Here is a 59,753-nt window from a genome sequence, read left to right on the forward strand (position 1 = left end):
ACCACTTTGTTGGAGGTAAGACGAATAAAATTAGCCAGAAAAGGCATTACATTGCTGTTAACATTCTGTGGCGGCGAGTGTATAACCAAATAGGTTAAAATAACCCATTGTAACCTCTTTGTTCTTCTGTAGTAGCTATTGTTGACTAGCTAATGTCAACAAGTAACTGGTATGTTACTGTAGCAATGTTTATGTTCAGTCATTTGGATGACTGTTAAAACCTTTCAGTCTCAAGTTTTTCCTTTACTGTATTTACTAGTTTACTGTAATTATGATCTGGCAGCTATTTACACCGGATCCAGTATAAATAGCTGCCGGAGCCAACGTCCGAGGTTCCGGAGCGCGCTCCGGCTTGCTCCCGGAGTGCTCCGGCCGAGGTTCCGGAGCACACTCCAGCCGAAGTTCCCCTCAAATTAAGCAGCACGCTCCGGCTTGCTCCGGAGCAAGCCGGAGCGCGCTCCGCAACCTTGGCCGGAGCACTCCTGGAGCAAGCCGGCGCGCGCTGCTTAATTTGAGGGGAACCTCGGTCGGAGCACTCTGGGAGCAAGCTGGCGCGCGCTGCTTAATTTGAGGGGAACCTCGGCCGGAGCACTCTGGGAGCAAGCCGGAGCGCGTGCCGGAACCTCAGACGTTGGCGTGTATGTGTATGGCGATGGGTTTTTAACGACATAGGTATACAGATCATGTGGGCCGAAGTCAGGTAAAGACGAGGGCTTTGTGTACTTCCGTACGTCAGTGAACAATCCTGGTGGAAGCAGGTAAATGTCGTTCTCTAAGCCTGCTAACCTCAATTTTTGCAAATACCTCTCCCTCTGCTCGTCCTGTAAATGCCCTACGTCGCTGGATAGTGAAGGTGTTTTCTGCATCTCGCTCCTTTTTCTTGTATGTTCTCCGTTTGTCGCCTTCCTCGCATTCAAACCGATTCGAGCCGAAGTCCGCTACATGTCCAAAATGGTGGTTGCGTTTACGAAGGTCACGTGACTGAAAAGGGTCTATACGGGATGCAAAACAGGAGTCCTTTAGGTTCAGCCCAGCTGAACTGGTATTTGGTCACAATGTGCGCGGCCCGCTTAAGGTATTGAAAGAACAGTTCATGTCTAGTTCTTCCTCAAAATGTAGTGTGAGAGAGTTTGTGTCACAGTGTAAAGAATGTTTGCATCATGCATTTTCCTTGGCAAAAGAAGCCACCTCCTCCTCGCAGGAGAGTATGAAGAAGCACTTTGACAAGAAAGCAGTTGAGCGACAGTTTCAGCCAGGTGATCAAGTTTTAGTCCTATTGCCAATGCCTGGCTCTGCTCTTTCTGCCCATTTCTTAGGTCCATATGTGGTAAAAAGTAAAGTGTCTGACACAGATTATGTCATCTACACCCCGAGCGAAGGAAAAAAACATGATTGTGCCATGTTAACATGCTCAAACCCTATCATTCCAGGGAAGCTACTCAGGGGGAGCAAGAAAAATCTCCAGAGACTGCTGCCCCCAGTAAGACATCTGCCTCCTTGGTTTGTGTGGGATCTTTGTCTGATGATGGTTTGAGAGGGTTAATTGACAGTCAGTCGTGTGGTAGATTTTCAAATTCTGAGTTTCTGTCTAACATAGAAACCCATTTGTCCTATTTTCCTAAGTGTCAGAGGGATGATGTTGTTACGCTCCTTCACTCCTACCCCACTTTGTTCAATGATGTGCCATCATGTACAAGTGTGTTTACACCATGACATTGATGTCGGTACTGCTGCCCCCATTAAGCAACATGCCTACCGCTGTCCCATAGAAAAGAGGGAGATAATGAAGGAAGAGGTTAAGTATCTGTTGGAAAATGGTTTAGCCAAACCCAGTTGCAGTCCTTGGAGTTCCCCTTGTTTGCTGGTTCCTAAGTCTGATGGCACCCATTGTTTCTGCACAGATTTCCGTAAGGTTAACACAGTTACAGTACCAGATTCCTTCCCATTGCCTCGCATGGAGGACTGCATTGACAGCATTGGCCCAGCAGTGCTCATTACTAAATTTGATCTGCTCAATGGATACTGGCAGGTTCCTTTATCACCCAGAGCCTCTGATATTTCCGTGTTTGTGACACCCGACCATTTCCTGCAATACACGGTTATGGCATTTGGCATGAGGAATGTGCCTGCCACCTTTCAGCGCCTGATGCACCTGGTGTTGGGGAATATTCCCCACTGTAATGTCTACCTTGATGATGTTGTAGTGTATTCAAATAGCTGGGCAGACCATATCGCCAGTCTGACTTTGGTGTTCCAGCGGCTTGCTGAGGCCTTGTTAACCCTTAATCTTGCCAAGTGTGAGTTCGTTAAGGCCACTGTCACTTACCTGGGGAAACAGGTTGGTCATGGGCAGGTCAGTCCAGTAGATGCTAAAGTCACAGCTGTGCTGTCCTATCCAGTTCCCACTACCAGACATAAACTCCGTCGTTTTCTCAGCATGATTGGCTACTACAGATGTTTCTGTAAAAACTTCTCTGTTGTGGTTGCTCCTCTCACCAAACCAAGTCCTGCTGTTCCTTTTGATTGGAATGCTGATTGTCAACATGCCTTTGATGCTGCTAAATCTCTCCTCTGTAGCACTCCAGTCCTGGCTGCACCTAACTTCTCTCTTCCTTTCAGGTTAGAAGTTGATGCTAGTGCCTCTGGAGCCAGTGCTGTATTACTACAGGATGGGGATGGTGGTGTATGCCATCCTGTATGCTACTTCTCGGTCAAGTTCAAATGTCATCAGCTGAACTACTCCACTATTGAAAAAGAAACCTTAGCCATGCTACTCGCCCTTCAATACTTCGAAATGTATGTTGGCTCCAGTTCTTCTCCAGTAATTGTACATACTGATCATAACCCCCTTGTCTTCTTGGCCCAGATGTACAACCATAACCAGTGGTTGATGCGTTGGGCTCTGCTGACACAAGGCTACAACATTGAGATCAGGCATAAAAAAGGGACAGACAATGTTGTGGCTGACGCACTGTCCAGTGGGTAAGAGGGTCCAGTTGAAAAAAAAATGGAATGGTGTACACATTGTTGTTATGTAATGTCATTTGTATTTGTATGCCATGTGTATTTTAGCAAACTACCCATTTGCTCTTAGGGGAGGGGGTATTACGGCTGTGGTGTTGGGGGTGTATTTTGTTTATGTCTCTCTCCAGGTACCACCCTCCACCGTTGTTGTGAGTGGTTAGCTGCGCCGGCGCTTAATTGTTCACCGGAAGTGGCTGCTTTAAAAGACCTGGGAAAACCTATGGACGGGGCCGTTGGCCACCCCAAGGATTACACAGCTGGTCGTCAGGCCGATTGTGGATGCTGTGTGTGTGTGTGCATGCACGCGTGTGCGTGCGTGCGTGTGGAATTTAACCCTGTATTACAGAGTTTACTCTGTGTGTGTTTTTGGTGTTGCTGGATTACAGCAGTATGCTGTGTGAATAACTGAAATCTGATTTCAGATAACAGCGATTATGCTGTGTGTGTGTGTGTGTGTGTGTGTGTGTATGTGTGTGTGTGTGTTAATAGTGGTGTCGCGGTGCGCGTAGGTGCACGACCTTGACTTCATAGGGAGTGGTTTTGGGTTTTGCTTTCTGTTTTGTTGTGCTCCTTTATCTTTTTTGTTTTATAAATAAACTCATTTACTTATGTGTTTCCGTTTCCCCTCTAGTTTGTTTTTCTTCTTCTCTCAGTTGACATACTTTGTTACCTCCCCCATTCCCTGGACTTAATCCTTGGGGACGTAACACCTCATCTCCTGCTTTAAACTTAAGAATAATCTTAAACTCTTCCATCATTATTTTTTTCTGTGCTTCACTTCTTTCCTCATCCTCTTCAAGTGCTCGTTTGCCTGGTGTTGTCACTATCTTATTGTTTCCTTCCTTCCTTCCTTCCTTCCTTCCTTCCTTCCTTCCTTCTTCCTCCTTTCTTATTTTTCACTACTCTTGACCATTCAAGGTCCATATCTTCCTCTTCAGAAAGTCCTCCACGACTACTAGCCATTCTGATCCAGTCACAATCCAGATTCTGCCAAAACCACCTTCTTGAGAGCTGCGTCATCTGACTCTTCCCTCTAACTTTCCAACCCAGAAGAACTGAAACTCCATCCATCCCTCCATTATCTATAGCCGCTTATCCTGTTCTACATGGTCGCAGGCAAGCTGGAGCCCATCCCAGCTGACTGTGGGTGAGAGGTGGGGTACACCCTGGACACCCTGGGATCGAGATGCTGACCTTTTCTGCTCCTTGGACCTGCCTGATCCATCCTGGTGCCCTGTGTCTGGTTGGAGTCTCATCGCATCGCTCCTGTGGAGGGCGGCCCCATGTGGACAGTTGGGGGTTGCACCTGAAGGACACTCTGGACTCTTACAGTGGTGCTTTTGTGGCTGGGGACTGCAGTTGACTTGCTGACTTTGGGACCATGGTTGTTGTGAACGGTTTTGCACTCGGGTTTCCGTCAGTGGGGGGTTTATAGCATGAACGAAGCTGACTTTCTGTTAGGACTGTTAATGTTATAGTCATGTTGTCTGTTGTTGCCCAGATCCAGATAGGGATGGGTTCCCTTTTGAGTCTGGTTCCTCTCGAGGTTTCTTCCTCATGTAGTCTGAGGGTTTTTCCTTGCCACCGTTGCCACAGGCTTGTTCATTGGGGATAGATTAGGGATAAAATTAGATCATATTTTAAGTCGTTCAAATTCTGTAAAGCTGCTTTGCGACAATGTTTATTGTTAAAAACGCTATACAAATAAACTTGACAAGTCACCAGGTCATCGCAGGGCTGACACATAGATACACACAACCATTCACACTCACTTTAGAGTCACCAGTTAACCTAATCTGCATGTCTTTGGACTGTGGGGGAAACCGGAGCACCCAGAAGAAACCCACGTGGGCACGGGGAGAACATGCAAACTCCGCACAGAAAGGCCCTCGTCAGCCGCTGGGCTCGAACCCAGAACCTTCTTGCTGTGAGGCGACAGTGCTAACCACTACACCACTGTGCCACCCGAACTGAAACTCACCTTTGTAAAATTGTTTTTTATTGGGGTGGTTGACGTGACGTGTGATTTTAGGGTAACATAGTGTAAATACTTACTAAAATGTGTTTTTCCTTCCAAAAATCATAAGTAAATGAAGAAAATTACAGTATTTTATGTTGTAAATTTACTTTGGGATGAAAAAATATTTTTTGTTCATGTTTATTTTAAGGTTGTTATGCCAAATGTCCTGCGGTATGACTGTAACATGAATGAGGCATGAAATACGTATAAACAGCTATAAAATAAACCAGCAACATTTGGAATAATTCATAAAATCTTTGGAATTATTTTGCAAATATTAACTAATTTAAAAAAAGGTTTTGACTTGCAAAAACATTATACAGTAATATTTACAACAAGTTAAATTTTGTAACATAAATGCCGTCCTGTGGTGTGAAATCACTTAAAATGGAATTAAATGCCTTTTAAGTAATTTTATTCATTTTTATCATGTACCTTTTAAAACACTGCATAATTTAACTATCACAAGAAAACCATACAGAACAGTAAGATTTTTTTTGCATTTTACAAAATATTTCCATAGGAGTGAGTGAGAGTAAGGAATCGAAGTAAGGAGTGAACTGAAAAACAGCTGTCGAAAATAACTGTATCCTGGATTTCAATGATGATTTTGAGAAAGGGCTTCTTAAACTTTAACATATGTCATCTGCAGTTGAAATCAGCAATATATGTATATTTTATCTTTCCTGTAGTATGATGTCACACCGCAGGACATTTTATGTCTGTGGTTGTGAAAAAGGCTTAGAACATAGCAGAAAGAGGGGGGAATTCTATAAAACACTAACAGTTTAAAACAGTGATTCCCAACCACTGTGCCGTGGCACATTAGTGTGCCGTAAGAGATCATCAGGTGTACCGTGGGAAATTATCTAATTTCATTTAATTGTTCCAAAATTTATTTACTTACTGCAAATAATTTGTCTTTGTTTGTCTATGCTAGCGACGTATCATGACAGGCAGAACAATGAAATACTCTTACACTACATGGCAGCAGGTAGCTAATTAACCTGTGTATCTGCCTGTTGCCATTCAAACAATAGATTTACTAATGCTTCAGGTGTGATAACGGTGATAGCAAGGCATAAATATTTGAAAAGAAAAAGTACACAATCCAAACTGGGTCCTGGAGAAAATTCTGACCCAGATGAAGGCCCTAGTATGAATAGAGGTCAGAAGAATGCAAAAAAGGTGATTTCCCACAACCTATCTATGCGAGCTGTGCTTTTCAAGCATGACTGCTATAAAAACTAAAAAAGGAGAGTGACTCAGAGCTGTTGAGGAAGATCTTCATGTGTGTCTTTCTTCAATTCCTGTGAGTATATCAGCTTTGTGTTCAACTAAACAGGCCCAGGTTTCACACTGAGTAAGTAAATTGTGAGTAAGTTGAGACTAGATGATCATTGTATTTCATGATACATACTTTTTGTGACATTTCTGTTTGGTGGTGTGCCGTGGGATTTTTCGAATGTACACTACCGTTCAAAAGTTTGGGGTCACCCAGACAATTTTGTGTTTTCCATGAAAAGTCACACTTTTATTTACCACCATAAGTTGTAAAATGAATAGAAAATATAGTCAAGACATTTTTCTGGCCATTTTGAGCATTTAATCGACCCCACAAATGTGATGCTCCAGAAACTCAATCTGCTCAAAGGAAGGTCAGTTTTATAGCTTCTCTAAAGAGCTCAACTGTTTTCAGCTGTGCTAACATGATTGTACAAGGGTTTTCTAATCATCCATTAGCCTTCTGAGGCAATGAGCAAACACATTGTACCATTAGAACACTGGAGTGAGAGTTGCTGGAAATGGGCCTCTATACACCTATGGAGATATTGCACCAAAAACCAGACATTTGCAGCTAGAATAGTCATTTACCACATTAGCAATGTATAGAGTGGATTTCTGATTAGTTTAAAGTGATCCTCATTGAAAAGAACAGTGCTTTTCTTTCAAAAATAAGGACATTTCAAAGTGACCCCAAACTTTTGAACGGTAGTGTAAAATATGTGCCGTGGCTCAAGAAAGGTTGGGAAACACTGGTTTAAAAAACTTAAGCCTTTGAACATTAGAATTTCATACATTTTGTGTGAAAATTGGAACATTTAAAAAAAATTACTGTTTCACCTCTATTTGTCAAGTACCCATTGGTAAATCTGAAAAGGTGTCGATAATTATGGATTGTTGATAATTGCTCTAGTATAGTGTTCCTAATAAAGTGCTCAGTGAGGGTACATATTGCACATAACTTTTTTTTTATGGACTGAAACATGACGATTTCTTTCTCTTTTTTTTTCTGTGTACTTTTATTGCATTAATCTCAAAATCTGCTCAACATTTCAGGTGGGAAAAAAAACCCACCGGAAGTAGCTCGCGCTCAGGGGATTTCCAGTGAATCGAAAGTGAAAGTATTTCCTGTGACGCTGACAGAAACGCACAAAGTAAGTGTCTTAAATTTCATCTGTCCTGTAACATTTTACTGATGGACTTTGGTATCTGTGTTTCTAAACAAACAAACAACACAAAACGGTCTTTTTCCATCGAGTTGGAGAGTTTTAAAGTCGCCCTGCGGTTCTTGTTGTTGTTGTAGAGCTGTCAGGAGTTTGTCCCTCAGTAAAATGGCGGTGTTTGTTTTTAAGCTTGTCGTTGATGTCGCAATAAGAAAATATAAGTTTGAGCAGCAGAGGGAATTCTAACACCTGTGCGCTTCACAATCACAAATCTTTATTCATGAAGTACTAAAGTGTTTACAGTGCAGCAGTATAGTTTGTCTTTGTGTTGTTGTTGTTGTTGTTGTTGTTGATAGTGAACTCTATTCACTTGGGACTCCCCCCAGGATTCCGCGAGCTTTTTGCAGGGTTCCCGCGGGTCCTTAAAAAGTCTTAAATACAGCTTTCGGTTTTCAAAGGCAAGGCAAGTTTATTTATATTTGTTTGTGTTTATTTAGCCATAAACGTACAATAAAAACAGTACAGGTGTGGCAGGGATAACACAAAAAAGCATAAAAACTTGTTTTCATTGTGGTCCCTTATCACAGACAAAAAATAGTTGCACACAATTAAAAAATAACAAAAATAAAATCCCCCACTGAATATCATGGGGAAGCATTGCAAAAATGTGAAAACTAATACCATAACAAATAATACTGAACAATATTGATAATGTTAATAATAGTAGAAAAACAAGAAAAGCAAAAGAAAAAAAACATAATAATAATAATAATAATAATAATAATAATAATAATAAATAAAAAATGAAATTAAGAATATAGAAACTAAAAATGCACATAATCTGCTGCTTCCTCATCAAATAGAATGTTGAAAAAGTGCTGTTTTACCTTCTTCTTGAACAGGGGAAATTTTTCTACTGATTTTATTTCTGAAGGTAGTTCATTCCAAATTTTGGTTGCAGTGTACAGAAAAGAAGTTTTTCCAAAAGGACCACACCGGGGGAGCTGAAGAGAAGAGTGACTGGATCTTGTACTGTAGTTATGGGTAACATTTTGAATTGCAGAAAACAAGTGTTAGGACTAGGACTGTTTTGGCCTCTAGAGGCCGCTGTTATTTCCTTTTCGTGTCATGTTTATTTTGGCCTCTAGAGGCCGCCACTGTTCCTGTGTTTTGTGTTTTTTGTTAATTGCCTGTTTGTCCTGATTATCTTCACCTGTGTCCTTAATTAGTTTGTGTATTTATACCCCTGAGTTCAGTCCTCTTGTCACGGAGTCTTTGTGCTGTTATGTTTATCTCCAGTTTCCTCTGTACCGTGTTCTTTGTTTTGCACTTTGCTTTTCTGGTTTTTTGGCTTTTGTTTTGTACCTTTGGATATTTTTATTTTTGTTATCTTCTGAGCTTTTGGATTTTCTTTTTTTTTTTGTTTTTTTTCATCGGATTGTAAATATTGTATATAGTATAAATAAACCTTTTGATACTTTTTCTACTTCCGCCTCACGCCTCTGCATTTGAGTCATCCCTCTGGTGGCCTAGTGGGGGTTTGCTGGATTATCACACCAACAAACCAGGTTCGAATCCCAGCAAATCCCTAACAACAAGTATTGAGGCGCTGAGAAATTTTGAATTTTGAACATCATATGGGCTTTGAGTTGTTTGGATCTAAAATCAACTGGCAACATACCGACATATATAGCACATTTCATACACAGTGGCAGTTCAGTGTGCTTTACAGCGATAAAAGCAAAACAGTAAACAATAGAAAATAAAATTACATAAAATAAATGGGGAAGAAGAGAGAAAAAAATAATAAGAATTAAACAATAGTAGAAATAAAATAATAAAATGAAGTAAAAGTTCAGTAAAAAAAAACAGCAGAATAAAATAGAATAAAAGTTAAGTAAAGTTTAAAACATGATCAGTTAGCAGAAAGCATCTGAGAACAGCTTGGTTCAAAGCCTAAAAACGTCTTAAATTGTTTGGAATGACTGGAATTTTTGAAAGGGAGGTATTAAATTTAATATTGGACTGAACGAGTGAAATGTCTCCATCCGGTTTGGGGTATTTTTTTAACCGTAATTTTAAAAGTGACCAGCGGACCTTTTGGGGGCAGCATTGGGTCTGTGCGTCTTCTGTGCATTCCGTAGATCAAGAGCCAGGGGTTAAATTGGGCCGGGGCTGTCCGGGGCTGAGCCCCGGCACATAAGCTCGGAGCGGATGGCATATGATCACGCACACATCAAAAGCAACAAACCCTTTTCACGATTTTCAGTTCTGAATAATTAAATATCGTTTTATTAATCAATAAACCCATGACTTTTATGAGATAGATCATAGTTTTCCTGATAACAAGACGACCTGTCAAAGCTATTTAGAACAGAACTTGCGATCAGAGATTCTGGTTTCTGGAACACTGCGTGGGTTGCCAATTCCGCTTTTTATAAGCGACTTTGGGGTTTCTTTTTTTGTGAGCTCGCTTTAAAAAAAAAATCAGAAGTCGTGGTTTGCGGGTTTTTGGGCTTGTGTTTCAGCGTTGTGACTTGTTTATAATTTTCTCCGTACACCGTCTCCCCTTTTACCTGCATACGATCCTAATCCATCAGAGGTGCTTGAACTGTGCATTTGGCGAGTTCAATTTCCATAGTCCCCAGTTATCGACAGAAATTAGCCAGGGGGAAGGGGGAGATGTCAGTTAAAGTTAGCTACTGAGATTGACCAAAAGTTGAGCCTAACGTTGCCTCAAGTTAGCTAGCTTTGGCAAACATAAACCAAACACTCGTCTTGTGCTCTAGTCATTATCATATTTTTTATTATTAAAAACAAAATATCAAATAATACTGAAGAGGGGAAAAAATAATACTGATCTAAATATGTTGTGTTTTTATTTTTAGACAGTATGTGTTTAGCAAAACACATACTGTCTAAAAATAAAAACACAACATATTTAGATCAGTATTATTTTTTCCCCTCTTCAGTATTATTTGATATTTTGTTTTTAATAATAAAAAATATGATAATGATTATGTTCACTGTATTGTTAATATTATTAGTGTTTTATTATTTATTGTTAATATTTAATTTAATGTTAATTTATTATTATTTATTGTTAATATTATTAGTGTATTATTAGTGTAATTATTGTTATTATTATGTATTCAATTATTTATTTGGCATGTGGTGCTTTTTGTATTGTCTAGAACATACATAAGATGAGCGTATTATAGCAGCAAAATAGAAGCACAATCATTTGAATGCAGCAAAACTTGCTGCATTCAAATGATTGTGCTTCTATTTTGCTGCTATAATATGCTCATCTTATGTATGTTCTAGACAATACAAAAAGCACCACATGCCAAATAAATAATTGAATACATAATAATAACAATAATAATAAATGCTTCCAGTGTTATAGTGTTGTTTGTATTTGGTTGCATACACTGCATGAATATATTTGATTGACAATTTGACTGACAGTGTTTTGGCATATTTAACATTTATCCTCCAAAATAAATCAACTGTTTTGGTTTAAGATTGTGCAAGCCTTCAAATTTTCTCACTGAACATTTCTCCTTCACATTTTTCACCTGTAGGCATGTGACAAGATTTAACATGATATTGCTCAACCTACCTCTGTAAAGTCAGCTAACAACTTATTAAAATGCACCAGAATTCAGCAAATAACACGTATGATAATAAAAAACTTCTGGGGGAGGACCCCCGGACCCCCCACTAATCATTTCCTTCAAACCAATGTACAACAACCTGTACAATCTGTTACATTGGCCAACCAATCTACATTCAAACTGCCATAATGTGTAGGGGGGCACTACAAGACACACATAGACCTACAACACACAGATAAGGTGTATATCTCTGTGCAATATGATATGGTTATCAAATTAGAGGGTTATTTTCCAAAAAGTATATTGGGACAGGGCGGCGGGGGCAGGGGCGGGTACGAGGCAGAGCCCCCCCACATAACCAATCCCAATTTAACCCCTGTCAAGAGCTAACGTTAGGAGGCTACTGGAGGAAGTGTGGTGTGTAGAGATGGGATTTATGGCTCTTTGATGGGATCCGCATCTTTGTGATCCGTTCTTTGAAAAGAGCCGTTCAAAAGACTGGCTCATTTGGCTCTTTTTAAATATTTATTCAGTTTTAAGAAGACAGCGTCTAAAGAAGCCAGATCCCTCTGCTTAGACAGTGACATCAATATTTCTGGACATACCTTTTATATAAAGCAACCTAGACTTACATTATTGTAACCCCTAAACGCTCATAAATAACCATTAAAAAACAATGAGGGCTTCAATGAATGTCCATGCAGAATGGCTTTTCTGTAAAAAAAAAAAAAAAGAACCCACTCAAGAACATAGTTATCAAGAACGCAAGAATATTTTATAGAAAAACACTTGTTTTACAAAAATATTTAAGTCTGAGATACAAAATAGATACAACTACAATAAATATAACACAAGAACTAGTTATCACACAAGAACATTTTAATAGAAAAAAACAAACTTTCTATATTAAAAATATTGAAATTGTAACAAAAATAGATACAACTAAACAGTCAGATAAATAGATAAAGTTATAACAAGAACACAAGATTATTTTAATAGGAAAAAACAAACTATTAATGCAAAAATATATTATTATTAGAAAAATAGATACAACTAGACAAACAGATAAATAAATAAAATACACAAAAATAGAACAAACAAAATGACGATAGAATAAATTAAATGAACGTCCGTGCAAAGTAGTTTTCCCACAATATTATCATTAATATCACACAACTACATTATAAACTATATACAAAACAATTTGAACTATTAGGCAAACAGATAAAACTTGAATAAATAAAAGGCAAATGCTGTTTAGCCTACTTCTTGTCCTTGGGCAAAAAAGAACGACAGAAAGAATGGCTCCCCCAGCTCGAGACTCGGTTCTCATCGTTCATGCCTAGGAGCCGTTCAAAAGAATTGGTTCGTTTGCGAGCGTCAAAACACTAGTTTAAAGCCGGTACCGCAGCGCTGGGGACACGCCCACTGGGAAACTGGCTTTTCACGGACATGAGGCGTGCGCGTGCGTGTGTTAGAGGTCAAGCACTCCGGAGTGAAACGCAGGGGGGTTCGTGCATGCGCACAAGAGTCAGGTGGACAATGGGACTTATTTTTTAATTTTTTTAATTTAACCCTTGTTTAACCAGGAAAGGTCCCGTTGAGTCACAGTGACTCTTCTTCCAGGGAGTCCTGGCCAAGTGGCAGCAAGTTAAAAGTTAAAAAACACAAAGACAGAGGACAACACTACCAAAACACTAAAGACTGAGACCCCGTCCACACGTAGCCGGGTATCTGCTAAATCGAAGATATTTTTCTACGTTTTGGCCTGTCATCCACATGAAAACACATCAAAAACGAATATTTAAAAAAACTCCGGGCAAAGTGAAGATTTTTGAAAACTCCGTGTATGCCTTTTCGTGTAGACAGAGATAACCTGAGTTTTGCGTTTTAGAACGTCACAATCTGCGCCAAAAAAATGACAACAAATCTGCCCTGACGTCAAACGTGCGACCTTTGTTTACTGCAGAAGCCAGATTAAGCATGGACAAGGAGTAATGGATCGGAGTAGTGCCTTGAAAGCGTTAATTATTGTGCAGGTGCTATTTACATGTTTAATTTTATGGCCCTTTTCCACTACCCTTTTTCAGCTCACTTCAGCTCGCTTCAGCTCACTTCAGCCCGACACGGCTCGCGTTTCGACTACTTCAGAACAGCACGACTCAGCTCGCTTCAGCCCGGCTTAGCACCCAAAACTCGCACGGTTTTGGAGTGGGGCTGAAGCGAGCCAAACCGAGCTGAGTGAGGCTGGGGGCGTGAGCAGACACTCCCCTGTGCACTGATTGGTGAGGAGGAGTGTCCTCACATGCCCACACACGCCCCGCGAGCGCGCTGGGATCTGTAAACACCATAAACCCGGAAGAAGAATTATTACGAATTACGAGAATTTCTGAAGCCTTATGCGCCTCGCCTCATCTATACGCTCTTGCCAGTATCTGTTGGCGTTGTCGGTGACAACAAGCCACAGCACCAAGACCAGCAACACTAACGACTCCATGTTTATTGTTTACTATCCGGGTCGTGAGACTACCGCTTAAAAGGTCACTGATGTCACTGTTTGCGCCGCTTAACCACATCACGTGACGTCCACCCACTTTCGCTAACTCCACCCAATGTGTCCACCCACTTCCAGCCAGCACGGTTCAGCATGGTTGTAGTCGAAATGCAACTCCAACAGCCCCGCTCAGCTCGACTCAGCCCAACTCAGCACGGCACGGCTCAGCCCAACTCAGCCGCGTTGGTAGTGGAAAAGCGGCAATAGAAGCCCAACTACTGATAAGATTCCCAATCAATGTTTTCTTGCGTCTTTTGAAGTTTATACTCCAAAATTGTGTTTAGAAGCAATTCTGTCTCCGAGTCTGTCCAGACGAACGAGCTTGGCGCCATGTTTTATGTTTAGGCGGAAGTGACGCCAACAGAGGGCTATTCTGATGTGATTAGGGGGTAGGATTTGGGGAAATAATGCCATCTACAGGTTTGGAATGCTTATGAATGTGACTGAAAACGCAGATGTTCGGTTATGTGTGGAAGGGATTTTTTTCGAAGACGAGGTGGTGTGGATAAAACATTTTTATAAACGGAGGGGGGGAAAATGTTCGGTTTTAAAAATACCCAGCTACGTGTGTACATGGCCTAAATCAGACTACAAAGCACACAAAACAGTGGAATATGTGCTGTAACTAAACATGTAACATACACTAAATACACCAAGTCAAAGGAACACAACTAAAACAAGACAAATCTCATAAACATAACAAGAACAATTGACAGTACAGCCAAGGACACTAAAGACAAGAGACTGCAAGAAGACAAGACTCACATAAATTCTAAGATAAAACACAAACTAAACAACAATAAAAGGATAAAAAAAAAACGTACACACATGGGCACCATATTTAAAAGCAATGGCACTGCTCTGTAAGAGCTGATTTTAAAAAGTATTAACAGAAGGAAGTGTCTCTAGGTGTAGTGTGTTCTGAAGTTCATTCCAAACGTATGGTGCATAGTAGGAAAAAGAGGTCTTGCCCAGTTCAGTTCTTATTGAGGGTGTGATTAATAGTAGTTAATTAATAGTATCTTATTTGTAGACCTTGTACTATAAATACTAGTGTGATAAGAAAGCAGATTTGAGATGTACTGTGGTAATTTACCCATTAATGCTTTCAAAGTAAAAATCAACAAGTGAAACTTTCTCCTGAGACAGAGAGAGGACATAATACCTATAGGACATAATACTACTAATAATAATGATTAGCATCATTTTTTACATAATTAACATTGTTTATTGTACTAAGTTTAATATAAATATATAAACAACCTTTATTTCAAAACTCAATTAAAAAGAACTCCAGAAAATACAATAATTCTAAATATAGTACAATATAAATAATTTGCACAAAAAGTTTTTTAGTTTTATTACTTATCGTCTACAACAGTGTTTTTAATATAATAAGAAAAATAACCACTAATAATTAGTAGTAATAGTTATTATTTATTATTAATCATTACTACTTATGAATTAGTGATTAATAAGTACTAGGGATTATTAAATGTTATAAAATTAAGTTATTAATAATTATTACAAATAATTATTAAAAAGTAGTAATTGGTAGAATGCAAACAAATACTCATGGATTATAGATAATTTTTTAAATAGTGAACATTGATATAAAATAACTGTACTACTATTAATAATAATAAACAATAATACTACGAGTAATACTTGTTGTTAATGTTATTATCAGTTCAATTGTTATATCAATGTTCACTATTAAAAACAAATTCTCTATAATCCATGAATAATTATTACTACTACTAATAATAATAATTACTACTTTTTTAATAATTTCAGGGTTCTCCACAGATTGAAAATATAGGGGGGTGGGGGTCAATCGGATGACCTTGAAACAAATTTGCATAAATTTACATATGTCATTTGCATAAAGTTTGCATAACTAGTGCCGCTTTTCCACTACAAACGCGGCTGAGCCGTGCCGTGCCGAGTCGAGCTGAGTCGGGCTGAGCGGGGCTGTTGGAGTTGCATTTCGACTACAACCGCGCTGAACCGTGCTGGCTGGAAGTGGGTGGACACATTGGGTGGAGTTAGCGAAAGTGGGTGGACGTCACGTGATGTCGTTAAGCAGCGCAAACAGTGACATCAGTGACAGTGGCGGAACAAGTCAGAGCCGGGCCGGGGGCGGGGCAAATGACTGGGCCCTTTATTAAAGCTTATCATAACATCATTTTAGGCTACAAAATGTCCGCAACTGCGGTGTTTACCAATTTCAACACTACCGGGTGCAACTATGTTATTTAGTACATCAAGTCCTTCAAACGAACATGTAACTCAGAAACAAAAAACATTAGGATACTGTACATGGCTCATAATAAAACATCAATAGCCTATACTGCGCACATTATTTGAAGGGCATACGAATGAGCGCTCAGAGGTTGCAACGGTGACAGGAAGAGTCAGAAATAAAAGGAGGGCGGTGCAAACCTCACTGAATGCACTGTGTTTACCAATTTCAACACTCCGGGGTGCAACTATGTTATTTTGTACATTAAGTCCTTCAAACGAACATGTAACTCAGAAACAAAAAAACATTAGGTGACATACTGTACATGGCTCATAATAAAACATCAATAGCCTACTGCGCGCATTATTTGAAGGGCATACGGCGAGCCTTGCGCTCCGCGAACTCGTCCACGATGCTCTGTATGTCACTGATTCAGTGAGCTTTTAAGCGGTAGTCTCACGACCCGGATAGTAAACAATAAACATGGAGGACATGGAGTCGTTAGTGTTGCTGGTCTTGGTGCTGTGGCTTGTTGTCACCGACAACGCGGACAGATACTGGCAAGAGCGTATAGATGAGGCGAGGCGCATAAGGCTTCAGAAATTCTCGTAATTCGTAATTATTCTTCTTCCAGGTTTGCGGTGTTTACAGATCCCAGCGCGCTCGCGGGGCGTGTGTGGGCATGTGAGGACACTCCTCCTCACCAATCAGTGCACAGGGGAGTGTCTGCTCACGCCCCCAGCCTCAGTCGGCACGGTTTGGCTCGCTTCAGCCCCACTCCAAAACGGTGCGAGTTTTAGGGGCTAAGCAGGGCTGAAACGAGCTGAGTCGTGCTGGTTTTTGGTAGTCGAAACGCGAGCCGTGTCGGGCTGAAGCGAGCTGAAAAAGGGTAGTGGAAAAGGGCCAATACTCTCAAATAGTAATCATTTAGAATAGAGGAATCAATTGGACTGGTACAAAACACATCATACATCAAACATTACACACTTACACATCATATTCAGACACATTCAGACACACCACGGAGTGAGATGTGTTGTGTGAACCTCATGGGGATGACACTGATAGCCTGACAGCCTGCATCACGGATTACATTAATTTCTGTGTTGAAAACACTGTGCCAGTCAGGAAGGTACGGTATTTTCCCAACAATAAACCCTGGGTGACCTCTGAACTAAAAGCCCTATTAAAGGAGAAGAAGAGGGTTTTTAAATCTGGCGACGAGGAGGAGATGAAGAGAGTGCAGAGGGAGCTGAAGAGGGGAATAAGGAGAGGCAAGGACAGCTACAGGAGGAAGCTGGAGGAGCGCCTCAAGGGGAGCAACACCGGAGAGGTATGGAGAGGCCTGAAAACCATCTCTGGCCACACAAAGGACAGTGGGAGGGGCCCTGTATCTGGGGGCCAGAACTGGGCAAATGAGTTGAATCTCTTTTTCAACAGATTTGACTGTGCCACCCCACCCTCCCCCACTCACCATAGTCCTGACCTGTCTGTGTTATCACCCCCCCCCTCATAATACCTCTGATACCAACAGCTCCCTCCTCACACCACATCACCCCCCTCCGCTCCCTGCCAGACCAATCCACACACTCCACCCCCGACCTCACTCTACAGGAGTCACACCTCGGCTACACCCCTTGCCTCTCCATAACAGCTGATCAGGTGTTGAAGGAGCTGAGGAGGATCAAGACGAGGAAAGCTGCTGGCCCTGATGGTATCAACTCCAGACTGCTTAAGGACTGTGCAAATCAGCTCTGTGGGATTCTTCTGTACATTTTCAACCTGAGCCTCAGTCTGGAGAAAGTTCCACCTCTGTGGAAAACATCATGTATGGTTCCAGTTCCCAAGACTGCGCACCCCAGGGAGCTCAACCACTTTTGGCCAGTAGCTTTAACGTCTCACCTCATGAAGATCATGGAGAGAATTGTTCTCTCCCACCTCCGACACCAGGTGAACAGCGAGATGGACCCCCTGCAGTTCGCATATCGACCGGGCATTGGTGTGGATGACACTGTCATTTACCTGCTCCGGTGTTCCCTCACAGTCCAAAGACATGCAGTTAGATTGACGTGGGGCGGCCTTGGGCTGAAGTGCCCTTGAGCAAGGTACCGAACCCCTGACTGCTCCCCGGGTGCTCTAGTATGGCTGCCCACTGCTCTGGGTGTGTGTGCATGTGAATCACATCATGGCACAACATTGTTATGGATTGCATTCCTCGTGAATACATCACGTGCATGCTTCACTCCAAAATAGATGCTTTCTATAAGGTCTGGGACCCTTACTTGCAGCATATTGGGCCCACGCTGTCATCTTCCTTGCTTCGTGGATTTCCCATATCAGCCTAGCCTGTCTCTGTGACTTTGTTTTAAGTGCTCACTATCTAACAAGCACCTTGTAGCCTTGCTATGTTTGTATGCTCTGTATTGATTCCTATTTGGATACTGCCCTGTCTTGCTGCAGGAGATTGAAAGCTGGATGGAGATTGCGCCCACTGTCATTTATTTTTATTTTCATAATTATTTTCTATTTACTGTACCCACAAGCCCACATTCTGCTGTTTTTTTTTCTGTCATGTCTGAGCAGTTCGGTGTGTTTTGCATTTTGAGAAAATGTAATAAAAGTATTTTTCAAAAAAAAAAAAACTTTGTAACAATCAGTATAGGTAATCATATGGAGCCAAGTAAAATTAAGGATTAATTTCACAAGTGATTTTGAAGTTTTGAAAATTTTAAAACTTTGAAATCACGAATGAAATTGATTCTTAATTTTACGAGGAACCATACGATTACTTGTTTATAATATATCAGGCCAAATTCATACTTCAGAAGCCATTCAAGTTCCCAACATTTGTCATTCACGTTTTCTGAACCAGTCAGGGCGCGAGACTATCTTGCACGTTTGAATCAGTTTCTAAAGTGTCTTTCATCATCCCAGGGCATGGTGCTGGCCCCTCTTCTCTTCACCCTGTACACCGCGGACTTCTGCTACAACTCGGAGTTGTGTCACATTCAGAAGTTCACCGATGACACAGCCATCGTTGGGTGTATCAGTGACGACAGAGAGGAGGAGTATAGGAGCCTGGTGAGGGACTTTGCTGTGTGGTGCATCAGGAACCATCTGCAGCTCAACACCTCGAAGACCAAGGAGCTGGTCATTGACTTTGAGAGGTCCAGACCAAGGTCACGACCAGTTCTGATCGAGGGAGTCGAGGTGGAGGCTGTGGATTCCTACAAGTACCTCGGGCTGTGGCTGGACAGCAAGCTGGACTGGACTTGCAACACCAATCACTTATACAGGAAGGGACAGAGCAGGCTATACTTCCTTAGGAGGCTGCGGTCCTTTAACATCTGCAGGAAACTCCTGTGGATGTTCTATCAGTCTGTGGTCACCAGTGTCCTGTTTTACACCGTGGTGTGCTGGGGGGGGCAGCACATCCAAGAAGGACACATCCAGGCTGGACAAACTGATCAGGCGGGCCGGTTCTGTGGTCGGCATGAAGCTGGACTCTCTGGTGATGGTGGCAGAGAAGAGGACTATGGACAAACTATTGAACATCATGGATGATGCCAGTCACCCTCTGCACACCGTCATCAGCAACCAGAGGAGCCTGTTCAGTGACAGAATGCTCCTTCCCAAGTGCAGGATGAACAGACTCAAAAACACCTTTGTCCCTCACGCCATCAGACTGTACAACTCCTCTCTGAGGGGGAGGAGGGGGAACAGGAGGACGGAGGACGGGAAGGAGCAGTAGCTTAGCCTAATAATAAGCAATATCAGACAATGTGCAATATAAAGTGCAATATCTCTCCTGCTGCCCCCCCTTTTCTTTTTCCCCCTCCCCCTTCCTCTCTTCCCCATATCTTATTCTTTTTTTATTTGTATATGTAAATATTTAATTTAATTTATCTAGAAGTTTTTTCTCTATTTTCTGTTCTCTGTTTATCCTGCAATGATGCTGCTGGAATCTTAATTTCCCTGAGGGAACCCTCCCAAAGGGATCAATAAAGTTCTGTCTAATCTAATCTCTAATCTAATCATGACACGGCAACACGACACGAGGATTTTGAAAGTGGTTTACAAAATTTTATTGGAACTTCTTTACAAAAGCTGATTGCTAAATGCAAGAAAACTCTGTGCTTGATCTAAAATAAATTACAAATACCATTCATTGTTATAACTAACTAGCCAATAGCATTTCAGAAATACGGCCCCGTGTTAAGGAAAAAAGCCCTCCTTGATTGACCAATCAGAATTGAGTAATTTGTCCGAATGTATTATAAATCCATTTTAAAAGTTATAATATTGCTAGGGCGGCACGGTGGTGTAGTGGTTAGCGCTGCCGCCTCACAGCAAGAAGGTCCGGGTTCGAGCCCCGTGGCCGGCGAGGGCCTTTCTGTGCGGAGTTTGCATGTTCTCCCCGTGTCCGCGTGGGTTTCCTCCGGGTGCTCCGGTTTCCCCCACAGTCCAAAGACATGCAGGTTAGGTTAACTGGTGACTCTAAATTGACCGTAGGTGTGAATGTGAGTGTGAATGGTTGTCTGTGTCTATGTGGCAGCCCTGTGATGACCTGGCGACTTGTCCAGGGTGTACCGCGCCTTTCGCCCGTAGTCAGCTGGCAGCCTGGGATAGGCTCCAGCTTGCCTGCGACCCTGTAGAACAGGATAAAGCAGCTACAGATAATGAGATGAGATGAGATAATATTGCTAAAAATAGGCTTACCCGGACACAACCATTTGCACTGAAACTGGATATCCACCTGTGATGTTAACAGCACACTAGAACGCTGTTTACCTTCGTTACACAGAGCCATCAAATAAAGGCTTCTAATTCTAAAAAAAAATAAAATCCTAGCACCACCCCTCTCTCGCTCTCTCTCTCTGTGGTTGGGTGCATGTGCGTTTTCAATGCTTCAGGTGACTTGAATGCAGAGAAAGAACTTCACTGTGCTGTAACATATATATACAGTTAGGTCCGTAAATATTTGGAGAGAGGCAACATTTTTCTAATTTTGGTTCTGTACATTACCACAATGAATTTTGAACAAAACAATTCAGATGCAGTTGAAGTTAAGACTTTCAGCTTTAATTCAGTGGGTTGAACAAAATGATTGCATAAAAATGTGAGGAACTAAAGCATTTTTTAAACACAATCCCTTCATTTCAGGGGCTCAAAAGTAATTGGACAAATTAAATAATTGTAAATAAAATGTTCATTTCTAATACTTGGTTGAAAACCCTTTGTTGGCAATGACTGCCTGAAGTCTTGAACTCATGGACATCACCAGACGCTGCGTTTCCTCCTTTTTAATGCTCTGCCAGGCCTTTACTGCAGCGGTTTTCAGTTGCTGTTTGTTTGTGGGCCTTTCTGTCTGAAGTTTAGTCTTTAACAAGTGAAATGCTGCTCAATTGGGTTGAGATCAGGTGACTGACTTGGCCATTCAAGAATATTCCACTTCTTTGCTTTAATAAACTCCTGGGTTGCTTTGGCTTTATGTTTTGGGTCATTGTCCATCTGTATTATGAAATGCCGACCAATCAGTTTGGCTGGATTTGAGCACACAGTATGTCTCTGAATACCTCAGAATTCATCTGGCTGCTTCTGTCCTGTGTCACATCATCAATAAACACTAGTGACCCAGGGCCACTGGCAGCCATGCATGCCCAAGCCATCACACTGCCTCCACCGTGTTTTACAAACGATGTGGTATGCTTTGGATCATGAGCTGTACCACGCCTTCGCCATACTTTTTTCTTTCCATCATTCTGGTAGAGGTTGATCTTGGTTTCATCTGTCCAAAGAATGTTCTTCCAGAACTGTGCTGGCTTTTTTAGATGTTTTTTAGCAAAGTCCAATCTAGCCTTTTTATTCTTGAGGCTTATGAGTGGCTTGCACCGTGCAGTGAACCCTCTGTATTTACTTTCATGCAGTCTTCTCTTTATGGTAGATTTGGATATTGATACGCCTACCTCCTGGAGAGAGTTGTTCACTTGGTTGGCTGTTGTGAAGGGGTTTCTCTTCACCATGGAAATTATTCTGCGATCATCCACCACTGTTGTCTTCTGTGGGCATCTAGGTCTTTTTGCATTGATGAGTTCACCAGTGCTTTCTTTCTTTCTCAGGATGTACCAAACTGTAGATTTTGCCACTCCTAATATTGTAGCAATTTCTCGGATGGGTTGTTTCTGTTTTCGCAGCTTAAGGATGGCTTGTTTCACCTGCATGGAGAGCTCCTTTGACCGCATGTTTTCTTCACAGCAAAATTGTCCAAATGCAAGCACCACACCTCAAATCAACTCCAGGCCTTTTATCTGCTTAAATGAGAATGACATAACGAAGGAATTTCCCACACCTGCCCATGAAATAGCCTTTGAGTCAATTGTCCAATTACTTTTGGTCCCTTTAAAAACAGGGTGGCACATGTTAAGGAGCTGAAACTCCTAAACCCTTCATCCAATTTTAATGTGGATACCCTCAAATGAAAGCTGAAAGTATGGACTTTATGTGCATGTTTATTATATAACTATAACTTGAACATGTTTCAGTAAACAGGTAAAATAAGAAAATTTGTTTCAGTGTCCAAATATATATGGACCTAACTGTATATGGTAAATAAAGGCTTCGAATTCTAAAAATCTAATCAGAAATTTTCTGTAACCCTGTAATTTTTACTGCCAACTGTGGGTAGCACGGTGGTGCAGTGGTGAGCACTATCGCCTCACAGCAAGAAGGTTCTGGGTTCAAGCCCAGTGGCCAGCGAGGGTCTTTCTGTGTGGAGTTTGCATGTTCTCCCCGTGTCAGCGTGGGTTTCCTCCGGGTGCTCCGGTTTCCCCCACAGTCCAAAGACATGCAGTTAGGTTAATATGGGACGGCCTTGGGCTGAGGTGCCCTTAAGCGAGGCACCGAACTCCCAACTGCTCCCCGGGCGCTGTTAGCATGACTGCCCACTGCTCTGGGTATGTGTGTGTGCTCATTGCTCATGTATGTGTTCACTGCTTCAGATGGGTTAAATACAGAGAGGAATTTCACAAGTGTGTGATGAATAAAGTTGTGCTTTCTTTCTTAAAATCCGTGAATCAACAGACTTCACTTTCATCAAGTTTAAGTCTCACTCGGCTAGATAACGCATACGCAGTACTGACACGCATACTCATAAACAATCCCATTGCCATAGCAACATTATTCTTGCCGTCAAAAAAGGTCGCTTTATCTCAGTGAATAAAAACAAATAAAAGCATGTCACATAAAATGATCAATGATCAGACTTATTTTTACACCCACTTGACACTCGGGCATCTTTAGGGTTGTTTACAACAATTCAGAAGCGATGTATCCACTAGATCTCAGTCTCAGTAGGTCATGTAGCGTGTAGGTGATGTCATGATCTCAGATTCTCTCGTGTAATTTGTACTCAGAGCATGATATTTAAATCTCGGCGAGAATAGAATGTCAGCGCCCATGGACAAATTTTAAAATAAAATCTGGACACAGTATACAAGTGAACATTTGAACATGTCTTGTTATTATCTGTCAGTATAAATGAGTTTACTTTTTGAGTTTTGTTAATCTTTAATGACACCAATTTGTTTCACAATTGTTCAGACGACAAAACACGTTCTACTGGAGGATATTTTAATAATGTTATCAAAATATGTGAAAAGAAAAAAGTTTTCCTTTTCATCCAGTCAGGACACTTAGAATAGAAAAGAAAAGAACAGAATAGATGTTTTTATCAGAATAGAAAACTATGTTGTAACTTATTAGAGATAGAAACTGTATTTTGCCATGGCACCACAAAAAGATTAATGTGTGAAGAAAATTCTATTGTTTCTATCAAAAACATGGACAAATTGAAGCAGTGATCATGAGGAGTTGGAAAATAGGCATGAATGGTATGGTATGGAATGGATGTAATTAGTCAGTGGGAACAGTATTGATCAGTGACTGGTTGTTGAGAACAATGATGATCAGTGATTGGTTGCTGGGAAACATTGGTGATCATTTGGTCAATAGAAACACTGGACTGATTCAAACAAGATGAATGATTCATCAATCAATCGATGTAGCAGTCAATGATTCCATATTTTCTGCGCTGGATAACTTTGCTTGATTCTGTGTGATTGCAGGTCTGCATTTGTTTTTGAAGAAAACGCATCGCAAAAACCCTGAAAATGAGTTCATCTGATAAAGATAAGAGGTGAGTCATTTAAAGTATCGTGTGGAACACGTCTCCTGTAGCATCCCATTTTTTCCTGTTCTACAACCCCAATTCCAAAAAAGTTGGGACAAAGTACAAATTGTAAATAAAAACGGAATGCAATGATGTGGAAGTTTCAAAATTCCATATTTTATTCAGAATAGAACATAGATGACATATCAAATGTTTAAACTGAGAAAATGTATCATTTAAAGAGAAAAATTAGGTGATTTTAAATGTCATGACAACAACACATCTCAAAAAAGTTGGGACAAGGCCATGTTTCCCACTGTGAGACATCCCCTTTTCTCTTTACAACAGTCTGTAAACGTCTGGGGACTGAGGAGACAAGTTGCTCAAGTTTAGGGATAGGAATGTTAACCCATTCTTGTCTAATGTAGGATTCTAGTTGCTCAACTGTCTTAGGTCTTTTTTGTCGTATCTTCCGTTTTATGATGCGCCAAATGTTTTCTATGGGTGAAAGATCTGGACTGCAGGCTGGCCAGTTCAGTACCCGGACCCTTCTTCTACGCAGCCATGATGCTGTAATTGATGCAGTATGTGGTTTGGCATTGTCATGTTGGAAAATGCAAGGTCTTCCCTGAAAGAGACGTCGTCTGGATGGGAGCATATGTTGCTCTAGATCCTGGATATACCTTTCAGCATTGATGGTGTCTTTCCAGATGTGTAAGCTGCCCATGCCACACATGCAACCCCATACCATCAGAGATGCAGGCTTCTGAACTGAGCGCTGATAACAACTTGGGTCGTCCTTCTCCTCTTTAGTCCGAATGACACGGCGTCCCTGATTTCCATAAAGAACTTCAAATTTTGATTCGTCTGACCACAGAACAGTTTTCCACTTTGCCACAGTCCATTTTAAATGAGCCTTGGCCCAGAGAAGACGTCTGCGCTTCTGGATCATGCTTAGATACAGCTTCTTCTTTGAACTATAGAGTTTTAGCTGGCAACGGCGGATGGCATGGTGAATTGTGTTCACAGATAATGTTCTCTGGAAATATTCCTGAGCCCATTTTGTGATTTCCAATACAAAAGCATGCCTGTATGTGATGCAGTGCCGTCTAAGGGCCCGAAGATCATGGGCACCCAGTATGGTTTTCCGGCCTTGACCCTTACGTACAGAGATTCTTCCAGTTTCTCTGAATCTTTTGATGATATTATGCACTGTAGATGATATGTTCAAACTCTTTGCAATTTTACACTGTCGAGCTCCTTTCTGATATTGCTCCACTATTTGTCGGCGCAGAATTAGGGGGATTGGTGATCCTCTTCCCATCTTTACTTCTGAGAGCCGCTGCCACTCCAAGATGCTCTTTTTATACCCAGTCATGTTAATGACCTATTGCCAATTGACCTAATGAATTACAATTTGGCCCTCCAGCTGTTCCTTTTTTGTACCTTTAACTTTTCCAGCCTCTTATTGCCCCTGTCCCAACTTTTTTGAGATGTGTTGCTGTCATGAAATTTCAAATGAGCCAATATTTGGCATGAAATTTCAAAACGTCTCACTTTCGACATTTGATATGTTGTCTATGTTCTATTGTGAATACAATATCAGTTTTTGAGATTTGTAAATTATTGCATTCCGTTTTTATTTACAATTTGTACTTTGTCCCAACTTTTTTGGAATCGGGGTTGTACTCAAAAGGGAACCCGTCCTCTTCCGGGTGACACCGGACAGTAGGATTATAAATCATTCAGTCGGAGAGTACACAGACACACTGTGTACATTAAATTTCAGAAAGAAAATTCCAGCTCACCTGAACCCAGTGTTGTCTGTGAGGAGTGAGGATTTTCCAAGAACATTTCAACATGTCGAGAAAGAAAGGTGCATGGGACACCTTTCAACATGGGACAGAGACCAAAACAAATCAGAATGCCTCATAAACAATTTTATACAATGACATTACACTATTATTATTATTATTATTATTATTATTATTATTATTAATAGTAAATTAAAAAAGAACTTTTGTTGTTGACTGAGTTGATTGTTGATGTATTCAGTCTGCATCAAGAAAATGGCTCAGAGTCACCTGAACGCAGCTTTGTGTCTCTGAAGAGTGACCGGTCAATGGGGATTCCAATAAAATTTGGACAATCACACACACACATCATGAAAAGGTGAGGAATATCTCATAAACAACTTTATATACTATTTAAAAATATTTTAATATATATTGTTGGTTCATTTTTAATTCTGCCTATGAAAAGAGATGTTAAATGAAGTGCACGTTGCCTGCCCGGATTATGGATGTAAAATCAGACCAATAGGTTAAATGTAGGAAAACTCAGACCATAGATCAGATTTGAAGAGCTTCGAGCTCATATAGTTTCTGTTTGTTGTAACACAAGGGAATTCCTCATCCTCTGCCATGTTGAAACCAAAAGGAAAGTACTGTTCAATGACAAAGCAGTGTTGTTATAAACTCAGCATTGAATTTATTAAAGTCGGTCCTTTAATCATAATCGGAGACCATTAGAGAGTTGGAGCACAAGAAGGCAAAACTAACCAAGAATGATCCATAATCAGAGCCAGGAGACACTGTAACAGAGAAACAGACTAAAAGGCATTGTGGGCCCGGACCCCAAAACAGAATATCCAAAGGGCGTATAAGGACTGTTATTGTCTCGGAGGGAGGAACAACAACATCTTGGACAGAGGATGGTAGCAGAGTGGTGATGGCATTTTCTGTCACAAACCAATGATAGAACGTGGGACAGAGACAGAAACAAAAAAAAAACCCAAATGCAGGCAGCTTGCGCGAGTAGCCATGTGAACCACAATTTTCACACTTTCTGCAAAGTAGAACTCCTGAGTGAAAAATGTAAACATACATGTGGTTTTCAATTAGACGTCACAGTGAAAGTTCCTGCTCATCTGGGCCCAGCATTCAGTCGATGAGGAGTGACAGATCAATGGGTCATCCATTAACGTTTCAACATGGAACTTGTTTGACCAAAACAAATCAGAATGCCTCATAAACAATTTTATACAATGACATTACACTACTACTACTATTATTATTATTATTATTATTATTATTATTATTATTATTATTAATAGTAAATTAAAAAATAACTTTTGTTGTTGACTGAATTGATTGTTGATGTATTCAGTCTGCATCAAGAAAATGTCTCAGAGTCACCTGAACGCAGCTTTGTGTCTCTGAAGAGTGACCGGTCAATGGGGATTCCAATAAAATTTGGACAGTCACACACACGCATCATGAAAAGGTGAGGAATATCTCATAAACAACTTTATATACTATTTAAAAATATTTTAATATACATTGTTGGTTCATTTTTAATTCTGCCTATGAAAAGAGATGTTAAATGAAGTGCACGTTGCCTGCCCGGATTATGGATGTAAAATCAGACCAATAGGTTAAATGTAGAAAAAATCAGACCATAGATCAGATTTGAAGAGCTTCGAGCTCATATAGTTTCTGTTTGTTGTAACACAAGGGAATTCCTCATCCTCTGCCATGTTGAAACCAAAAGGAAAGTACTGTTCAATGACAAAGCAGTGTTGTTATAAACTCAGCATTGGATTTATTAAAGTCAGTCCTTTAATTATAATCAGAGACCATTAGAGAGTTGGAGCACAAGAAGGCAAAACTAACCAAGAATGATCCATAATCAGAGCCAGGAGACACTGTAGCAGAGAAACAGACTAAAAGGCATTGTGGGCCCGGACCCCAAAACAGAATATCCAAAGGGCGTATAAGGACTGTTATTGTCTCGGAGGGACGAACAACATCTTGGACAGAGGATGGTAGCAGAGTGGTGATGGCATTTTCTGTCACAAACCAATGATAGAACGTGGGACAGAGACAGAAACAAAAAAATCCCAAATGCAGGCAGCTTGCGCGAGTAGCCATGTGAACCACAATTTTCACACTTTCTGCAAAGTAGAACTCCTGAGTGAAAAATGTAAACATACATGTGGTTTTCAATTAGACGTCACAGTGAAAGTTCCTGCTCATCTGGGCCCAGCATTCAGTCGATGAGGAGTGACAGATCAATGGATTATCCATTAACGTTTCAACATGGAGAGAAAGAAAGGTAAGGAATTTCTCACAAACAATTTTATATGAAATTAATGAAAACGTACTCCATAGGAAAACCTACATGCACTGATATTATTAATGAACTGAAGAAAAGTTTTATTTGATCCTGGTTTATAATTAACCTACTTTTTTAAAACAAAAATTAATGAAAAGAAAACCTCAAGAAGCATATTTAAGTTTCTAGTTTCACTGTGCAAGAAGAATTAAGATATTGTTTTTAATATGTTTACACCACAGTTAAATTTAATTAATTAATTAAAAGTAAACGCATTGTTAAAGGAGAACTGAAGTCATTTTTAAACTTGCTTTATTTCTTAATTAACGTGTTATTCAATTACGTTTTCGGTTTTAGTAACTTTATATCATGACTCGTATTGGCAACTAATCGCAGTTAAATATTATACTTATCGGCCAATTCGGTTTTTAGCCGTGTTGAATTTATTTCGTTTGGTCCACGGCAGGCGTCGCTTATCCGCGCGATCTTCACGAGACTTGTGCGAGACTTCGAAACGTGAAGAAGTGTCAGCCAGGTGTCAGTGCCACCATTTTGAAAACTGTTTTCCAAACGAAATATTGCACAAAAACGAGTTTAAATGGCGATTACTGCCAACTTTTTTCAAACTTTCCTGATTGCTATCAAAACAAACAAAACTTCCGGCTTGATTACGTCTGCATTCGAAAGAGGGCGCGCGCGTCTTTTGACAACGTTGGCCGATGTCGGTCACTTTGATTTCCGCTGTACGATTTACTTCCGTCCTACGATGTCTCGCACAGGTCTCAACGAATCTCGTTTACGGCCGTTGCTTTGACATACGGACTGATATATTACAGAGCATATTTCAAACACTCAGAACTCGCTATAGCAGCGACAAAATAGCGATCAAACATGCATTCCGATATTTAATAAAATGAGAAATAGAATTTTGATAATAAAAAAATTGCCTTCAGTTCTCCTTTAATTGTGAGAGAATTGATTGTGAATTGTTCTGCAAAATAAACCAATTGATGTGCTAACAGAAACTCCACTTCTTCAGACCACCTAATCATTTATTATTTTCCTAGAAGAGCACATCTCCAAGTACAGGGTGTTTCAAAAAATGAGATATTATTTCAGATGTAAATATCCCAGAAAGTATATAGTCTAGGGGTACTCAATAGGTGTACTCCGGTCTGGATCCGGACCCAAATGCAATGAAATTCGGACCGAGATTAAATTCAATATTCTAATTTCATCATAGTGATCCAAGCAAGATTTAATTGGCGCGTGATTACGTGCTATATCTTTTTTCCTCTACTGGATGCGATTCTGATCATGTATTTACCTCATGCCCAATCCAATGTCCAATCAGCAGATGCGTATAATAACATCACTATGACAACTCAGTGTTACCGCGAGCTCTGCGAGTGTTTTTCCCCACCGCTGTCTGTGGATCACGCAGGTCACCATTCACTACAACACGGGCAGATTTGCGAATGGTACCTGTTTGTTTAGCAAGCAAAAATCATGGCGTGCTCCAAACATGACAAAAAGCGAAAGGTGGATTCCGATAATCGTGAATTTAAGTTAGAGTGGACCGACAAATATGTATTTGTGCTGCCTGCAGGGAGCACGAAACCAATGTGTTTAATTTGTAATGAGACAGTTGCCCTTGTCAAAAGTGGAAACATGAAACATCATTACGAAAAAAAACATGGCTACTTTGAGCAGAAGTACCCACAAAACTCCAAGGTAAGGACCAGAAAGATAAGCCAAATGCAAGCATCATACCAAGCAACACGCAGTGTGATAGTCAGGTCAGCCACACAACAGGAGCGTGCAACTGAAACCTCACTGCGAGTGGCGTGGGTCTTAGGCAAGCACAAAAAAACATCCACTGACGCGGAAATCGTGAAGGAGTGCATGAATGAAGTAGCAATCGCTCTGTTTGAGGGAAATCAAAGAGATGACATACAAAAAATAAATCAAATACCCCTCTCTGATTCCACTGCACTGAGACAAACTGAAGTCCTTGCTGATGTACTGGACCAAATGGAATCTGCTGTTAAAAAGGCTAAATGCATATCATTGGCTTTGGATGAATCCACAGACAACACAGATAATGCCCAATTTCTGGTGTTTGTCAGAGTTTTTGATGAAGAGAAGGGAGAATTCTTTGAAGATGTGTTAGGCCTCACAACCCTTGATGGACACACAAGAGGGGATGACGTTTATGAAGCAGTGATGGAGATGTTGAGAGTCAGAGAGATAGACCTGAAGCATGTTGTTTCAATTGCTACTGATGGAGCCCCAAGTATGACTGGGAGAGACGGGGTTAGTCTCTCATCTCATCTTATTATCTGTAGCCGCTTTATCCTGTTCTACAGGGTCGCAGGCAAGCTGGATCCTATCCCAGCTGACTACGGGCGAAAGGTGGGGTACACCCTGGGCAAGTCGCCAGGTCATCACAGGGCTGACACATAGACACAGACAACCATTCACACTCACATTCACACCTACGCTCAATTTAGAGTCACCAGTTAACCTAACCTGCATGTCTTTGGACTGTGGGGGAAACCGGAGCACCCGGAGGAAACCCACGCGGACATGGGGAGAACATGCAAACTCCACACAGAAAGGCCCTCGCCGGCCACGGGGCTCGAACCCGGACCTTCTTGCTGTGAGGCGACAGCGCTAACCACTACACCACCGTGCCGCCGGACGGGGTTAGTGTCCCGCTTAAAAGCTCATCACCCTGACCTCATAGCATACCACTGTGTCATTCATCAGATGGCTTTGTGTGCCGGCCTTGGAGAGAAGTATTCAGAAGTCATGACAACAGTAATGAGACTTGTCAATTTTTTGAGGGCATCATCTGCTCTGCAGCCTCACTTGCTGCGCTCATTCCTTACAGAGGTTAATGCAGAATTTAATGATTTGCTTCTTCATAACAATGTCAGGTGGCTTAGTAAAGGCAAAGTACTGGAGCGGTTTTGGACACTATGGAAAGAGCTAGAAATGATTCTGTTGGATCAGAAGAGTCCAAAAGCAAAACAATTTGCGGAATTCCTGCAAAACAATGAAAAAATGGAAATTGCTGCATTTCTATCTGACATTACAGTACTTGCCACATCAATGATCTGAATTTGAAGCTCCAGGGCAAAAATAACACGGTTTATTACACCTTTCATGTCAGCGATCCGTGCTTTTCAAAGGAAACTGGAAATATTCAAAAGTGACATACAGGAGGAGGGCCTGCTTCACTTCCCAAAACTGAAAAGTCAAGCTTCAGGAAGACACCATCACAATTATGCTGAATTCCTGGACAAATTGATTGAAAATTTTGAAACTCGCTTTGGAGATTTCACTTTGGGAAAACAAGTCTTACTGTGCATTGAAAATCCATTCCTGGTAAAAAAAAAAAAATATCACAGAATTCTCAACTGAAGGTCTGCCCATGGGCTAGTGCTGCTTCCCTTCAATCAGAGCTGATTGAGCTTCAGGAAAACCTTGCACTGCAGGAATCTGTCTGTGACCCTGCCACCTTTTGGACTAAGATGGTCCCTGGAGCAGGTGTCCCCGTCTTGCAGGAAATGGCCCTTCAAATTCTCACCATGTTCCCTTCAACATACTGTTGTGAGTCTGCTATTTCAACTATGAATATGTTGAAGAACAAATACAGGAGCACACTCACTAATGAACATTTACACCAGTGTCTACGCCTGGCCCTCACACCTTTCATGCCCAAGTTTAAAGAACTGGTGGCACAAAAAAGGTGTCACCTTTCACACTGATATGGACAGAACATATCACATTTTGTGCATAGTTCAATAAACATTTTTGTGGATTTACTGCCTTTTTTGTTCGGAGTTCTAATTTTGGAATTACAACCCCGATTCCAAAAAAGTTGGGACAAAGTACAAATTGTAAATAAAAACGGAATGCAATGATGTGGAAGTTTCAAAATTCCATATTTTATTCAGAATAGAACATAGATGACATATCAAATGTATAAACTGAGAAAATGTATCATTTAAAGAGAAAAATTAGGTGACTTTAAATTTCATGACAACAACACATCTCAAAAAAGTTGGGACAAGGCCATGTTTCCCACTGTGAGACATCCCCTTTTCTCTTTACAACAGTCTGTAAACGTCTGGGGACTGAGGAGACAAGTTGCTCAAGTTTAGGGATAGGAATGTTAACCCATTCTTGTCTAATGTAGGATTCTAGTTGCTCAACTGTCTTAGGTCTTTTTTGTCGTATCTTCCATTTTATGATGCGCCAAATGTTTTCTATGGGTGAAAGATCTGGACTGCAGGCTGGCCAGTTCAGTACCCGGACCCTTCTTCTACACAGCCATGATGCTGTAATTGATGCAGTATGTGGTTTGGCATTGTCATGTTGGAAAATGCAAGGCCTTCCCTGAAAGAGACGTCGTCTGGATGGGAGCATATGTTGCTCTAGAACCTGGATATACCTTTCAGCATTGATGGTGTCTTTCCAGATGTGTAAGCTACCCATGCCACATGCACTAATGCAACCCCATACCATCAGAGATGCAGGCTTCTGAACTGAGCGCTGATAACAACTTGGGACGCCCTTCTCCTCTTTAGTCTGAATGACACGGTGTCCCTGATTTCCATAAAGAACTTCACATTTTGATTCGTCTGACCACAGAACAGTTTTCCACTTTGCCACAGTCCATTTTAAATGAGCCTTGGCCCAGGGAAGACGTCTGCACTTCTGGATCATGTTTAGATACGGCTTCTTCTTTGAACTATAGAGTTTTAGCTGGCAACGGCGGATGGCACGGTGAATTGTGTTCACAGATAATGTTCTCTGGAAATATTCCTGAGCCCATTTTGTGATTTCCAATACAGAAGCATGCCTGTATGTGATGCAGTGCCGTCTAAGGGCCCGAAGATCACGGGCACCCAGTATGGTTTTCCGGCCTTGACCCTTACGCACAGAGATTCTTCCAGATTCTCTGAATCTTTTGATGATATTATGCACTGTAGATGATGATATGTTCAAACTCTTTGCAATTTTACACTGTCGAACTCCTTTCTGATATTGCTTCACTATTTGTCGGCGCAGAATTAGGGGGATTGGTGATCCTCTTCCCATCTTTACTTCTGAGAGCCGCTGCCACTCCAAGATGCTCTTTTAATACCCAGTCATGTTAATGACCTATTGCCAATTGACCTAATGAGTTGCAATTTGGTCCTCCAGCTGTTCCTTTTTTGTACCTTTAACTTTTCCAGCCTCTTATTGCCCCTGTCCCAACTTTTTTGAGATGTGTTGCTGTCATGAAATTTCAAATGAGCCAATATTTGGCATGAAATTTCAAAATGTCTCACTTTCGACATTTGATATGTTGTCTATGTTCTATTGTGAATACAATATCAGTTTTTGAGATTTGTAAATTATTGCATTCCGTTTTTATTTACAATTTGTACTTTGTCCCAACTTTTTTGGAATCGGGGTTGTAAATCGTCACTGTTCCAGACCCTGGACAGATTGGAAATTTGGTGAGTGGACCTTTTGAGTTTCTAATTGAGTACCCCTGGGCTAGGCAAATGAAACTGAACAGGCTTAATGTTGAGCAATATAAGATTTATTCCTCAAAATTTGAATGAGAAATTCAAAGGTATGTGGATTCCATGAACAATTTCACAAATTTTCAATATGTGCGCCGCCTGAGACACAGACGCACAAACATACAGACACACAGACAGTCTTCCTCTTTGAACTTTTTGTGCCATGTCCAAATCTGCATTGCAGTTGGTGCATTTTTAGAGAATTCTCTTATAAATGCACGCTGCACAGTCTTGTTCGACTATGTTCAAGTGTACTCTAACACACAAAACACCTTTTCTTTTCCAGTGAATGGCATTTCTATACCTAAAAAGATAAAAACATTAAACATTAAATTTTGACCTGTTTGCACACATGCTGTTAAAATTTGAGGTCAATTGAATGAGAATTGGCAAAGTTATTAGATTGTGAAATGATATCAAATTTTTTTGAAACACCCTGTATTTCTTTCCATACCTTAACATTAATTTAACTTTGTCTTTAATCAAAGAGACAAACCTGACGTGTCACATCCTTCCACGATGCAGCTGGACGATGGAGTCAAGGTACATATTTCTGTGATTTTATGTGCGTTTGTAAGAGTTTAGGTTTTAGAGGAATTCAGAGTCTTGAATGTATCATGAGTACAGCAATGACTTGTTGTTATATTTTATAAACAATCTTTGAGTAAATTGTGGGTAAATGAGTAAAACACATTGAGTAACCTTAACCAGACAAAACATTTACGCCAGATTTACAAAAGCTTTGTAAATGCTGCTTTTCTTCCTATCCGTGTGTGTTTGTTGATAAATGGCCATCACCTATAGACCCTTTTCACGTGACGTCACGACAAACACGGCCACCATTTTGGACATGTACTACCAGTAGTTTACCACAGCCAGCATTGAGGAATGGCAGCAAAGAAAGTGTTTATTTTCAGCAAGACTTCCATCATGCCACTATATTGTTGTGCACCTGGATGTAGTAACCATCAACAAACAAGGCAAGGGTTATCATTTTATCGGATCCCAGTAGATGCTGACCGACGGAGAAGATGGATAGCGGCATACCAACGCTTGTGTAGTGACCACTTTGTTGGAGGTAAGACAAATAAAATTAGCCAGAAAAGGCATTACATTGCTGTTAACATTCTGTGGCGGCGAGTGTGTAACCAAATAGGCTAAAATAACCCATTGTAACCTCTTTGTTCTTCTGTAGTAGCTATTAGCTAACGACATTAGCTAGCGTTGTGTTCCTTTGCTGTTGGTAGACTGTAGGACAGATCAGAGGCAGTGTCCTACAAACAGCGCTTAATTTGAGGGGGAGCAAGCCGGAGCGCGCTCCGGAACCTCGGGCGTTGGCTCCGGCAGCTATTTACACTGGATCCGGTGATCCGACACCTCTTTTGACCATGTAACAAAAAAAAAATAAAACAAATAATTAAATAAAAAAATGCAAGTTTATTTAGTGTTAATGTCTGATTTTGATATCTGCCTTGTTGGTGATTTCTCTCATGAAACGACATCCACAAAATATCTGCAGATGAACTTAATTTGCAGTGTTATTACAAAACATGCCCAGAAGCGCAGCGCCGCGCCCCCCTCCCCCCCTCTTTTTTTCCGCACCGGAGCCGCTCATCCTCTGCGCTCCGGGACCTCCCACTTTACAAATTAAGCACTGCCTACAAATAAGTGTTCAAAATAAGAGGAACATGTATTTGTCTCTTAAATCCAGGCCGTTCCCTGTAATCTGTAACAACGGTTGGAAAAAGTAATGGCAAATAGTGAGTGCACAAACCATAGAAGGTAAACTGTACACAGCGCCAGGGCAGTGTGATGGTATGTCTACTTTTAGATTGTGTTAGCTTATCAATGAACACACTCGTCACTCGACGAGTTTCACGTCTTTACGACAGATACTTAAATGTGTGTTAGGTATTATTGTTGCAGTCTAAGCAGTCATTGTAGCAGCTAGATGAGCGAGAACCGAAAGGGTCTGTGCCATAAACCGTTATTTCTGTACGGCGTTGCTAATGTGTCGTTACTCTTGTTATTTCTCCCTCTGCTCGCCCTGTAAATGCCCTACGTCGCTGGATAGCGAAGGTGTTTTCTGCATCTCGCTCCTTTTTCTTGTATGTTCTCCGTTTGTCGCCTTCCTCGCATTCAAACCAATTCGAGCTGAAGTCCGCTACATGTCCAAAATGGTGGTCGCGTTTACGAAGGTCACGTGACTGAAAAGGGTCTATACATTGCTGGGTGCTTGCACAACACAGTAGATTTGTGTTTCATGACACCCACAAATCCATAAAAGCCTGTATTCACCGGGTGGAAAGTGCAACGATCACCAAAGACTGGCTCCGCCCTCTTTTTATATGGTGGCATTTCATTGTAAATTAGATGTGAGCACAGGTGGGTCCACCTGCTGTGCATTTCTGCCTGACACACCTCCGACAGTGCCATTGAACCAGCTGCAGGGTTGTCAGCAGGGACGACCCTTTAATCTCGGAACATCTTGAGGTGGTGGAGCAGTGGTGGGGATGTCTCCCTACCACCCCTGCAGCCAGCTCAAAGATCCTTGCTTTCCCCACACCTTGTGCTTTCTTCAGATCCAGAGACAGAAACAGGATGATTCGATTCAAAGATACATCCTAGGATGCACTGGGACACATCATCAGTGGTGTTTCCAGAACCATACAGACTGACCCAGTGATTAAAGTTGTGATGAGCCCCACTGGCACCATTAATACATGCTCAGTACCACCAGTTACGTATGGATTTGCCACACCACTGATACAGCATGTTTGAGCCTTTGAACTCCAGAAAGCTCTATAGAGTCCCCCTGGTAACTAAAAATGTCTGTCTTTGTGGTGTTCTTGTGTTTGGTGAGCCAAAGACAAATATCCCTGGTGGACAGTAATGATATACTATTATGGACATTAAATATGGTGGACAATAAAGATATGTTCTATTCTATTCTCTTCCAACAAGCCTTGGAAAGCCTTCCTCAACTTTGAGCCTGTGGTCCCAAGAGACTTAAGGAACTGCTGGGTGGATATTCCAGTGTAGCCTCTGCACCCAATTTCCACTGATTAGTTGAACGTCCTCCACCCTGCTTGTGAGCATGCAGCTGACAGTTCAGTGTACTTTTCCTTCTATTTTGAAGGCAGCCTCTATTCTCTCTTCCCATGGAACAATTCAGCTGTAATAACTGTCCTAGTAGAGGTGGACCAATGCACTATATCTGGCCGTAGGGAGAGTGTGGTAATCTCTTGTGGGAATGCTTGTGGAAACTGGTGGTAGAGCTCAATGCTCATGTTCCATTCACCTCCTAGTGACAGGAGGGACCACTCCATTGTGCTGCTGTTCTGAGCCTTGCCCCCTTGCCTGACAAACTGGATCAGCCACTGAGATGTTACCAGGCTGACCCTGTTTGCTTCCAGCCTGTGTGTCTCCATGATTTTTGACTAGCTGACACAGTACCCGATTATGATGCCATCCATAACAGCCTTGTGTCAATGCCACCTTGTAGCCAGAAAGGATGTGCTGCAACCTCAGGTTCGGGAAATTGCAGAGTTGCCAGGTCTCCTCTAAGCCAAACCAGAAGTGCAAGTTCTGGGGACTGGGAAGGTTATTGTATGCAGCCCTCATAAGGAAGCTCAACCTCACTTGGGGCATCCTCCACATACCATGATCGGACAGTCAAAGACCTGGGATGTGACAGGCAGTCATGTGCTCATCAGACAGGTTGGCCTTTGTAATGCCTTCAATGGCTTTTCACAGGTTGATCCAACAAAAGTGGAGTTTTCTCACCATTGACTGCCAAGGAGATGTTGTCGTTCCTGATTCCAGATTGAGAGACTGTGGAGCTTGGCTGGTTTTATTTTAATCCGGGCCCATGTTTCCAGCTCCTCAAGCCTTTTCAGGAGTCTGGAGGAGTGTTGGGATGAAACTAGCCTTTGCTTTCTCCCTGCAGCTTCTGCATTTCTTGATCCTTTCAGTTCCCTTCAGGTATGTGAGTCTTTCTTTTATCTGGTTCCACAGGTTTTTCAAACAGTACTTTTCCTGGTCCTTCGTTTTCCTCCATGATTTCCACAAAAGAGATTGCTAATTCATCAGCTGGAGCATTTCTATCTCCCTTCTCCTGTCTACTTGGGAATGGTTCTCCTCTGAAAAGCTTGCATTGCCTTTCTTGATGATTTGACCAAAGATATTCAATTTAGAGGTTAAACTGCCTCTTAGCTTGTTCTGGAGGGTGATCTGAAGGTGCTTGTCAAAGCTTCTCCATTTATCTTTCTCACTGGCATTTGGCTAGTGGATTTTTGGATTAGCTTCTCTGATGATCCTTTTGTGGGTTCCCTGCTTGATGTTTCATATTGATGCTCATACTGTGGGCTGTGATGTTATTGTTGCAAACTCTGCTGGGAAGACTGGTCTTCCTCTCTCTCTCAGGAATTGCAGTGTTGGGATCAGTAGCACTGTGGTGCTCAGCCTGGCTATGATTCCTCCTTGTCTGACCTGATGCTGCAGTGCAAACTTGCATCTGGTTGCTGGCACTGAATTTTGCCTTCCCCTGGTGGATTGGTAGGCCCTGGTAGGTTGTCACTTTGGACTAGTATTGTAGTGAAGACCACCTAAACTGAGATCAAGTCATGACAAAGACCAAAGTGCATTGAGACCAAGACAAGAACAAGACTTTGAGGAATTGAAACAAAGTCAAGACCAAGACAAAAGCAGGGCAAGACCAAGTCAAGACAAGAACTAGACCAGTGTGTGTGAAGGGGGGTAGGAAGGGGGAGGGATGACAGCTGTTAACGGTAACAAAAAATTTTAATTCTCAGTGACTTATGTTGTATTTAAAGCAGGAAATTTTACAGTAAGTCACAGTAATGATATTAACAAAGAAATCAGACAATATACAGTTAATTTAGTGATATTCCTGCACTTGTGGTCTTGACCAGTCTTGAAATAAAATCCTGAATCTTCTATGGTTGAGACTGAAACAAGACCGAGTAAAATTGTGGTCAATTCCAAGACAAGACTGGGCTTCAAAAGTGGTCTCAAGACTGGTCTTGAGACCAAGACCAATCTCAAGTACTACAACCCTACTTTAGACCACCCATAGCTGCATTCTCTCAGGATCCCTTAATCATTCATTATTGTCAATTTGGTTGTTGCTGTGTTATCCGTCCTGATTGGTCCATCCTCCTTCCCGCCTTTCAGTAGACCACCGGGCTGTTTTCATTTTGTTCTGTTTGTTGCTGTTTGAGGGAATCCTTGTAGCAGACATGTCAAAGGCCTGTAGAATGGGTAACTCCTGCCACCAGCCCGGCTTCTCTGGCAGCCCTCCAGTCTTTGCTGGACATCAACTACTTTGTTCACAGTGGTCACTGGTGAGCCAGATTAAGTTTGAGCACAGGTGGGTCCAACTTCGGGGCATTCATGGCCTAATGGCTTCCCCCATGTAGGACCTTCTACTTTTTAAACAGAAGTATTGTTTTCTCTATCCTTTGTCCTCATCCTAAGATTTACCATGATGCCTTCTCCCTGGTGGCACCTCTTGGCCATTCCTTGGTTTCTAGCATTGTCCTTTCCCATTCCTGCACTTGTACCAGGTTTTTCTCAGCTTCCCTTTCTGTTTTTTTTTCTTGTCCCATAACATGAAGAGGCTCTGTCAAGGCAGCTGTACACCTTGTAATACTCACTATAGTGATGTCACTATACAGTATTTCCTAATATACAGTATAGAATGAACAATATGATTTTGTAATCCCACTCTTGTACTCACCCAGGTAGGCTGTATTAGAAATTGGGTTTCTCCAGGATTCTTTGAATAGATAAGAACATTGAACGCTCTGCTACAGGGTTCAGCATAAAACCTTTAAGGGGTCCCTCAAAGGGAATACAGCCAGAGGACTAGCCCCCACTGTAACCCTTGCTGTATAACAGGCGAGAGGCCAAGGGCTATAGAAACGAAAATTGGTGCCACCCAATGCACCTCAAAAGACTGGTTAATACTGGGATGGGAGATGGCCTGGGAAGACCAGGTCCTGGCACAGGAGGGACTTTGACTTGACAGAGGGACTCCTCTGACATATTTTTGTAAAACATATACAGTGTTCTAGCTGTGAGTACCAGAAAGTACCTCCCAGATTTCAAGATATATTTGCCATATTTATCCTTGGGCGGCACGGTGGTGTAGTGGTTAGCGCTGTCGCCTCACAGCAAGAAGGTCCTGGGTTCGAGCCCTGGGGCCGGCGAGGGCCTTTCTGTGTGTTTGCATGTTCTCCCCGTGTCCGCGTGGGTTTCCTCCGGGTGCTCTGGTTTCCCCCACAGTCCAAAGACATGCAGGTTAGGTTAACTGGTGACTCTAAATTGACCGTAGGTGTGAATGTGAGTGTGAATGGTCGTCTGTGTCTATGTGTCAGCCCTGTGATGACCTGGCGACTTGTCCAGGGTGTACCCCGCCTTTCGCCCGTAGTCAGCTGGGATAGGCTCCAGCTTGCCTGCGACCCTGTAGAAGGATAAAGCGGCTAGAGATAATGAGATGAATGAGATGAGATATTTATCCTTATTAATCTGTCATTAATTAAGCCGTTGATTTACATAATTGATTGATTTGGTTAATTCATTAAGTATTTCTGTTTAGCAACTGAGCCCAGATTATCCAGCGATGGAGGATAAGGAGCATCAGAGCAGGACAGGAGGTAAGCTATATAAGATTTATGCATGTATAGAAAAGAAAACGGATAATGAAATCATGATTCTAGTTCATTCATTATATAATTATTGTAATTTCCTTTTATCACCAAGAGAAGACTCTTAATTATTCCAACTTTAAAATTCAAAATTTCAATATGTCTTAAATACTAACAAAAGCCACATTGTTGCTTTCTTTGTCTCTTCAGAATTGGAGCCTGTGTCACAAAGTTTCAAATCCAAACTCTGGAAGAAATTTTCATTGATTAATGAGGGAATCCCAATGTATGGAAACTTAAGACTTCTGAATGAAATCTACACAAACCTCTATATCACATCAGATTGTGAGAGTGGATGTGTCAATGAAGAACATGAGGTCAAATGTATAGAAATGGCACACAGGAGATTACCAACAGAAGAGTCCATCAATTGTAATGACATATTTAAACCCTTACCTGGAGATGAGAAACCCATCAGAACTGTGCTAACAGAAGGCATTGCTGGAATCGGGAAAACGGTCTCTGTGCAGAAGTTTGTTCTGGACTGGGCTGACGGAAAAGCGAATCATGATTTGGACTTCATTTTCCCCTTTAACTTTAGGGAGCTAAATTTTATGAAGGGAAAAAAGCTCAGTGTGTTGGAGCTTCTCCATCGTTTTTTCCCAGAAACCAAAGAACTTAAAGCAGACGATCATCGCAACAAAATCATGTTCATCTTTGATGGCCTGGACGAGTCTCGTTTTACTCTTGATTTTCTAAACAGCAAAAAGTTGACTGCTCTAACAGAGTCTGCTTTAGTAGAGGTGCTGTTAACAAATATTATTAGCGGGAATCTGCTTCCATCTGCATTCCTCTGGATAACATCTCGACCGGCAGCATCCAGTCAGATTCCTCCTACTTATATTGACAGAATAACGGAGGTACGAGGGTTCCTTGACCCTCAGAAAGATGAGTACTTCCAAAAAAGAATCGGTGATCAAATCCTGGCAAATAAAATCATCACACACCTGAAGTCATCACGAAGTCTTTATATTATGTGCCACATGCCAGTCTTCTGTTGGATGGCAGCAACTGTTTTTGAGGGAATTTTCAGTGAAGCAGAAACTGGAGAGGTCCCCAAGACCCTGACTCAAATGTTCACACATTTCCTGATCTTACAGATCAAACGTATATCCCCAAAGTACAAAAAACGTGAAATGGGTCCTGGAGAGATTGCAGACATTGTACTAAAACTGGGAAAGCTGGCATTCCAGCAGCTGGAGAAAGGAAACCTGATCTTCTATGAGGAGGACATCACTGGATGTGACATTGATGTCCAAGAGGCCACGGTGTACTCTGGAGTTTGCACCCAGATCTTTATTGAGGAAGTCGCTTTGCATCTGGGGAAGGTGTACAGCTTTGTCCATCTGAGTGTTCAGGAGCACCTTGCTGCTGTGTATGCATTTCTCTCCTGTATCAATGGAAATCTCTCAGAACAACAAACTCCTCGAATCTTCGGCCTCTCCAGCAAGGCAACACTGTTAGACCTTCTAAAGGCAGCAGTAGACAAGGCCTTACAGAATAAGAATGGACACCTGAACCTTTTCCTTCGTTTCCTGATGGGTCTCTCACTGGAGTCCAATTCAGTTCTCTTACAAGATCTGATGACAGAGACAGGACGCAGTTCTCTGAGCACAAATGCTGCTGTCACTCAAAAGGAAATAACCAAATACATCAAGGAGAAGATTGGAAAGAATACAGAAGTATGCAAATCCATCAATCTGTTCCATTGTCTGAATGAACTGAACGACCAGTCTCTGGTACAGGAAGTTCAAACCTTATTGAGTAAAACAGAAGATAATTGCCTCCATGGAGTCAGACTTTCATCAGTTCAGTGGTCAGCTCTGGCTTTCTTCTTGCTGAACTCAGAAGAGGTGCTGAAACAGTTTATCCTCAAGAAATATGCAGCAACAGAGCACTGTTTGCGGAAACTGTCCTCAGTGGTCACAGCATCTAGAAAAGCTCTGTAAGTTTTTCTGGATTTTTCTGAAATTTTCATTCATGTATGAATCTGTTGGCACCAACAGTATGGAGCCTACGACTTCTAACTTCTAACTCACTAAGGCCATGCAAATATGGTTGGTCAAATTTCAGCACTCTGTTTTTCAGTTTTTGTAGACTGGGCAATTCATACTGATTATAAAACAAAATCCTATTATCTTTAAAATGCAAATCTTATACAACCCCAATTCCAAAAAGGTTGGGATGCTGTGTAAACTGTAAATAAAAACAGAATGCGAAAATCTGCAAATCATGGAAACCCAATATTTCAACGAAAATAGTACAAAGACAACAAATCAGATGTTGAAACTGAGAAATGTTATTGTTTTTTGAAAAATATATGCTTATTTTGAATTTGATGTCAGCAACACATTTCAAAAAAGTTGGGACAGGGGCGTGTTTACCACTGTGTTGCCTCACCTCTAATTTTAACAACACTCCGTAAACGTTTGGGAACTGAGGAGACCAATTGCTATAGTTTTAAAAGAAACTTTGTCCCATTTTTGCCAGATATACAATTTCAGTTGTTCAACAGTTCGGGTCTCCTTTGTCGTATTTTGCGCTTCAAAATGCATCAAATGTTTTAAATGGGAGACAGGTTTGGACTGCTGGCAGGTCAGTTTAGCACCTGGACTCTTTTACTACGGAGCCATGCAGTTTATTAAAATATGTGCAGAAAGCGATTTATCTTCCTGAAAAAACGAAGGCCTTCCCTGAAAAAAGATTTTGTCTGGATGGCAGCATGTTGCTCTGAAACGTGTTTATATCATTCAGCATTAATGATGCCTTCCCAGATGTACAAGCTCCCCGTGTCATGTGCACTAATGCCCCCTCATGCCGTCACAGATGCTGCTTTTGAACTGTGCACTATAACAGGCCCGTAGCCAGCATTGTGGAGGGGGGGGGATCTTTTTTCCCCCAAAAGTGGACTTCATCTGGCCCCCTACTCCCGTACCCCCCAATACACGAGCACACTTCAAATCTTCTAATTTAGACATTTTTTTATTCGTTATAAGTTCTCTGTTGTCTAACTTATTATTGTTATCTTCCTACAACTGTGCTGTGACTTCATTGTCTGTCTCTGTTGCTCACCTCAGTTGTCTGTTGTTGCTCTCTTTCAGTGTCTGTCTCTGTTGTTGCTCTCCTTCATTGTCTGTCTGTTGTTGCTCTCCCCTCCACTGTCTGTCTGTTGTTGCTCTCCTTCATTGTCTGTCTGTTGTTGCTCTCCTTCATTGTCTGTCTGTGTTGTTGCTCTCCTTCATTGTCTGTCTCTGTTGTTGCTCTCCTTCATTGTCTGTCTGTTGTTGCTCTCCTTCATTGTCTGTCTCTGTTGTTGCTCTCCTTCATTGTCTGTCTGTTGTTGCTCTCCCCTCCACTGTCTGTCTGTTGTTGCTCTCCTTCATTGTCTGTCTGTTGTTGCTCTCCTTCATTGTCTGTCTGTTGTTGCTCTCCTTCATTGTCTGTCTGTTGTTGCTCTCCTTCATTGTCTGTCTCTGTTGTTGCTCTCCTTCATTGTCTGTCTCTGTTGTTGCTCTCCTTCATTGTCTGTCTGTTGTTGCTCTCCCCTCCTCTGTCTGTCTGTTGTTGCTCTCCTTCATTGTCTGTTGTTGCTCTCCTTCATTGTCTGTCTGTTGTTGTCTGTCTCTGTTGCTCACTTCAGTTGTTGTTTATGGCATCAGAACACTCCTGATCTGCCCATGCTTTAGCATAAAAAACAACAATTTCTAATTGAGATAAATGTTTCAAGTAATCCTGAGATTGAAATAATATCGCACAGCCCTATAAGGACAATTAATTTAAAATTGCCCAAATGCAGCAATAGTGGGTGTTTTCACACACACTGGTCTGAACATTTTCATTTTTCAGCTAGTGCACACGTTTCTTTTCACTCTGATCCAAATGCCAAACCGCTGACAGGGCGTCATGTTACCATGATGCCATGTTACCATGACGACTGAAAAACACGTGCTCTTAAAGTCTCGCATTTTACTGTCTTCACACCACAGCTCCGATTTCCCAAGCTGAAAAAAAAAATAAAAGCAGCCCCAGGTCCGACGCTACTAGTACCTAGCCATCGAGCCACCTAACTCATCTCTGTGTGTGCGTGTCACTGACACACATAGACTGACGGACGGGCTGACGCTACCCCCCACCCCCACTGATCACTCTGACAGATCGATCTACCACTACTGTTGTAAACAAAAGAAAAACAAAGTCCTGCACTCAGCACCTTACCCATTTTGGCCCTTTTTTGGAACATGGCACCAATATTTTGGGACAAAGTAGCAGCAGATTTCTTGCGTTTTTTGTCTTTATCTTCTTTTATAGAGGGCTACTGCGTGACGTCACCGTACCGCGAGATTGTGCTAGGGCGCCATATTGGAAGACCAAGTACATGCATGCATACATACTCACAATATAAAACAAAGTACGAGCGAGAGTAAAGTGACACGATGGCTGATAATTCTGGTTATGTGAGTACATTACCAGCTGCAGAAAGGGCACGGTATGTGGAGAAACTGGCTGTGATTGATGGGTTTGACCCATATGATAAGACTCGGGGCAAGGGAGAGTGGATTTTTTTTTTATTTCATAATTTATTTTTAATTTACTACTTATCTGTTTTTATTTATATATATATATTTGAATTATTTGGACATGGGGAAAAACTATATTTAAAATCCAAAGAGGGATGGAGGGAGGAAAATTAAAACAAAAGAAAGAAATGAAATATAGAGTAGAGAATATTTGATAAAAATTAAGGATGTTTTTATTCAGTAAACATTTAAAAAAATGTTCTACAACACTCTAGCCTAGTGACTTACCAGTAACAAAATAGACTTGAAGTATTCAGATCCGCTCTGCATAAAGCAGCTAAATCCTCTCTCTGTCTCCTGGCAGAAAGCTCCTTGGTTTGCTTGTGTCTCAATCACAGCTGGTATTCTGTAGAAAGACTTCTTTTCACCTTTCCCATCAGCTTTGTTAGAACCCTAACACAGCACAAAAGTTTACCATTGTAGGTTTATGATGAACCAAGTGCCTCGTGGGTTCACATACCGCGCGCTGCCGTTATTTCCCCCAAATCACGAGTTTGTTGGTCTTCCAATATGGCGCAGGGTTTGTTTACTTCCGGTTTCAGGTGACGTCAGTGAAAGGGGTCTAATGGGGGCATTACCGCCACCCACTGGATTGGGGTGTAAAGCAGTCTGAACAAAACGTGTAAACATAAACATAGGAGAAATGAACCCGTTTTTCTAACTCGTCCTCACTTAGTCTACTTTTCTTTTTTGATTAGTCTGGATTTGATATTGTAAATTTAAATGTGAATCAATGTATATTCATCAGACATGAACAAATGAATAAATCTTGAGTAATCTTGAGGGGCGTGTGTGTCAGGGGGGGATCGAACGAACCCTCCGATCCCCCCTGGCTACGGGCCAGTATAACAAGTCATATGGTCCCTCTCCTCTTTAGCCTGGAGGACGTGGTGTCCATGGTTTCAAAAAAGAATTTCTACTTTCGATACATTAGACCTCAGGACAGTTTTTCACTTTGCCTCAGTCTATCGTAAAAGAGCTCGGGCCCAGAGAAGGGTACGGTGTTTCTGGATATTGTTTATATCTGGTTTTAACTTGCATTTGTGGATGCAGTAATTAAGTGTTTTCACAGACGATGGTTTTCTGAAGTGTTCCTGAGCCCATACAGTGATTTCCACTACAGACACGTGTCTGCTTTTAATGCAGTGTCTCTCGAGGGCCTGAAGATCACAGGCATCCAATGTCAGTTTTCAGCCTTGTCTCTTGCATACAGAGATTGCTCCAGATTCTCTGAATCTTTTAATGATATTATGGACTATAGATGATGTGATCCCCAAATTCTTTGCAGTTTTACATTGAGGAACATTATTCTTAAATTGTTCCCCTGTTTGCCCATGCAGTCTTTTACAGAGCGGTGAACCCCTCCCCAACTTTACTTCTGAGAGACTCCGCCTCTCTGGGATCCTCTTTTTTATACCCAGTCATCTGACTGACCTGTTGCCAATTAACCAAATTAGGGTTTGTTTTTTTGTTTTGTTTTTTAGCATTACACAACTTTCAATCTTGTGTTGCACCATCCCAACTTTTCTGAAACGTATTCCTGACATCAGATTCAAAATGAGCATATATTTAAAAAAATAATAATAATAATAAATAAGTACAATTTCACAGTTTAAACATTTGATATGTTGTCTTTGTACTATCCATCCGTCCATCCATTATCTGTAACCGCTTTTGCTGTGCAGGGTCACGGGCAAGCTGGAGCCTATCCCAGCTGACTATAGGTGGGAGGCAGGATACACCCTGGACAAGTCACCAGGTCATTGCAGTGTCTTTGTACTATTTTCATTGAAATATAGGGTCTCCATGATTTGCAAATCTTCATATTCTGTTTTTATTTATGTTTTACAGTGTCCCAACTTTTTTGGAATTGGGGTTGTATGTAATGTAGCAATGCATGGTTTTATCCGATATTAAAATGATTTTAAAAGGCCCACCGTGTAGCATTCAGTTCATGACAACTAAGCGAATGCCCTTCCTTTACCACTTACGGAAACACAACTATTCATAGTTCCAGGTGATTTATAGACTCATGAAATCATGCGTATGAATACTATATTCTGTTTCTGCTAATAGATCCACTTAAATCCTACATAGTGGACCTTTTTAAAATCAAGTTTTAAGGTGACTTTAAATCTAAATACTTAAGGACATGTGTTGCTTTTTTTTTTTTTTTTTTTGCTGCAGGCTGTGTGATTGTAATCTCACAAAGCACAGTGGTGAAATTCTGGCCAAAGCTCTCAGCTCAGACTGTTCATGTCTGCAAGAGCTGGACGTGAGTGAAAATAAATTACAGGATTCAGGATTCAGACTGCTTTCTACTGGGCTGAAGAGTCCAAAATGTAAATTGGAGGTCCTCAGGTAAGAGCTTGGTTTTCTTATTGTGTAAATCAGATCAAGCAGTGAGTGACAAAAAGGAACAGAGTTTGCACTAAAAGTCAGAGAAAAAAGATGTAAACAGGCCGGTAACAGGCTGGAGAACCCTAGTGCTGCTGTATGATGGTAATTGATTGGAAACCGATACTACCCTGTTTCTCTTTCAGACTTGGTGATTGTGGTCTCACAGAGAAAAGCTGTGCGCTTCTCGCTTCAGTTCTTACCTCTGAGTCGACACGTCTGAAGGAGCTGCGTCTCAGCCGCAATAAACTGCAGGATTCGGGAGTGAAGCAGCTTTCAGACGCCCTGAAGAACCCACACTGTAAACTAGAGATACTGAGGTGAGAATGCTCCGTCATGTCAAAACAAACCAAGCCCCATCAGTAGTAGAGTGCCAAAACTTTTGTTCACAGTGTATTTTCTTTTCTCTGTAGGCTGAATACGTGCAGCTTTACAGAGGAAGGCTTTACTGCTTTGATTTCAGCACTGAGGTCGAACCCTTCTCACCTGAGAGCACTGGATGTGGGGGGAAATACAGCAGGACAGACAGGAGCCGACCTGCTCTCTGATCTGTTAAAGGAACCAAGCTGTAAACTGGAGAAGCTAAAGTAATGTCAACACAAATTAATTACATCAGGTGTGTGTTCTGAGTGATAAATACCGACAGGAATTTTTTTTATTTTCTCTACAGCTTGTCTGAATGTGGCATTACACAGGAAGGTGGCGATCATCTGATTTCAGCTCTGATCTCAAACCCCTCTCACCTCAGAGAACTGGATCTGGGTGGGAATAAAATCGGAGCCCCGGGCATAAAATTAATCTCTGATTTCCTGAAGAACGAACACTGCAAACTGGAGACATTAAAGTGAGATTTTCATGTCTTTTCCATCTGCGTGGCACGTTATTAAAGATTTAAAACAGAATCTCGCACCATGTTTTAGACCCAAGTGCTGCAACAGACGCATGAATTTATGAACTTTGTCCTTTTCTCCTGCAGGTTGCACGATTGTAACGTTACAGAAGAAGGCTGTGTCTCTCTCACTGCAGCTCTGAGTCCAGATTCACACCTGAGAGAGCTCGATCTGCGCTCGAATCATTTAGGAGAACGGGGACAGAAGCTGCTCTCTGATATAAAGAATGATGGAAAGTACAAACTGGAGATGTTGAAGTGAGTTACTGATTTATTAACTGCTACAAAACATTTCCCAAACAATATATTAATAATAATCAGCACCACGGTGGTATAGGGCGGCATGGTGGTGTAGTGGTTAGCGCTGTTGCCTCACAGCAAGAAGGTCCGGGTTCGAGCCCCGTGGCTGGCGAGGGCCTTTCTGTGCGGAGTTTGCATGTTCTCCCCGTGTCCGCGTGGGTTTCCTCCGGGTGCTCCGGTTTCCCCCACAGTCCAAAGACATGCAGGTTAGGTTAACTGGTGACTCTAAATTGACCGTAGTGGGATAGGCTCCAGCTTGCCCGCGACCCTGTAGAACAGGATAAAGCGGCTAGAGATAATGAGATGAGATGGGCGCCACGGTGGTGTGATGTGGCTCAGTGCAACACGAAGTTACTGTTATGACCCTGAAGCTGATTAAATTTCTCAAACAGCACACCCCCAAGTGCTTTATTCTACTTATACCACAGCAAACAATCACAATTTTTAATTTATCAATAAGCACTTCATATTTTTAACCTTTTATAGTGGTGCTTGAAAGTTTGTGAACCCTTTAGAATTTTCTATATTTCTGCATACATATGACCTAAAACATCATCAGATTTTCACACACGTCCTAAAAGTAGATAAAGAGAACCCAGTTAAACAAATAACTCATCTCATCTCATTATCTCTAGCCGCTTTATCCTGTTCTACAGGGTCACAGGCAAGCTGGAGCCTATCCCAGCTGACTACGGGCAAAAGGCGGGGTACACCCTGGACAAGTCGCCAGGTCATCACAGGGCTGACACATAGACACAGACAACCATTCACACTCACACCTATGGTCAATTTAGAGTCACCAGTTAACCTAACCTGCATGTCTTTGGACTGTGGGGGAAACCGGAGCACCCGGAGGAAACCCACGCGGACACGGGGAGAACATGCAAACTCCACACAGAAAGGCCCTCGCCGGCCACGGGGCTCGAACCCGGACCATCTTGCTGTGAGGCGACAGCGCTAACCACTACACCACCGTACCACCCAAACAAATAAGACAAAAATATTATACTTGGTCATTTATTTATTGAGGAAAATTATCCAATATTACATATCTGTGAGTGGCAAAAGTATGTGAACCTTTGCTTTCAGTATCTGGTGTGACCCCCTTGTGCAGCAATAACTGCAACTAAACATTTGCGGTAACTGTTGATCAGTCCTGCACACCGGCTTGGAGGAATTTTAGCCCGTTCCTCCGTACAGAACAGCTTCAACTCTGGGATGTTGGTGGGTTTCCTCACATGAACTGCTCACTTCAGGTCCTTCCACAACATTTCCATTGGATTAAGGTCAGGACTTTGACTTGGCCATTCCAAAACGTTAACTTTATTCTTCTTTAACCATTCTTTGGTAAAACGACTTGTGTGCTTAGGGTCGTTGTCTTGCTGCATGACCCACCTTCTCTTGAGATTCAGTTCATGGACAGATGTCCTGACATTTTCCTTTAGAATTCGCTGGCATAATTCAGAATTCATTGTTCCATCAATGATGGCAAGCCGTCCTGGCCCAGATGCAGCAAAACAGGCCCAAACCATGATACTACCACCACCATGTTTCACAGATGGGATAAGGTTCTTATGCTGGAATGCAGTGTTTTCCTTTCTCCAAACGTAACGCTTCTCATTTAAACCAAAATGTTCTATTTTGGTCTCATCCGTCCACAAAACATTTTTCCAATAGCCTTCTGGCTTGTCCACGTGATCTTTAGCAAACTGCAGACGAGCAGCAATGTTCTTTTTGGAGAGCAGTGGTTTTCTCCTTACAACCCTTCCATGCACACCATTGTTGTTCAGTGTTCTCCTGATGGTGGACTCATGAACATTAACATTAGCCAATGTGAGAGAGGCCTTCAGTTGCTTATGTTACCCTGGGGTCCTTTGTGACCTCGCCGACTATTACACGCATTGCTCTTGAAGTGATCTTTGTTGGTGGACCACTCCTGGGGAGGGTAACAATGGTCTTGAATTTCCTCCATTTGTACACAGTCTGTCTGACTGTGGATTGGTGGAGTCCAAACTCTTTAGAGATGGTTTTGTAACCTTTTCCAGTCTGATGAGCATCAACAACGCTTTTTCTGAGGTCCTCAGAAATCTCCTTTGTTCGTGCCATGATACACTTCCATAAACATGTGTTGTGAAGATCAGATTTTGATAGATCCCTGTTCTTTAAATAAAACAGGGTGCCCACTCACACCTGATTGTCATCCCATTGATTGAAACCACCTGACTAATTTCACCTTCAAATTAACTGCTAATTCTAGAGGTTCACATACTTTTGCCACTCACAGATATGTAATATTGGATCATTTTCCTCAATAAATAAATGACCAAGTGTAATATTTTTGTCTCATTTGTTTAACTGGGTTCTCTTTATCTACTTTTAGGACTTGTGTGAAAATCTGATGTTGTTTTCGGTCATTTTTATGCAGAAATATAGAAAATTCTAAAGGGTTCACAAACTTTCAAGCACCACTGTATAGTTGCATTTAATGTTCATGAACCCAGTTGTTTGCTGTTATCACTGGCGTTCTAGCAGCTATAAACGGTTCCCTTCTCTCAAAAATCGCAGCTTGTCATGTTCCTGAGAAACTGCAAAGCGTAAACTCCTCTGTCCTGGAGATTTTAGAAAACTTGGTTACAGCTTCACCTCTGACTGTTGCAAAGCTCTGACACTGGAGACTCCTTCCATACAGAAAACTTCACCATGTCACTGATAACACATGATTTTAACCGATTTATGTGGAGCATCCGCTGTCCAAGTCTCTGTGAATGAGCTGTTACTATGGAAACGGTAATGTATGAGAAGGAATGCATGAATAGGAACCTGCGCTACTGTCAGAGCTGCTATTATAGACCAATCAGAATCCAGGATTTGGCAGTGCTTTGTGCATAAATTTATATAACGCAGATGGATGTCTAATAGTTCTCTTTAATTTTCTTGCAGGCTGGGGGATCTTCAGACCTGACATGGTGTAAGGATGAAGTCTCGTGGAGATAACAGCTCACACTGTTACCACATTCTCACACTTTCTCGGTCATCCATCATTCCTGACACACCTGCTTTGGACTTTCCAGCTTTTTTGGCAGATGAGAAATCTAGCTAATTTTTCCACCTTTAATCAGTTACTAATCAGGCAAACTTAGGTGTTTAAGTAGTGTTTATTGTTGGCATCTAAATCAACAGAATGCCTTGAGAATCATAAAGAAGCTAGAAATGGAGCAAATACAATACAGCTATCGTATAAAACCTCACGACTGATTGTGCTGTTGATTGTAGATTTGTGAGTTTATTGCGAGTGAGAGGGTTTGAGTTTTAGCTTCATAAAGACATTTGGATGTACAGTAATGATGGTAAAGTGCCATTAATGTGCTGTGTTCAGTGTTAAGTGTGCTGATTGCTAGTTAGCAAGTATGACGTAAGAGCTCTGACAGGGAAAATACATGTGAACGAATGTCTGGTGTGTTTCACATGTATTTTCTCACATTTCATGTTCTCTTATTTGTGAGATTAGATTAGATCTAGGGCGGCACGGTGGTGTAGTGGTTAGCACTGTTGCCTCACAGCAAGAAGGTCCTGGGTTCGAGCCCAGTGGCTGATGGGGGCCTTTCTGTGCGGAGTTTGCATGTTCTCCCCGTGTCCGCATGGGTTTCCTCCGGGTGCTCCGGTTTCCCCCATAGTCCAAGGACATGCAGGTTAGGATAATTGGTGGCTCTAAGTTGAACGTAGGTGTGAATGTGGGTGTGAATGGTTGTTTATCTCTGTGTGTCAGCCCTGCAATGACCTGGCGTCTTGTCCAGGGTGTACCCCACCTCTCGCCCATAGTCGGCTGGGATAGGCTCCAGCTTGCCTGCGACCCTGTAGAACAGGATAAGCGGCTACAGATAATGGATGGATGGATGGATGGATTAGATCTAGTTCCAAGTGTAAGTGGAGTGCAGCTGCCACACAATGTCAGAAGCCTCATGTTAGCAAAGCCACCAGTTGTGCAGAAGCCTCCAGCTGGTTGGGCAGAAGATAGACAAAGTCCTATTCTGGAAGAAAGCCTGCAGTTGTGCAGAAGCCCCAGCTTGGGCAGAGGTCAGAGCTTGGGCATGTTGGTCAAAAGGTTTTAGGTGGACGAGGATCAATACTGAGCAAAATTCTCCTGCTGGCTAAAGACCTGTGCTGGTCCTCTGGTTGGTTAGCCATGTTGAGCAGAAGTCCATGGCTAGGGAGATGCCCGAGAGTGGACAGAATCCCGAGGATGGACAGAAGCTTCTGGTTGGTCTGATGCATGAGGATGTACAAAAGCTCCTAACTGATCAGAAGCTCCAGGTTGGGCAGAGGTCAGAGCTTGGGCATGTTGGTCAAAAGGTTCGATCTTGGGCAAAATTCTCTTGGTGGCTAAAGACCTGTGCTGGTCCTCTGTTTGGTTAGCCATGTTGAGCAGAAGTTCATGGCTAAGGAGATGTCTGAGGGTGGGCAGAATCCCGAGGTTAGACAGAGGCTCATGATTGGTCAGATGACTGAGGTTGGGCAGAAACTGTTGGTTGGTCAGAAGCTCATAGTTGAGCTGATGCGTGAGGATGGGTGGAAGCCCGAGTTTGCCTTCTGCTGGCTAAAGCCCTACCTGGGGAGAAGCGCTAAGTTGACATTGGGCATCCAAACCAACACCTGTACCTGGTCGGTCAGATTCCTGAGGTTGATCTGAAGCTGATTAAAAGACTTTGCCAGGTTGAAATTAAAATCTCTCTTTCTCTCTCTGGATAGCTTCTGTTGTGAGGATTTGCCTCAAAAAGATGTGAAGAAAAACCCTGAGGCCAATTTGTTTCTTTTATAGGAGAAAAAGTTTATTGAAATGATATGCAGTAGCAGCTTAGTGGATTTAAAAACTAACATTCTGAGCTGGCTGATGGAGTCCTGACACATGGCTGGAGATAACGGACTTTAAACTGGAGGAAACAGAAAATAAATAGACCTGATTTCTTCGGTCTTGCACAGTAAATGATAGAAAAGCAGTAGGAATTAAAGAGAAAAAATAGTTTCCACCAAAATCTAATTCAGAGTTTAATCTGCTTGCTCATAATGTGATTTCAGAATAACAGTGAAAAATCACAAATCGTTAGCTTTTAGATAAATAAACACCAAAATCAGGTGTAAAATAATAAACCAATATCATGTAAATGAAGTACTACATTTTATCATGTGCTGTATAGTGTACTTATAAATCAGTTATGGAGGTGAATCCCATCTTTGTCATTATTACTATGATCTCACATCTAGATTTTACCAATAGAGTATCTACGATATGTAAAGACAATACATAAGACATAAAAATCTTATAACAGCAGTCTGTCAGAGTCGACTAACGTCATAAAGAGGCCATCCTTAAACAAAAATCCGTTTCCTGTCCACCAGGTGAGCAAAAAAAATTTCAGTCAGGAGGGAGGGATTTTTTTTACTATATGGATGGATAAGAAATCGCAATGCTGTGTTTGCTTTTTCTTTCAGTACTTTATTACAAAAGCAGACACATTTAATAAAATATGACGGTTTAATCAACTGAAACTTGTACAAAAACACGGACTTTTTGTAGTTCTAAATCGACCGTTAGGCCTAGTTCGGATGAAATTACACTATTAAAATGATCACTGAATGATTTGTTTTTCTGAATCTTTACTATTTTGTTCGCCAGAATACCATTTTGCGATTTCACACTTGAGCAAATGTTTGAAAACTCCAGATCTCCTTCCTTCATGGTGGCTGCCATTTTTTTGTGCCACACGGCGCATGCACAGAGCTGATTCGATTCTATATTCTGCGCGGAATGCAGGGCTTTCCACAAGCGCCGGCCGCCGGCCATACAGCCGACTACACAATTAAGTCCAGCCGGCTACTTTAATGACTATTATTTTTGTAGCCCACAGGCTCTAAATATTAATTTTCGATTTTAATAAAATTAAAAGTTTATCTAACGGACTGACAATAATGTCAAACTGAACCGCACTCATTTAAGTTGTGAATCGCGCTGTTTGTACCGATAATAACCACAAATTCCCCGCCGACTTCGTTGATCAAGGGAGAGTAACTCATCCGCGGCCCCGACATGCGGTGTGTGCGCGCGCACTCGGCGGAGGCAGTAGTGTGTCGGGGCTGTCGGAGGCGACATCGGAGGGAACAGAAGCAGAGATAACGCTTATTTTGTCTCCGGTAAACCAGTCTTCTCTCGTTCAATTACGTGCTGGCATCAAAAGACACCGTTGGTTGTAAATGAAACCAAACTGAGTGGTTGGAGTGTATTTTCATACACAAATGGAGAAATGTTCGCTGAGTGTGTAATTGTGTAGCCCCACTGCAGACCGCTGTCGTTGTTAATTCATAGCATGCTCAGCTGCGTGAATGTGTCATGCACCGAAAATAAGAGATTTACAAGCCAGGAACGCCTCATGATGCAATACGCAAGAAAAGAAAGAAGATTTACTGCCATTTTACTTTGTATTTGAGTAAAGTGAATAAATAAATGGTCTGTGGAAAATACATTTAATCCTGGGAACTGCGTGCACAGGAGTTTATTTTGTGTTTACCCCCCCGGCTGGCTACTTATTTGTCATGGCTGGCGAGTATGAGCCTTAGTGGAAAGCCCTGGGAATGCGGAAATGTCAAGTTCGATTTTAGATTGACGAACCCGAAAAAATGTCGAAAAACCGGCGTTAAAAAAAAAATTTCAACCGCACAAACGGCACTCACCCGGCCGGTGGACCGGAAACAGAACATTTTTTAATAATGGCCAGATGTAAAATAAAATGATGCATGCATTCATTCTTAATGTACAAACATATATTTCTGTGTTGTGTAACTGTATATTCCTCAGTGATGTAGTTTGTGTTTTGCTGATATAAAATCTGTAAGTGCATGTCTGTATAACTTCTCAGCTTTGACTTTATCATCCCAACTGCATGTTTATCAAAATTTCAGTACTATACCACTGCTTATTTATGCATGATGGGCTCGTTTGACAAAAAAAAAAAAAGTACGTAAATGCAGGGTAAAATGATTTGCAGTAAATCTAACAGCCAGTTGCAGAGTTGTTAACGAACTCATAACGATGATGTACATCTTTTGTGGAAGAATTTCTTCTCTACAATGGTAGAACCTTTGGCTAAAGCTAGCAAGTAGTCTGTAGTTAATTGAGATCTAAATTGGAGTTAAATTCGTAGTGAGAATGACGAGTGTCGATGTTTGTTCAGTCAGAGCTCAATGCTAACAGCTGATGAGGACGAGTGAAGAGTGGTGGGATCTGACAGTGAAGATTAGCTTTGTTCGCTATGCGAAGTGTTTCTATTCGCTGTGGTTGTAGTTTATTTTCTATCCAAACTCTACTTGTGCTGATATTTCAAGATGTTTCTTTGCTTCCACTGCAGTTCTTTTTTTTTTAACCAGCAAAAGCCTTAAAGTGTGAAAAGGGCCCCGTATTTCTGTTTTACACTCTATATATTACTGTTTATCTGTTCTATCTCTCATCTATGGCATGATATGTTCAGTGGTAATAAATAAACTAAAACACACACTTCACTCTGTATTTGATCTTATTTACTGGAGATGGATGAATAAGATAATGAACGGATGAATCTGTGGGATGTGTTGAAACCATGGAGGCATGAAAAGATCAGTTTCTAACGTCTCGGTGCCAGAAACCACAGCACACCTTCAGAGGACTTGTGGAGTCCGTCCTTCATCAGAGCCATTTTGGTGGCACAAGGGGGACATTTTGTGTGTAATATTATACACTCACTGGCCACTTTATTTGGTACACCCATACAAATCAAGAGCTTCAGTTAATGTTAACAATATTCAAACATCAGAATGGGGGAAAAAATATGATCTCAAAGTGTGACTTCCTGTCACTGTGGTATGGGTGTTGGTTTGAGTCAGATGGTGGTTGGTGGTTTGAGTATTTCAGAAACTGCTGATCTCCTCCTGGGGTTTTCACACACAACAGTCTCTAGAGTTTACACAGAATGGTGCAGAAAACCAGAAACAATAATCGAGTGAGAGTTACAGGTCTGTGGGTGGAAACAAACGCCTTGTTGATAAGAGAGGGTCAGAGGAAAATGAACAGATTGGTTTGAGCTTTTTTTTTGCCAGGAAGGATATAGTAACTCATATAATCACTCTTTACAACCATGGTGAGCAGAAAAGCATCTCAGCATGCAACAGAAAGCAGAAGAGCACATTGGGTTCCACTCCTGCAGCCAAGAACAGAGATCTTGGAGTCAACAACAAGTTCTGATTAAAGTGGCTGCTGAGTGTGATATAATAATGGAAGCATGAAGTAATGAATCATAATGACTGTATAGCCAACATATTCGTGTGTGTGTGAGTCATAGACTGTATCCTGTAAGTGTGTGCATAGGGCTGGACTAAAATCTTAGAGTCGATTCTGATTCCACATCTATTTTTTTTCTCAGATAAAGTCGATTTCAAGAGTCGACTCCACACTATTTTGATTCAAAAACCACCAGCACCAGATTATATATATATATATATATATATATATATATATATATATATGCATATATATATATATATATATATATATATATATATATATATATATACAGTGGTGCTTGAAAGTTTGTGAACCCTTTAGAATTTTCTTATTTCTGCATAAATATGACCTAAAACATCATCGGATTTTCACACAAGTCCTAAAGGTAGATAAAGAGAACCCAGTTAAACAAATGAGACAAAAATATTATACTTGGTCATTTATTTATTGAGGAAAATGATCAAATATTACATATCTGTGAGTGGCAAAAGTATGTGAACCTCTAGGATTAGCAGTTAATTTGAAGGTGAAATTAGAGTCGGGTGTTTTCAATCAATGGGATGACAATCAGGTGTGAGTGGGCACCCTGTTTTATTTAAAGAACAGGGATCTATCAAAGTCTGATCTTCACAACACGTTTGTGGAAGTGTATCATGGCACGAACAAAGGAGATTTCTGAGGACCCCAGAAAAAGTGTTGCTGATGCTCATTTTTATTATTATTCTTAAATTGTTGCACTGTTTGCCCACAGTTTTTCACAGAGCGGTGAACCCCTCCCCATCTTTGTTTTTGAGAGACTGGGGCTGGGATGCGTTCTTTATTTATTTATTTAATACCCAATCATGTTACTGACCTGTTGACAATTAACCGAATTTTTTTATAGCATTACACAACTTTTTAAATCTTTTGTTGCCCCGTCCCAACTTTTTTGAAATGTGTTGCTGACATCAAATTCAAAATGAGCATATATTTTTCAAAAAACAATAAAATTTCTCAGTTTCAACATTTGATATGTTGCCTTTGTACTATTTTCAATTAAATATAGGGTTTTCATGATTTATAAACCTTCACATTCTGTTTTTATTTGTTTTACACAGTGTCCCAACTTTTTTGGAATTGGGGTTGTAAATAAAAGTTTCGAGTTTGGGTTTGGAGTTCAGCAGTCTGGTGACCTGGGGGAAAAAGCTGTTACAGAACTGGTGGTCCTGCACCGAATGCTGCGGAACCTCTTTCCAGAGGCCAGAGGGGAGAACAGTCCATAGTGAGGGTGTGAGGGGTCACTGATGATGTTTCTGGCTTGAGACATGCAGTGCCTTGGTGCAATGTCCTGAATGGAGGGAAGAGAAGTCCCAATGATTTTCTCCGCTGTCCTCACCACTCTCCTCACAGTCTTCCAGTCAGAGGCCTCCACACCACACAGAGATGCAGCTGGTTAGAACGCTCTCTATGGTGCTTCTGTAGAATGTAGTGAGGATGGGCAGGGGCAGATAGGCTCTCCTCATCCTAAGCAGGAAGTGCAGATGCTGCTGTGTCTCAGTGTTCACAGACCAAGTGAAGTTGTCTGTGATGTGCACCCCCAGGAACTTGGTGCTACTGACCACTTCCACAGCCATGTTGTTGATGAGAAGTGGAGCGTGGCTGGGTTGGTTTTTCCTGAAGTCAACAACGATCTCTTTAGTTTTTTCAGGATCAGGTTGACTTCCCTGCACCAGCTGCTCCACCTTCTCTCTATAGGCCAGGTCGTTATTGTCCCTGATGAGGCCCACCACTGTTGTGTCATCCACAAACTTCACAATGTGGTTGCTGGCAGCCCTGGGGATGCAGTCGTGTGCCATCAGAGTGAACAGCAGAGGACTCCGGACACGGCCCTGAGGGGAGCCTGTGCTGAGGGTGAGGACACTTAGGTAAGGCATGAGTCAAGTCAAGTCAAGTTTATTTGTATAGTGCTTTTAACAATAAATACTGTTGCAAAGCAGCTTTACACAATTTGAACTACTTAAAACATGAGCTAATTTTATCCCTAATCTATCCCCAATGATGAAGCCTGTGGCGACGGTGGCAAGGAAAAACTCCCTCAGACGACATGAGGAAGAAACCTCGAGAGGAACCAGACTCAAAAGGGAACCCATCTTCATTTGGGCAACAACAGACAGCCTGACTATAACATTAACAGTTTTAACATGAAGTCAGTTTCGTTGATGTTATAAACTCTTCATTGATGGAAACTTGAGTGCAAAACTGTTCATGACAGCCGACTGCAGTCCTAAAGTTAGCAAGTCAACTGCAGTCCTCAGCCATAAAAGCATTACTGTAAGAGTCCAGAGCGTCCTCCAGGTGTGACTTTCAACTATCCTCATGGGGCCGTCCTCCACAGGAGCGATGCGATGAGAACAAATACATGAGGGGAAGTCAAAAAGTTCTAAGACAAATTGAAAAAAATATTTATTTATGAAAATAACAACGAGGGGCGGCACGGTGGTGTAGTGGTTAGCGCTGTCGCCTCACAGCAAGAAGGTCCTGGGTTCGAGCCCCGTGGCCGGCGAGGGCCTTTCTGTGTGGAGTTTGCATGTTCTCCCCGTGTCCGCGTGGGTTTCCTCCGGGTGCTCTGGTTTCCCCCACAGTCCAAAGACATGCAGGTTAGGTTAACTGGTGACTCTAAATTGAGCGTAGGTGTGAATGTGAGTGTGAATGGTTGTCTGTGTCTATGTGTCAGCCCTGTGATGACCTGGCGACTTGTCCAGGGTGAACCCTGCCTTTCGCCCGTAGTCAGCTGGGA

The 59,753-nt window shown here is 41.6% G+C and overlaps 1 protein-coding gene across 1 annotated transcript; it reads left to right on the forward strand.

Annotated features, from left to right (window-relative positions):
- Positions 1–7,387: 7,387 nt before the first annotated feature.
- Positions 7,388–56,220, forward strand: LOC132888176 (NACHT, LRR and PYD domains-containing protein 12-like). Its single transcript, XM_060924216.1, has 15 exons — positions 7,388–7,482; positions 24,034–24,104; positions 25,867–25,953; positions 26,133–26,249; positions 27,246–27,362; positions 28,089–28,193; positions 34,267–34,321; positions 40,401–40,458; positions 40,660–42,454; positions 47,274–47,447; positions 47,630–47,803; positions 47,897–48,070; positions 48,154–48,327; positions 48,460–48,630; positions 51,613–56,220. The coding sequence occupies exons 2-15, from the start codon at positions 24,079–24,081 to the stop codon at positions 51,632–51,634; spliced, it is 3,249 nt and encodes a 1,082-aa protein (XP_060780199.1). The 5' UTR covers positions 7,388–7,482; positions 24,034–24,078; the 3' UTR covers positions 51,635–56,220.
- The last annotated feature ends 3,533 nt before the right edge of the window (positions 56,221–59,753 follow it).

The sequence above is a fragment of the Neoarius graeffei genome, chromosome 6 (genome assembly GCF_027579695.1).
Source record: "Neoarius graeffei isolate fNeoGra1 chromosome 6, fNeoGra1.pri, whole genome shotgun sequence".
NCBI lineage: Eukaryota > Metazoa > Chordata > Actinopteri > Siluriformes > Ariidae > Neoarius > Neoarius graeffei.

What these genes read in the sequence shown, in the direction of transcription:
- LOC132888176 (XM_060924216.1), top strand. Translation starts at nt 24,079, where the DNA reads ATGAGTTCATCTGATAAAGATAAGAG. An exon ending in AGCTGGACGATGGAGTCAAG is followed by an intron (nt 34,322 to 40,400) that starts GTACATATTTCT and finishes ATTTCTGTTTAG; the next exon opens with CAACTGAGCCCAGATTATCC. An exon ending in ACAGCATCTAGAAAAGCTCT is followed by an intron (nt 42,455 to 47,273) that starts GTAAGTTTTTCT and finishes TTTTTGCTGCAG; the next exon opens with GCTGTGTGATTGTAATCTCA.